Source organism: Mauremys mutica, chromosome 2, assembly GCF_020497125.1.
Source record: "Mauremys mutica isolate MM-2020 ecotype Southern chromosome 2, ASM2049712v1, whole genome shotgun sequence".
In the NCBI taxonomy this organism is placed as follows: Eukaryota; Metazoa; Chordata; order Testudines; family Geoemydidae; genus Mauremys; species Mauremys mutica.
Genome location: NC_059073.1, coordinates 127,082,461 through 127,154,549, shown reverse-complemented (window position 1 = coordinate 127,154,549; position 72,089 = coordinate 127,082,461). Strand labels below are relative to the sequence as shown.

The 72,089-nt window shown below is 39.0% G+C and overlaps 1 long non-coding RNA gene across 1 annotated transcript; it reads left to right on the top strand.

The window, feature by feature from the left end:
• Window positions 1-50,420: 50,420 nt before the first annotated feature.
• On the top strand, window positions 50,421-58,688 carry LOC123364742. Its single transcript, XR_006577247.1, has 3 exons — window positions 50,421-50,603; window positions 56,570-56,696; window positions 57,667-58,688. It is a non-coding gene; the product is annotated as an uncharacterized LOC123364742 (long non-coding RNA).
• The last annotated feature ends 13,401 nt before the right edge of the window (window positions 58,689-72,089 follow it).

Below are 72,089 nucleotides of genomic sequence, written 5' to 3'. Positions count from 1 at the left end.
AGTCCACGGTCACTGGTGGGGCAGTGGTGGCAGACCCACCTAGAATGGCAAGCAGTGCCTCGTAGAAGCGGCATGTCTGGGGCTGTGCTCCGGAGCGTCCGTTTGCCGCTCTGACTTTTTGGTAGCCTTGTCTCAGGTCCTTGATTTTCACGCGGCACTGCGTTGTATCCCGGCTGTATCCTCTGAGTGCCATGGCTTTGGAGACCTTCTCGTAGGTCTTTGCATTCCGTTTGTTGGAGCGCAGCTCCGAAAGCACAGACTCATCGCCCCACACAGCGATCAGATCCAGGACTTCACGGTCTGTCCATGCTGGGGACCTCTTTCTATTCTGGGATTGCATGGACTCCTCTGCTGGAGAGCTCTGCATCGTTGCAGGTGCTGCTGAGCTCGCCCCGATGTCCAACCAGGACATCAGATTCAAAGTGCCCAGACAGGAAAAGGAATTCAAATTTTCCCGGGTAGTTTCCTGTGTGGCTGGTCAGAGAATCCAAGCTTGGACTGCTGTCCAGAGCGTCAACAGAGTGGTGCACTGTGGGATAGCTCCCAGAGCTAGTAAGTTCGATTTGCATCCACACCTAGCCTAATTCGAGATAGCCATGTCGAATTTAGCCCTACTCCCCTCGTCGGGGTGGAGTACCGAATTCGAACTAAAGAGCCCTCTAGGTCGAATTAAACGGCTTCCTGGTGTGGACGGTTGAGTGGTTAATTCGAATTAACGCTGCTAAATTCGATTTAAAGTCCTAGTGTAGACGAGGCCTAAAAGCCAGATCAATTGATCCAGGCTGCAGGGCTAAAAATTGCAGTATAGAAATTTGGGCTCGGGTTGGAGCCTGGGCTATGAGCCACCCAGCCCCCCACACCTTCCCTTGTGAGGCTCTAGCCCGAGCCGAAGTGTCCACACTGCAATTTTTAGCCCTGCAAGCCCAAGTCAGCCGATCTGGTCTTTCATTGCAATGCAGATGTACCCTTAACCTGCAAGCAGGACAAGGAAACCCCCTTATCATTTAAGTGATAGCTCACAATTTTACTACAGTTCTCAATAAACCACAACCCATATATGGCATTGCTTCAGTATGAGATTTCAGAACATCCTGATGGCAGGAATATTAACCCAATAAGTCTGAAACTGGAATTCATTGGAATGTTGGGCACTTTCTGAAACCTGTGGACAGATTTTCCTAGAGGTTTTTTAAAATTTATTTCTAGTTAATTTTACTGCTGGTGAAGTGTGTTGGATGTACCGTCCTGGAAACTTATATATACATTCCCGCCACCCCCAGTACCATGTACAGGATAGACAGCACCAGAGCATGATGCTTAATATTGTCTCACCTAATATGTCTCAACAATGACCAGGAGGGACTGGCTCTAGGGATATTTTCTTCCCTGTTCAGTCCTTAATTGGCCTCTCTCCTGCATCTGCAACAAGATTGTCAACTGTGATAGTAGATTCTGTCATGTGGATGTGAGTCTGCTAGGAACTGGACTTCAACAATCAAACTCATTTCATATACATTGCTTGACAAAACCATGTTTTAAAAATACTAATAGATACCTATACTTCTAAAGGTATGTCTCACAGCATTGTAAACGCAGGCCCCTGGGACCATAGCTTGTGGACTCTGTGTTTCCAAGCCCACACTTGAGTGTCCACACTGCATTGTAAGCTGGGGTTTACAAATGCTGGGCCCGGGTCTCACAGCCACCCTAATGCATCCATACTGCACAACACAGACATCTTGACCGCTTGACCTGCAAAATGACAGGGCTTGGCTCCAAGTCACAGTGGGACTTGGATTCTGACCTCTGCCACAGAAGGTCCTAGGACCAATGTCCTGGGTGTTTACAGACCCAAGCTACATTGATTTGTGTGTGGATGGAAGAGGGGCTTGGGTTCAAACCTGAGTAAAAGCCTGGTCTTCGTGCGCAGTGTAGATATACCCTAAGAGGCAGACATTGTTGAGGCTCTCATTTTGGTGCAGGTGACTTCTTTTTCTGGTTAGATGTGATCCTGTGCTTCAGTGTGCTTGTGTAACAAAGCAGCATGGCTCCTCTCAATAAAGCTCCATTTAATTTTCTCTGTTATGTCATGAGAATCATTCAGGGGTGCCTCTACCCCCAAGCAATCCTAATCCACTAACTTGAACAACCTTGGAAAGGGGTTTTGTCCACCGTACATATCTTCAAACTGTTACATGTTACTCTACTGAATTTCTTCAGATTTTGCTCCTTTACTGCCCCCTCCACCTCTTGCCCCTGCAGCTCGTTTCTGCTCAGGAAGAGTAACTTAAATTATGTCACTATGGTTTTGGACTATGGGGCAGTGGAACTTTCCTACTATGCAGAGGAGAAAAAAAGTGTTTGCCTATATTTTACATGTCTGTGGATGTGCTCAGTTAAGGCCATAACTAATATTCTCCTAACTAGCCAAAAGACACATTCACAGTGCATCCAAGTTCATCTGAACAGGTTGCCAGGATGCAGAATAAAGCTGTACAGCCTTCTCTAGCTTTACACAGAAGGAGAAGAGTGCATAACATTTAGCATGAATTAATCAGGAAGAATGATGTACCTGGAATGCAGTTTGAAAAGGGCAGCAGACCTCCTAAAAGCTTTGGAAGCTCACTTTTAACTTTAAAGAGAGGGTTGAAAGTTGAAATTCAGCTTGTGGTATTACTAGAAGGATTATTGTAGCCATTATCTTTTTTCCACATGTAGAAAAGACCTATGACTCACAGGCAACATTAAGAATGTTCTCTGGAGTTGAAGAAACATAATAATCACTCTTTGCTGTGAAGAGATTATGTTTATTCTCCAAGAACCATCTTTCATATTAAATGTCCATACATTTGTCTTGAATTAGCATTTACCTTGAAAAATGATCCTGATTGTGATGCTGCTCAGAAAAAAGGCTGTATTGCCATTTCTACTTTAACTGCAGTACTGTACACTACTGATTTTTCTTATTGTGAAAGGAGTCAGCTTTCACAGAACAATAGAAGGCATAATAATCTCTGCAATATCACAGGACTCACTTGATGAAATAATAAGCACAAGTAACACTATATGATGATTTAAGGAGTAAGACATGACACAGCATGTGTTATTGTATAATATCCATACACAAAGGTGTTGGCAGCCTGAAGCCAGCTGGCTCCTTACATCCATGCAAACTGCATAGTGTAGTCTCTGCTATAAAATGTTGTAACTATGAAATATTTTTTTTTATATTTAAAAAAATATTACTAAAGAAAAACAAATCCAAATAGATTCTGGAAAGCACTTTGAGATCTTTTGGTGAAACGCTCTATGTAAGAGCTAGGTGGTGTTATTTAATTTTAAATAAATATTCCACACACTTATCAGAACTTGCATAAATCAGCGTCTGTTTTTCAAGGGATTCAGTTTGACCTTTTGGTGATGAGTTTGTGTGCATGAGCAGGGGATCTTGTATTATCCAAACTGGTTTTTTTAATTCATTGCTCATTTTAGCCATGATCATTTTGGGGGCAGGGGAGGGAGGAGAGAGAGAATTCCAGACTTTTGTCTCTTTCTTCATCTTTAGTTCAGCGTGTTGCTGTATTGGTTACACTCACACACATCCTACTTCCTAGTTGTCTGTTAGTACCAGGCCACAGATGCCAAGGACAGAAATTCTAAGGATAAATCAATATTGTCTGAAAAACTGTTAACATCTGCCCTGTCATGTACTGGGCTAGGCCCCCATTCAGCAAAGCATGTGATGGTATGCTTAAGTCTACCCCTATTCAGCAAAGCACTTAAGCATGTGCTTCAGTCCATGGGTATAGAATCATTTGTTAAAAAGTAAGCGGGTACTTACGTGTTTTGCTGAATTGGAGACTTAGGAAAGAATAGGAGACTCTGCACTAATTTCACTTGTGGCATCATTGAACTCTTTTGCCATGCCGCTGAATTATGGGTCTCTGTGTGCCTCTCTTCCATAATTAAATTGATTTCTCCCCTTTCTTTTTCATTTCTTAACACATGCTGTACTGCAGAAGGAGGTATAAATGTTTCTTACGGTTCTCCAAGTGAGATTTTGCAGTAAATCATGATGTAACTACAATGTCTTACTATCCACTGGTTAGACTCCTTAAACTAAGCATCCAATCAGTTAATCCAAGAAGATTAATTTTACTTTCATCTCAAAGTGGAAGATTCATTAATGACACAGAAACAAGTTTGCATTTGGTTAATTAGTTGAATGAGGGTCATCCATATCTATCGCCAGTGGCAGACAGCTGAAGCTGTTAAATCCATGAAAATAAATTCACTCTCAACACAAAAGTATTAATCAGCTCAGGAGGGCTAGTTCAGGTCCTGGCAAGTACCACAAAGCTCTGAAATAGAAACGTCAGAATGTTTGTTTAGTTAGTAGATGTTGGTCCCACTGAGGAACAGATTTAAAAATTGGAATTCACAGCTTTAAAAATATTCAGTGATCTCATATGAAAATAGTTTCCCTTCCTTTGAAAATCAAAACTTAAATCTTAATGCTATTTTGACTTTCAGGTTTTTCTACTAGTTTTTGGCTCCTCATTTTCCCTTAGTAAAATATTTTGCATTGGAAATCAGTTTCCTTAGGATTTTGCTTTTGTTTTAAATAAAGGTTATTCTTAGTTTAAAAAAAAGAAATGAAGGAAAGAAGTAGACACTCATGATTCTCCATTGCCTGAAATAGAAGGTCACCTTCCAGTAAAATCCATGCTGCTTCTATGTAACCATTCTCTGCACTGGGTTACATTTACAAAGCAGTAAAGGGGGACTTATGCACACATGTCCCGTTGACAGTAACAAGCTGTGCACATACAGCAACTCCACATGCATTTCTTTGAAAACCTATCCCACAGTACATAGAGTACTTATTTTTTCCCTTGGTACATTCCAAGGGCAGTGAAAAGCAGCCGGCTGAGTAGTCTGATGTCTGGCAGGACTGGGATCAGGAACTATTTACTGAACACCTTGCTGGGATGACTACATTTGATAGATTTTAGAATGAACAGAATGACATACATTCACAAACTTTTGAGCTCTAAGCAAAGGAATTGACTCTCTCCTCTACTCTTCACATTAGCCACTGAAGCATTGGCTAGTATGATAAGCAATAGCTCACCAATACAATGAATAGGAGTAGAGAATATTTTTTTCTATATTCCGTCAATTGCATCTCACAAAACCACCCCCTTAAAAAAGCCCAGGGCTTTTTAAGTATTATATGCATTTAGTATAATCTCCAGATACATAATAAACCCATTAGAATGAAGCCACGATAGTGAATCACTCTCAAGAATCAGCAATCTTGAGTCTTGTAAAGTGAGTCAAGAGGGACTCTGATATCTAGGAAGAATAAAAATACACCTGAATATGAACATCCTCTAGGGGAAATATTACAAAAAGTACCTCAGGCTACTATATTTGAGCAAATAGAAATGATTTAAACAAATGATCTATTCTGCCCCTGGCATACATTGTAGAGTGGGGGCTACTAGAATTAATATTCTGTTCAGGTTCCTCTTCTTAATCTAGTGCTATCCCCAATACACACACTGTGCTTGTTCTGATCCCTTGACTCACAGTTTTGGAACTATTTGACAGTGAGAAAACAGCAGAACCCAACACCGGGTTTCTACAGGCTAGCAAAGAAATCAGGTTAGTTGCATTTGCACATTTCACCAAACATTACCACCTAAATATTGAAGTGATTGGGTATCAGACACTACACATGCAGTTTGAATACACCCAGCCCTTCCAGCCACTCTACTGAAATCAATGCCATTCATAGATAACACAAGTCCATCCAAACATACAGGCAAATACCCTATAACCATTTAGAAAGAGAAAGAAGAAATTAAATGGCAATGCTTGCATGTCTCATTTAGGCTCTGGGTAATTTTTTTAGTGCCTAAGTGACTTAGAGACAGATTTTAAAAGTATTCATTGATTTCAATAACAGTTAGGAGCATCAATACCTTTTTAAAATCTGGCCCTTAGGCAATTAGGCTCCTAGATTGCACTGAAAGTCAATGAGACTTTAGGTTTCTAAGTTGCATAGGTCCTCTTGAAAAATTTTTCCTCTGTCTACAGTCAGGAAAATGCACCATGTTGGGAAAATGTGTTAGTAACATGATATTAAACAGGACTGTGCACAAAGGGACAAATTGTGTTTAAAAACTTGTTAGCTGGGCACAATGAACCCTTGGGAGAATTAAGAACAGCTAATACATTTCTAAACACACCTCCCCTTTTCTGATATGCTCAGTGTAGATGAGCATTTAGTAAGCATTTCCAGCGTCCTAGTCTTAATCTCTGGCTTCTCATACAGACCATAGCTGGATGGACACAGAGTAATTTACCTAGATAAAGTCTTTCAGGCTAATTGTTTGTATTACGGTAGGTTTGAATCTGTTGTAGTAGCAGCCTCTCCAGTTCAGTAGTTCCATTTTTGAATGAATCCAGGGATAGCTAAAGAAATAGAATAGGGAAAATATTTTTATCCCAAACTTTGTCAACTTTCAGAAAAGGATTGATTCAGGTCAATTCTTTCTTGATTCAAACCAGTTTTCACATTCCTCCCAGGGAACATGGAGTGAGTTTACTATTAATAGTTTATTACTCCTGCAGCACCAAAGGCATGCATAGTGCATTACTGTCATTGAGGAATTTTGTTCCTGGGCCAAAGAACTTCTAAACAAATGAGACATAACACTGAAAGCAATGGCAATAGTCAAAGACAGTGGGTGAAGGAATTCAGTGATGAAATGTTATGTGTGATACGTTTATTGAGATCTTCTGTATTGCTAATTTCAGATTTAGTTTAGTTTTGGCGAGTTGTGTTTTAGCAGTAAAAGATAGACATGCATGTAGGCATTAATGGTACTGTTGAAGTAGGATGGTGGTAGGAGCATTTACAAAAGATGTATGCTTTAAGGAAAGATTTAAGGGAAGAAAGTTAAACTCCTCAGGCCCTGATCCAGAGCTGAAGTCAGCTGGAGTCTTTCCAATAACTTCAAAGGACCAAGCCTTTGAATTAAAGAAAAGAGTTGACTGTTCCAGGTAAGGGGCAGCATGAAGAGTTTGTAGCCTGGAACTCGCTAATCTATGCTGCTTTTTCACGTGGTTTTTAGGGGATACATTTTCCTCACAGCACAAATCTGGATTAGGTTTACCTACTCTGCCAAATGGGGTGCTGAAAATATAGTGTCAAAGCCTGTCCCCCACTTACAACACTGTATATCTGGAGTAAATCTATTGCTTTCAAAAGCATTATTCCAGATTTACAGAATTTGTCTCCTACTCTCTAATACTGTTTCAGTATTTCTCTCTTGCAAATTATGTTTTCTGGAATCTGTCTTGTCATTTAGAAAAATGAAAGCCAGTGCCTCCTTTCTGACTCCACTAACTTAAGATGCCTTGCCAAAAATAAAGAAAATTCAATATATTTGTATATATTTGCAATTTATCAATTCCCCAAGGATAATAGATTATTCAATTACTAATGGCTCTGCTCTAGACGTCTTAGTGAGATAATTAAAGCATTCTGACGCATAATCAATAAATTGATTAATCATCACTCCCTTTTTTCCAAAGATGGTAATTTAATTTAAATTCCTTTACAGAGTCACAAAGCAATTGCCTTGCATGCAACTTTTTGGGAAAAGGGAAGCAAAAGAATATGATGTTCACATCTTATTTGCTAAGCTTTTTGCAAACAGAAGTCATGACAGAAAATCAGAGAAAGGAAAGTGATTCACTCATTTTAAGTCTATAACATATATGTGACAATAAAATTAGAGATTTTTTCTTTCTTCTCCTATTGCTTTTTATGAGAATCAATCCAATACTGTATTGGGGAAAAGTTAAAACCTGCAGAAGCTCAAAAAGCATAATTGTGTAATTACCTCCCCTTTAACCTTTTTTTCACAGGAATAAAGAAATTTAAACCTGTACCTTTATTCTTTTTTTTCCCCTTCAGCAAAGCACTTAACAACATGCTTAAAATTAAATGTTTGTTTTAAGGATTTGCTGAATAGTGATGGACTTAAACATGCTTAAGTGCTCTGTTTTAAAAGGTGAAAAATTGATGAGTATTGAAAAGGTTAAATATAAAGTCTTCCAACATCCTAAAAGAACTATTGATTTATTAATACATAATGTGTGTGTGTGTGTGTGTGTGTGTGTGTGTGTGTGTGTGTGTGTGTGTGTGTGAATTTATATGAGGTCTATAAATATAAGTTTAAAATTAATAATATGTTTATCCATCTTTATTCAGCAAACCGTTAACTTGTAACATATTTATCGATGCACTCAGATACACACACATGCATACCTATGCATCTGTGTGATGCATGATTATGCATCTGTGTATATACATATGTGTGTGTGTGTAAATAACATACAAGAATAATAATAGAGAAGGTGTATTTTGTCACACAGGAATGTTACATGCTGTGTGGAGGCTCAGAAGTTTCTGAAATCAATGTGTTAAACGTGATCTAAAAATCATGCATTATCCTTTGAACAAGTAACAGACATTGCTAGTAAACTGCATATTTGTGTGATCTTTTTTTCTAAACATTAAAATATAATTCTGATATCTGTATTATCCAGTGTACAAGCTTGCTAACCTCCACAAATGAATACGTGTGGCCTCCCAAAATAGAACAAACATGTATGCTAATATTTCCATATCAGCAAATCAATGCTATTTTGGAGGGAGTGGGTGAGATTCTTTATGTCAGGGTCTGGTTCAAAGAATGGAGATGGGTTACTAATGTTTTCTGAATCGTTGTTATATTACACAAATTCCTGTATCTACATGCAAACCAAGGTACTCATACATGAACAAGAGTATTTGCTATTAATTATCCTTCCATTTAGAAGATTTCACTCATATAGTCATGGAGCGCCAACAATACCTGGTGACCAACTGCACAATATTTATAATGAGTAGCAAATATCTGAATTAACAGTTCATATATAGCCCAGAAGTTGAAAATGTGTCTCCAAATTGGAGGGTGAACATATTTGTGCAGGATTGGTTGGTGAACAATTCAGGAATAATTCAGTCCAATTCCTAGTGAAGAAGCATCTTGTCACAAAACCATATTTCCAGTGCAGAGAAGCTTGCTCTGTCATGTCGCTACTGTAGCTTTTCTGTCGATAAAGGGAAGATATCTTTCACTACATTCCTCTATCTGATACCTTTCGTTGGTGTTAAATTCCTTTTAAAAATGCAAGCAGTCATATAACCTGAATAGTTGCAATCTCAATTGCCTCTTGCTAAATTGAAGAGATTTCTAGGATAGTCTCGAGCATTAGGCACCATTTTGAAGAACAAGCCAACACAGAATATTCACACTCCCACATACTAAGCTAAGAGAAAATGTACAGATTTCATCTGGACCATCTGATCATTCTTATTTTTCACTGCAAACAAATCATGTAGTTTTTCTAATTGATACTTATAACTCATATACAAAACACTGCAAGTGGTTTTACTAATGTGCATTTCTGGTGACTTTCACTCATTCTGAAATCAGAATAAGGGAATCAAAATGACTAGACAATGATCATTACATTAGCTGATGATCTGATGCCTTGTATGAATTCCCAGATTAGTCCCTGATGATCTCTAATAGCTACCGAGGGCAATCTGACAGCATTCTGTACAAAGCAGAGAGAATAATTTGGGTAAATTCCTATGAAACATGAGACATTTTTATGCCATTGCCATAAACAATGTGCAAGCACCTCAAAATTCTAAATAAAATTTGATTTTCATTTAATATACTTTCAGAAATCACACTTCATTAGTGGTATGCAAATATCAGAAAGTCCACACATTTATACAAATTTGAGCTGCTTGAAAAATTGCAAACACAACAATTTCATGATGTTTCACCAAAATCCAAATGTTTTGTGGGAAAGATGGAATTTTCCATTTGGAAAAACTAAATGAAATGTTTTGGTTTGAGGTGGAGGCAGTGTTGCCGAGTGGATAGAACACAGGAATGGGCTTCAAAAGACTTGGTGGCTACACTAGTGACCTGCTGGGTGACCTGGGGTAAGCCATGTCACTGGTCTGTGTCTCAGTTTCTGCATCTTACCCCCTTAGAAAAATGCTTTGAAATCTACTGATAAAAAGTGCCATGTAAGAGCTAGCTACACAGTGATTTTTTTACCCCTGGAGCCTGAGACCATGCGCCCAAGTCAGCTAACCCAGGTCAGCCATTTTATTTATCCCTGTGTAGACATACCTAATGCCTCTAAAATTTGACTTGTCCACCCGCCCATCTGTATGGAGGGGCAGTTAGGCCAAATTTCAGTGGTGGTGTGACCTGGCATAGGGATCCACTGAAATTTTGCCTTGCCACCCTGTCATCCAGAGGGAGAAGTGGCCACACCAAATGGTACTGTGACCTAGTGCATGGGGAGTTGTTTCCTGTACAGCAGAATGCTGGGGAGTCTGTCAAGAACTTGATGCCTGGTGACACTAGCTCATTCACTGTGTGGATAAGAGAGAGGGGAGACTCTGAGGGGTCCCTTTGAGGGAGGAGGGGGAATGAGCAGGGACAGGAATGGGGACCCTCTCAGGAGGGAGGGAGGCAGGGACCAGAATTTGGCCCCCTCTCCTGCAAGAAATATTGAATTGGTGTCACTGGATGTAAGACTTTTTGTTTTCTCCTGTTTGCCACATGAAAATGATTGTTTTACATAAAGTGGAATTTGGGGGCATGATTTATATAAATAATCAACACAGTCTCAATGGCAAATTGAAAATATTTTCAACTAACTGCAAAGAACCTGCAGACCACTGAAGAAATGTATGAATAACTTCAAATAACAGACAATTCTGAATTTTTCACCCTGGCTTTTATAACCAGGAAAATAGGAGAAATCCATCAAGTAAATTCGTGGTTGTGAATTACTCACTCTACTAGCTATAATTTGAGTGTATTTAACTATGAGGGACCACAGATTACTTAGAGATTTTGTCATGTATGTGGTGTGACTGGCAGGGCCATTAACAGGAGTCACATTAAATCACTGAGAGGAAAGTACACACTTTAGTCATTTCACATACTACTCTAACTATAGTTGCAAAAGTAATGACCATGACACTGATACTCTGCACATTGTGATGCATAGTGTTTAATTCATTAGCCTTCCATTTCTGAGGGCCAACTGGGCTCAAACTGTACTTAGTTCTCTTATGAAATAAGATTTGTGGATTAAAGCTAGCTGTCTTTGTTCACAAAAATAACAACATATAATTAGCACCATGATGGGCATTACTCTGGAGAGGCCCATTATTAAAGCTATAGAAGGGATATTGGAGGTCAGCACTGAAGTGCATTAGCAGAGTTCTCGGGGGCAGGTTCTACAATACCTGGTTCTTGCTACTCTTATGTGTTATACTTTCACGATTGCTAACATTAATATACTGGAGAGAGGAGACTTAAATTCACAGGAGGATTGTTCACGTTCTACTCCTGAAATGTCAATAGCAGTCTAGCCCTTGAAACCTTGACCTTACGAAGAATAAAATACATAGAAGAGAACAAAATTGACTATGAACCAGAGATATGAGTGGATATCCAGCAGGGCTATGAAATTCAGAAACAGGCTCTTCGTTACTGTAAAATAGTTCTGATTCATGGGGCTTTAACAGTGGCAAAGTTCCAAACTTAGAGAAATACTCCAATCCTGCAAAGTTCCTGCCAATATAAAATGTGAAATTACATCAAGCTGAACATATTCAAAGCGGGTATTTGGTCCTGCTATCTGGTTGCACATGATTAATCTGTTTTCCCATCAGACATTTGCTAGCATTTAGACCATTCTTATTGTGTACAGCTAGCATCTATTTGTCCCTTTGATTTTGTTCTTCTGGTGCTGTCCTGAACCTTTACCTTTGCCAATACTTTATGCATCTTATTCTTCTGGTAGCCTTTTTTCAGTGTCCTTAATTGAATATGAGAATGCTGATTACTTCTTCACTTTATTTTTTCCTTCAATTTGTCTTCAATTTTGTTCCCTTTTTTCATTGTAATTTTGTTTTGGTTTCCTTTAGCTATGTAGTAGCTTCCTACCATCAATAAAATAAGGATGTCATTTGGGAGGAGGCACCAGATAATGTCCATTTTGCACACACAGACCCTGATCCAGCTGTGAGTAGCAGTTCCTTTGACCTCAGTGGAGTGACTTGTTTACTTAAACACATGCTTTGTTGGATTGGGACCACAGGGAACATTTTAAATATAACCTAATCGTGAGAAACTAATAGGCATTCATATTGAGCTCTTCAATAACACACATCAGATCCTATCCTGCAGATTTTACTGTAAAACTCCTATTGGCTTTTTGATTTCAAAGGGATGTTGGCTTGAGAAAGGACTTCAAAACTATGCCCATCATAGCTTTGCACATGCAACTATACAGAAAAATGCCATCAATCAATCTTTAACTTTCAGGTAGGAGACTCATAAGATGAACTCAAACTAGGTGGTGAGCACATACATCTGTGGGTACAGTCCTCCTTATTTCATCTGCAACTGGAGCTCCATTACTAACCTATTCAAGTCAAATCCAAAAAAAAAAAGAGGTTGTTGCTATAACAGTTTGGATTTTAATTACAAACTGTCCACAGGCAAATTAATTATCTTGAAAACTTAGCCAAATAAAGCAAGTTAACCAGTCATAAGTGACAAAGCACTGTAATGAACGGGGTTTGCAATACATCTCCCTATTGGCAGTTTACTTAAGTATGAAAAAGCAAGGAATATTCACTGCTGCTGGGTGCTGCTGAGATGAATGTCCGTGCCATAAAGGATTTAATACCTGTATACATAAGAATAGCATCTAGATAAAAGAATAAATAACAGGAGTTATTAATCCTTGTGTTTAAGAGCATAAGTAGATTGCAGCTGGGTACTGGATGATTAATATTACTAGACCAGATTGCTCCCTCACATAGCATCGGCCATGGGAAAGGTTTAAGAGGAAAGGAAATCTCTGAGAGGATTCCTTTGGGAAATTCCTCCTGGACCTTGTTCCATCAGGGGCCTAAGTTCTTTGATCTATGGACCAGGAATATTGTTATTTAAGGGCTAACAGTATGTTTGGGCACTGACCAAGACACAAAATGAAGACCATCTCTGCTTGGCAGAGCTACCCATATGGAGAATGTGTGTTTTCAAACCTAATGTGTGTATTAGGGCTCTAGAAATGTGAGCGAAAGAAAGTTTTCTAACTTGGTACCATGATGGACATGATAGGGGAACAATAACTATTCTCTTAAACTCAAGCTTCCTCTGAAGCAGCCAGTATACATTAAAGTTGGCGACTTTAGGCTATATACATGGATCATTCTTCTGCTTAGGGAACGTTTTCAGATCCCAAACTGTGGGCTGACAGACAAGACAGCCCTGATCATGAGAACCAGGCAGCTAAGAGTTTCATTTTTTCCTCCTTTCTACCCACCCATCAGTGACATGGTCTGTAAAGTACATACTCTATCTCCCCTGTGCTCTGGATAATTTACTGAGTTAGCAGCATCTGGGCTAACCCAGAATTTCTCAAGCTCTTGTGTTCTGGGCTGCCCTGGCCCACTGTCCATTTTGACTCTGTTGCAGTAAGAAAGAACATTTTGGGAAAAGCCAAGATAAGTCTCCCTACTGATGCTATGGCATGACACTTCTGGTACTCACAAGAGATATGCCGTATTCCTGCTTTTGTTAGCAGTGAAGGCCGGCATATGTACCATTTCATATACTTTCCAAAATTTACAATGTTTGTAAAATTTTGTGACCCTTAGTCAACTGGAACTTCCTTTTGATGTCAGTGGAAGAATATGGCCCTTTGACTGTGTCTGTTGCTCCATCCAAAGCAGAACATATAGAAGAACTATCCAATAATGACTTACTAACTTCCACTGAAGAGTTAATACTGTCCAGAAAAAAACAGTAAAGCTGTTAGTGTGTAATGCTGGTAAAGCCGCCATGTCCATACTCTGTGACCACAGCAAATTATCTTTGATGGAACAGGATGAAATCTAAAATGCTTTCAAAGCCAAAACATAGCATTGTTGCTGTTCCTTTAAATCTTTTTTTTTTAATCTTTGGGCATATGTGTCAAAGACATTAGCAGTTAGAGCAGAGCACTTTGATGTAATTGACATTGAATTTACTTAATGTTAGATCAGCCTGGAAAGTATACAAAAGTTTGGAGTGTCTGAGGAAAGAAGTGTAAGCATGTGTGTAACTGTCAGAATGTCAACAAGGGAACTCCTAAACACCCGAATTGCACAAAGATGTAAACTAGAGTGTTTCTAAGGGTAGATTATTCTAATGGATTATCACCCATTGTAGTTTCAGTCTTTTTTTCCCATTGGAAGCATTAGTTGCCACAAGCTTTACAATTGGTTGTAATTCAGATAGATGAAGTCAATTTGCGGCATTAGAATAATCATTATTTTTAACACATTAAGATATTTATTTAACATCTGTCTACAGAGTAGCTCAATTTGGTTGATGCAAATCAGTAGTTCAAGGAGACACTATATTCCAGGTAGGGTTGTTTGCTGAATTATCAAAGATAGTAAATATCCACATGAAAATGATATTACAAATGTAACCTACATAAAGCAGCACATGAAACATTGTTTGAAAAACATTAATGCAGCGTCTGGATTTTTTAAAGTTTTAGATGCAGAAGTATTAGAAATTCAAGATTCATACACATTAAACATTTGTAAAAATCTATGATATAAGTAATTACATCTTTGGGAATGACAATATTGAGTATTCAGGTCTCTTTTGCTTGTTTCTCTTCTGAATTCTTTAGGCTCCCTTTCTTTATACAATTATTTTTTTCTGTATTAATTTACAGCGGGGGTGAACAGCTGAAACTTTTTTCATTGAAAAATGCAGATTTGAATCACCAGAAACTTTTAGTGCATTTATGTTGAATTCACTGAATTGTTTTGAGTGGAAAAAACTGGAAAAAAAATCAGAAAAGATTGAAACATTTTATTTTCCCCCTTCAGAAATGAATGTTTTGCTCTTTTTTTACTTGAAATGACTTTTCATTTTTAAATTTCCTTTCATTTTCTATTTAAAAAGTTTTTAAAATGCTTGCAATTCATACAAAATGTTTCATCTGACCTGAAATTAAATTTTGTCATTTTTTCAATACACTAAACATTTTGAAAAAATGTAACTTTGGTTAAACCCAAAAAGGTGGGTATTTTTTTTTTTGCTCAAATTGCTAGCGAATTGGTAAATTCATTATTTACCCAGCTTTATTTATAATAAAGTAGATTAGGACTGTATGCTTTGATGGTTTGTGGGGGCTTGTTTTCTACTCTTTCACTATCACAGTTAGTTTTCTATTATACTAGCCAGATGACACATTCAAATATTGATACTTTTTTTAACGTCCCAGCTCTCACCATAACAAGTTAGGATTCCCACAGTTCATCCCATTTACTATCCAAAGATAGATAAAGAACTGAATTAAAACTCATTTAAGTGATGAAAGCAACTGGAAAAAACAATCCTTTGTGGTGCAGAAAGAACAGAATCCATGCTTTAGAATAGTAGTCCTCTTGCTGTTCAAGGAGCACAAGAATGGTCTTGTGGCTAAATCACAGAAATAGAAATCAGGAGAAAACTATTCTAGTCTTAGCATTTCCAAAGATGTCAGAGGTGATCTTTTGCAAATCATAGAACCAAAGTATGTTGGCCTCTTTTCTTTTTGGAAGTGAACATTTCTGTTCACTATACATTCATTTTCTTTTTCACAAACAGTGTTCAATTTTTGATCACTTCAGCATGTATTTATCTCTCACCTTCATATGTGAACTATGCTCTGTCATCTCTGGGGCCACCTGCAATAGGATGGAAGTGTCACGGTGGCCACTTAGAACATAACTGCTTCAGATTCTTTTGCTTCAAAGTCATAGTACCACTTGGGCAAAAAGAGAATTTTTCTATACTGTTAGAAGACTAGGGTCTATGACATGTTGGTGAGGAATACAGTAGAGGAAGTTGTACACATTCATCCTAACAAGCTCACTATGTTACTTAGCAGGTATATTACGAGATTCAGTTCATTCATATTTGTAAAGTACTTTGACATACTGGCATGGAAGGCACTGTAGTATTGTAATTGCTTATGCACTCCCAGCAGTAGAGGGCAAAGTTTACTGTCTTACTGGGAAAGGGAAGGAAGGAATGCACATACAGAATAGATTCATGACCACATCACAAAAGGCGATCATGTCTTTTCAATTTAACATGTTTGAACTTTCAATTTGGTTGTCTTTTGAATACTTAACCAAACCTTCAGCTTTGTGTGAGTTTCACTCACCTCTTAGCAGATGCTATTTCCATTAAAGGAAAGTATTATTATTATTTTATTTTTATTTTATTTATTATTACTTTTAATATAGCCAAAAGTTGATCTTATTTCTATGAATTATTTGTTGCTTAAAGTAGTTTCTCTAAAAGGAAAATATGGGGAAACAACTTCGTATTAGAACTCAGTCTGGTATTACAGCAGGTAGCTTATTTGAGATGGAAGTTAATTTTAGAGATGGTCTGGAATTCTTTGATGAAGCTTTTTTTGATATTGTTGGAAAATGGCAATTTATGAAACTAAAACTATTTATGGGGAAAGGATTGGGGTCAATTAATTTCTTGACATGGAAAAAAGATGGAAAAATACTTTTAAAATTATGATTTGACTTTTTTAAATAATAAAAATTATTTTTCCATTTTGAAATAACTTTTTGTTTAGTAATTTAAGGTGATTATAGTATTATTTTAATGGTCAGATCAAATGAAACATTTGAAAAGTATAAAAATAAGATGTTTTGACTCAAACAGAAATTTATTTTCAGATTTTCAGCTCATGAAAATTTACAAGATTTTGAATTTTTGTCATGATTTGGGATAGAGAATATTTCCAAAATCTCAATTATCATCACATGATAGGGAAAAAATTGTATCCAGCTCTAGTTAATTTGTTCTATCATTATCTATATCATATTAAACAATAGTGGGCTGATGCGGCAGTGCTTATTTGCAAGTGATGACCAGAATACGTTCCAGTTATATTTTCTTAAGATGATTATGAAAACTGCATTGTAATTAAGATTGTCAGAAACATTTGAAGCTTGTGTTTCTGGTTCTAATTTAGAAGAATTCTACAAGTTGTAGAGAATTAGAACTATGCCAAAACCTATTGTTTTTGGTTTGGTTACTCTTTCCAATCGATTTGCTTTTTGTGGTTTTATGAGCCACTATTTTGTTCTGAGTTTTTTGTGTGTTCTTAAACTCCAAGCCTCCCATGAAAATTTAATCACATCTGTCACAGAGCCACTTAATTTCATCTTTATTGCTATGAAATGGGTAGAATTCCGGTATTTTGTTACAAAACTATAGCGATGAAACACTTTGGGTTTGGGCAAACTTTTCATCAAACCCCATCTCTTTGCCACCTCTACATTAGAGTTCATTAGTTTTGCTGATAAGCCCAAATCTTGAAACCATGTTAGTTTAAATTTCTACTTTAGTTTTATAAAAAAAGTTTTTGTGCAGACTTAGCTAAAATCTGTTTTAGAACTTTAATGATTAATATCCTGGACTACAGAAAGAAGAGAGTAGGAGGCTCTAAGGAACAAATGGGACAGAAAAATTGAATACAATCTCCCAGGCCCTAAATCTGCTGAAAGAGTCTTTTTACAATTTGATGTTGAGTTTCCCTATTCTCCCTTCATTTCTTCAAACTTTTAGAGAACAATGACACTTCATCCTTTATTTCCTCATCAATTACAATTGATTCTCCCAGACTCACTGGAAGGTCTCCTACATCTGTTGTAATTAGTGGCTTAAAAGAGATTTCTTCTGCTCTTTTCGCATTGCAGCTACCTGTTTTTTCCCTTATTGTTGTTATTCATGTATCTATCTCCCTAAATTAAATTACACCATAATATTTTTACCACCAGCAAGTTGCCAAATGCCATAGACTCTCTAATGTGTTAATTTAGAAATACAATCTGAGCATCCAATCTCTATATGAGTTCTAATCTTAGAACTCATACTGAAAACACTTATTGTCATATAATTGTGGCTGCTTGATTGTAATGAACATTGAATAGCTTTAAAGTGCTGTCCAGGAGACCAGACTAAAATATATCACAGACTAACAGCCTGGATGTGGGAAAATAAATTTGACTTAGAATTGTGTTGGCTGGACCAATAGCATGACAGGATCTAAACTGACATGAAAAACTTTCAGTTTGTCTGGAATCTTATTTGACATGTAATCGATGTGTTTACTGAATGATAAAGTGGTGTCAAGCAATGAGCAGGACTCTAAGGTATTTGGTAGGTAGATGTAATACAGGCCAAGGAAAAGTCACCAGTTTGAACTCCACAATCTTTAGTCAGATTAGACTGAATGCCAAAGAAAACCATATAATGGCTGGATATTATTTTCAAGGTTGAAAGGGAAGTGATCTAGCTGACCTACTAAGTGAACTCAAAGGAAAACATTCTAGACAGATAATGGGCCAGATCCTCAGTCACTATAAATGATACACAGTGGTTGTGTGGGTCCAGTTGTTGTTTGGACAGATAGAGCTTTTTGCTTGAGTGTATACAGTGGGTGCCTTTGGAAATTCATCATTTGCCAATAGCTGCTAGGCAGTGATATTTGGGATTGGCAGATACTGTCTGTTGGGAGCATAGGATAATACTGTGATATTCTACTCGATATAGTTTCTTATAATGTGTTCAGCTTATCATAGGTGCACAGCCTCACACATGAAGACTGATGGAAGTTGTAACTGCAACTATTGTGGGATTTTTATTAAAGGTATTCCTTGATTTCTGTAACTTTATTGTTAATACAATTCTTGGGGGAAGAAGGGAATGGGGAGGAAAGTGGACCAGGGAATGAATAAACACTGAAGAACAGCCTTAGGTTCGATACAAAAAGGAATTCCAGGAAAGAAACCTCTATAAAAAATAACCTATTGATATTAGTTAATGAGTTAAAAAAAATTCTCCTCCCATCTGGAAGAAGCAAACCTCCCTTTAAAGAAAGAAGAGTTACAGGGAAAGAGTTCATCAGAAGGAGGAACAGAGTTTCAGTCCAGTGAAATGTCATTTAAAAGGAAAGAAATGGAGGGAGGGGGCATCCAAGGATCATCTGAAAGATTATAATTTGCATCCTGGCCAAAGAGTACAACATCCACATAATCCAGGTCAATAAAAGAAGTTGAACCAACAGTTATTCCAGTATTTGCAGAAACACGTTGAAGGAGCCAATCCACTGGGGCCAGGACACATCCCTCCTTCACCCCGGGGGTCTAGTGTAAAACATGTCAGACCTAAGGGCCTGCCATCACAGCCATGCTCCTAGTCATTATACAGCTCTTGAATTGGAATCAGGAGGATGTTGGGAATGCCAGTGCCCTATAGAACCTTCCACAGGGCAGCTCTGTTGACAGAATTGAGGGCTCCCTTTAAGTCTATATATACTGCAGACACAGGATGATTGAATTTGCAATGAATCTCAGATAAAAGATGAAGAGAAAGTATAGTGTCCATTTTATATTGCCAAGCAGTGAAGCCCAATTTCTCTGGGCAAAGGTGTTTCATGCGGATAGGCTGACGTTGGGTGAATAGGACATGTATAAAAACTTTTCCGGGAAAATAAAACAGAGGTACTGGCCTGTAGCTGCTGTACTCATTACGTGGACCTTTACTGTTGTAAAGTGGGATGATGATCCCTTCCTTCCATTCCACTTGTACTTCCCAGTAGTCCAAGCCCAGACAAAAAGCAACTTTAATGATAAGGTGCACATGAGAAGTTTGGATCCAGTAGCATGCCCACGTCACAGTTTTTTTGTGGCATAATGGACATCTTCCAATGCAGGTAAGTTGACACAGGTTTCAAGGTCAAAGATTGCATCTACTACTAATGCATCCAGGTCTGGGCATGCAGTTGTTTCAGGATGGTTAAATGTAGTCTCAGAATATTCTTTCCATTTTAACATAACTTCTTGGATTGAGCATCCACCTTACTTAGCAGCATAAACTCCAGGCAGTCCAGTTTTGGATCAGAATGATGGCATAGCTTTGAATGCAGTTTGTAATTTACTAATTCTTACTCCTTCTGCCTCTTTTGCCAAATTCTCAAAATAAGCTTCATGATCCACTTTTGTTCTCATCTGAAAAATACCTTGTAAACATTTATCTTCAGTATCATCATGGTGTTGTCTGGCCACTGGTTTCTATTTTAAATGTCTGATTACATAGCCAAGGGTGTCATCTGTAGCATTCTGGTTTTGTAATGGCATCTGTGTCTTCTCCGTTTGACTTTCCAAGCTCATTTTTCGTCATCTGGGAGAGCGCCAAGTGCATTGAATTTGTTATGCACTCTGATAAAGTAATTGTTCGTAAATGCTGAATTTTCACAAATACATTGTCCCTTATGGGTCATAACAGGCACAATCTTGTGTGGAAATTGGGAGGTAGTTGTCATTTTAGAACAAGGAGATAATGGTCTGTAGTTGCCGGGGCGTCTGCATCTCTGTAAACTCTAGATGACCTTATTATACTACAATTCTGGACCAATACATGAAATGTGATCATTGACAAAGAAGCTGCATAAATTGTATGTATTCTACCTCATAATGGAGAGGGGCTTGGGAATGGAAATGAATCCTGTACATAAGGGATCTAGTACATTTACAATATCTTTTTAATGAAAACTGAGACTGCATATTTTATTTTATTTTATTCCTAACACAATTGGTGATTGTTGGACTGAGAAAAGGGGAATCTGTAGAAAAGAAAATGCAACAAATCTCCACTGCAAGGTAAATATGGAATCAGCTACCATTCATAATGGCTAAAGTGCCTTTTTCCCTAGCTTTCGCCTGTTGTGATTCCTGATTTCCAATAGTCTTGTCATTTGAAAGAATGATTTTGTACAGGGCAATGAAGTAATAATGATCATTTTTGTTTTCTAAGTGTGACTCCTACATGTGTACCCTGTTCTTCCATCCACACATTGAGAAAGGGAAGCCCAAGGAAGAGAGTTCTTGAAAAGGAAAATAAGAAGGGAGAAGATGGAGGTGTGAGGGTAAATGGGCTAGAAATGAGGCAGAAAAGGGGAAAGAACTTAGCACCTTGATAATTTGGTGACTGTTATTAAAATACTTAAAAGTCAGATTGTAGTCCATTCTGCACACCAGAGCAAGGGGCAGTGTTAGGTGCCTATTACTCCCTTGTGTTGGTCCGCTGAACTATATGCAGGTAGTAACTGGTTCCCTAGAGATGCTATGCCTTCCCCGCCATACAGGTGAGGCCAAAAACAGGGTCAGATCCCTGACTTTTTCACCCCTCCTTCCCAACACACCTACCAGTGTAGCTACATTGGTCTATCAGAGATCATATTCTCTGGCAAGTATAGACCTGTCATAGTATACTCCCTCCTCAGGGTAAGGAGATTGTGACTCCTGCTCTGGTTGCTTCAGGAACAGCACAATAACATGCTGCCCTTTATTCTGGACTAGATAATAATGTCATGCCCTAGCCATAAGACAGACAAATAGAATGGTAATAATGGAATTTGGTTATATTTAGGAAGATTTCCATTGTTTTTCCAGATATAGTTAAAATTCTACCCATAGAAAAATACAACAAACACCATCCTGTGGACTTGACTAGGCTGTAGAATTGTATTCAATCAAAGATTTTTAAGTTAATATGATGCCCTTAATTGATGTTATACTTTCTTCTCTGCTGGTATAATAATTTTATGTGTGGTTATTATTTTTGTAGGTCAAATGTAGACTGAATGGGCAAAATGGATTAATAGGATCATGAATATTGATTTTTTTTTGCAGTGTTTACCAACTGGTCACTTGTTCCTGTGTAGGTGTACCCTAACTATATTGGCTACCGTACACGATATCCATGTATGAAATATGAATTAGTCCTTTCTCGGTTGCTGTTCTCCCTGTATCTTAGATAGAGAGGGACAAATGTTGATACCATTTACATTAGTGGGAATTTTGCCATTAACTTCAATAAACCAGGGATTTGGGTTTTAAAAAATAATTCCAGGTAAACAGCACTAAGCTATGTATCTTTTGTAACTCAAGTAAGTCCCTGAGCTTGCTTTGATGCTAATTGTGCTCTTTATTCAGATAATGAGAATAATGCCTGAGTAAAGACTGTTGGATGTATTTTGTAATATGTTTCTGAAGTTGTTTTAAGCTGTGTTCCATAACTAGGAAATTTGTCCCTACTGGTTCAGCTCACTCACAGAAAGAGGCAGTGGGGTCCTGCGGAAATAATGACATGTAATTACGTAATTAAAGGCTGTCACAAGGAATATGGAAGGAAGCAAGACTGTATGCATCATCTTAATTTTGGCATTTCCTGACTTGTGAGGACTTTTCAACCTTAACATTCTTTTAATGTGAATTTTTAAAATGTAATTTCTTCTGTTAAAAAAAGAGAATGGATAGAAAAAAAAATAATTTCCATGCTGTGAGTCTGTTCACTAAGAAGAACTGGAATGTGAGTCCTAAATCAGGTGTACAATCCCAGAGCCTCCCTTCCTCACTTATCTTAAAATGTCATCTGGAATAAGGCAGCATGCCGTCAGTGGCCTGACTCACTCAACATGACAGCTGGTCAAAAAATTTCAAATGAAACCTTTTTCTGAATGGAAAATTGAATTCTAAACTAAATGAAAAAAAATCACAAAAAAGTACCTGTCTCCATGGAAAAAAATTCAATTTTTCATCAAAAAACCAAGAGCTAAAATATTTCTATTTGGATATGCCACCCCAGTGCCATGAGGGAGTTGTAGTTCAATCTCTTCCTGTCCCTTTTCTAAACTATCAACTAGACTCCCAAGCCTGATACACCTCCCATGATTGGAGTTTTTCCATTGACTTTAGAATTTCACCCTTTGTGCCTAGCCACCTGCTGGCAGACATGACACTAATACATTCAAATACAAAATAAACTTTCAAATACCACTTTTACCCTCCTAGCATATATGCCTCCAAAATACACTAAAATTAAAGCAAGTGATATGCAGTCTGACTGTGAAAATTACTCCAGCATTGTATTAGCTTGGGAAAGTCAACATCTGTGTCTAAACTCTCATTAGCTACATTTGAGCTCCAAATCTGTATTTTTAAATTGATGGTTGTTGACCAGATTGTAGATGGTTTGTCAATTTTTGTGGGAATTCACAAAATAGTGATAGGGTTGTGGGATTGCAGAGGAACCTAGGAGTCTGTGTACAGTTTAGCCCGTGGTGTCTACCCAAATTAAACTGTTCCCATAAGTTACCCAGATCACTCATGGTTTCCTTCCACCTGACTGGACCTCTGACACTTCAGCAGGACAGGATCAGGCAGTCCTTTTAACCTGATAACAGCATCTTCTCTTTTGGTCTCTGGTCTGGTTTTTCCCCCAAAGTCCTGTCAAACAACATGCAGGATTGTATGTCCCTTGTGCCAGCAACAGTAACAAGAGTTTCCAAAGACTAATCTGAGGGCTTTAGGGAAGACTTCCATTCCCTTCCAAATGCCCCAGTGTACTATTTCATTGCTCCCTCTCCTCCCCTTGGAGAAAAGTCTCTGGCTTCTGGCATTGTTTAAAATATCTTTGGTGACACCGCTACAAAGTACTCTGTGAAGGACTAAAGTCTCACTGTGGTGTGAGTTGGTGCCTGGCATGCCCATAGCTGGAATAGGGCTCAGGGCAGAATGGGGGAAGACCACAGCAGAAGACTCTGTATGTGTATGTGTAGATGGTGATGGGTGATTGAAACCTTTATCACTCCAGCAGAGGTTTCTTTGTAAGGGGGCAACTGCAGTCAGTGGTCCAGCAGAGTGGTGTTCTGGGTAATGGCAGCAGGTGTTGCAACACATATATGGGGATGACATTTTTTTGCAATGAGAACCGGTCCCCATAAAATATTAATTGTCTCTATATAGTAGCATCTTTGTTCCCACATTTCTATTTTGTAAGGATGGAGCCATACATAAGATGTTGCTTATCAACTGTCTGTTCTGCACAGTTTGTAATATTGTGTATAATGGGACCTTGCATGGTGACATTGATCCATGGTTGACTGTGCACTTTACTGCTAAACACTTACTTAAAAACAAATGTAGGAAAAGAAAAAAGCTTAAAAAAAAGAAAAACAAGCATCAACTCTGACAGGTAGATGAAGTGATGGAGACAGGCTCACATATTAAATTGCAAAGCTTCAAAATCTCTCAAATGTGAGGCTTTTTTTTATTGTGAAAAATTGCCAGCCGTAAGTTTCCTGTGAGGCACAGCCTCTCCTACTTTCTAGTTATAAGGTTTCAAAATTCCACAACTATAGCAGAGTCCTCCAAAGAGCCAAAACTGTTTGCCTCTGAATTTGGGATGAGTGGTAATCCATTGAAAATTGTAACTCATTTATTTTCTGTTTTATATAGATTCATAGACTTAAGGTCAGAAGGGATCATTATGATCATCGAGTCTGACCTCCTGCACAATGCAGGCCACAGAATCTCACCCACCCACTCCTGTAACAAACCCCTAACCTATGTCTGAGTTATTGAAGTCCTCAAATCGTAGTTTAAAGACCTCAAGGTGCAGGGAATCCTCCAGCAAGTGACCCGTGCCCCATGCTGCAGAGGAAGGCGAAAAACCTCCAGGGCCTCTGCCAATCTTCCCTGGAGGAAAATTCCTTCCCGACCCCAAATATGGTAATCAGTTAAACCCTGAGCATGTGGGCAAGACTCACCAGCCAACACCCAGGAAAGAATTCTCTGTAGTATCTCAGATCTCACCCCATCTAACATCCCATCACAGACCATTGGGCATATTTACTTGCTAATAATCAAAGATCAATTAATTGCCAAAATTAGGCTATCCCATTATACCATCCCCTCCATAAACTTATCAAGCTTAGTCTAGAAGCCAGATATGTCTTCTGCCCCCACTACTCCCCTTGGAAGGCTGTTCCAGAACTTCACTCCTCTAATGGTTAGAAACCTTCATCTAATTTCAAGTCTAAACTTCCTAGTGTCCAGTTTGTATCCATTTGTTCTTGTGTCCACATTGGTACTAAGCTTAAATAATTCCTCTCCCTCCCTGATATTTATCCCTCTGATATATTTTTGAAGAGCATATCTCCCCTCAGCCTTCTTTTGGTTAGGCTAAACAAGCCAAGCTCTTTCAGTCTCCTTTCATAAGACAGATTTTTCCATTCCTCGGATCATCCTAGTAGCCCTTCTCTGTACCTGTTCCAGTTTGAATTCATCCTTCTTAAACATGGGAGACCAGAACTGCACACAGTATTCCAGATGAAGTCTCACCAATGCCTTGTATAATGGTACTAACACCTCCTTATCTTTACTGGAAATACCTCGCCTGATGCATCCCAAAACCAAATTAGCTTTTTAAACGGCCATATCACATTGGTGGCTCATAGTCATCCTGTGATCAATCAGTACTCCAAGGTCCTTTTTCTCCTCTGTTACTTCCAACTGATGTGTCCTCAATTTATAACCAAAATTCTTGTTATTAATTCCTAAATGCATGACCTTGCATTTTCACTATTAAATTTCATCCTATTACTATTACTCCAGTTTACAAGGTCATCCAGATCTTCCTGTATGATATCCCAGTCCTTCTCTGTGTTGGCAATACCTCCCAGCTTTGTGTCATCCGCAAACTTTATTAGCACATTCCCACTTTTTGTGCCAAGGTCAGTAATAAAAAGATTAAATAAGATTGGTCCCAAAGCCGATCCCTGAGGAACTCCACTAGTAACCTCCTTCCAGCCTGACAGTTCACCTTTCAGTATGACCCATTGTAGTCTCGCCTTTAACCAGTTCCTTATCCACCTTTCAATTTTCATATTGATCCCCATCTTTTCCAATTTAACTAATAATTCCCCATGTGGAACCGTATTAAATTCCTTACTGAAATCAAGGTAAATTAGATCCATTGCGTTTCCTTTGTCTAAAAAATCTGTTACCTTCTCAGAGAAGGAGATCAGGTTGGTTTGGCACAATCTACCTTTTGTAAAACCATGTTGTATTTTGCCTCAATTACCATTGACCTCAATGTCCTTAACTACTTTCTCCTTCAAAATGTTTTCCAAGACTTTGCGTACTACAGATGTTAAACTAACAGGCCTATAGTTACTCGGATCACCTTTTTCCCCTTCCTTAAAAATAGGAACTATGTTAGCAATTCTCCAGCTGTACGGTACAACCTCTGAGTTTACTGATTCATTAAAAATTCTTGCTAATGGGCTTGGAATTTCATGTGCCAGTTCCTTTAATATTCTTGGATGAAGATTATCTGGGCCCTCCAATTTCATCCCATTACGCTGTTTGAGTTTGGCTTCTAACTCGGATGTTGTAATATCTACCTCCATATCCTCATTCCCATTTGTCATCCTACCATTATCCCTAAGCTCCTCATTAGCCTCATTAAAGACTGAGGCAAAGTATTTGTTTAGATATTGGCCATGCCTAGATTATCCTTAACCTCCACTCCATCCTCAGTGTTTAGCGGTCCCACTTCTTCTTTCTTTGTTTTCTTTTTATTTATATGGCTATAGAACCTTTTAATATTGGTTTTAATCCCCTTTGCAAGGTCCAACTCTACATGCCTTTTGGCCTTTCTCACTTTATCCCTACATGTTCTGACCTCAGTAAGGTACCTTTCCTTGCTAATCCCTCCCATCTTCCACTCCTTGTAGGCTAAGAGCTAAGTACACGTTTATTTTCTGTTTAAAGTGAGATGTGTTTTTATCAGAGATGGGGAAACCATGAAGAGTTCAGGGAATCTTAAACCTGTCAATTGATTATTTGGGTTCACAAAACTAATTTCAAATATGGAAATCCCACCTCAAACATTTAATCCTGTTTGTCCCTTGAGATAAATTAATAGATTTTTTCTGGCCAGAAGGGATGATTAGATCTTCTAAAGTGACCTTAAAAGTGTTCATGGTTGGGTCAGCTCCAGACACTGAACATGAGATCTCTGGATTGAAAAGCATGAGGCATTGCTTGAGCTACAGGACCAGATTCTAAATTTATTATAATTAATAATGTTTCTCTATCTAAAACAAAGTCTGTATTATAGATTAGGCATAATAGGTGTCCAATCCCGGGGTCTCCTCAAAGACCAAAATTCCTCCTGGAACTCCAGCTACAACATGGCCCCATTTTACCAAGGGCAGTTCTTACCCATATTGAATTTGTTTTTTATTCAGCAAACTTTTCCTCCCTCTTGTCTCCACTATGCGTAAGTGGAACATCTGCATAAAAATAGCCAAATTTAGCTTCTGAATCCATACTGTTCAAGTGGGTTCAGAATTGGGCAGAACAAGTTCAACTACACCTGATTTACTTTGGCAGAAAATATACTAAAACAATGATATTCAGAGTGAAAGCTTCACTTTGACCTTAGCTCTTTCATGTGCACGTTGCAACTCACAGTACAAGTTGCTATGAAACATGGCCAGAAAGACACTCTTAAAACCTGTACAAAAAATTGCTTCCAGGATGAAATATCATCGACTATATTCCAGCTCAACGTACATTTAAAGATGAGTTATAATAATAAACCCTTGAAAAACAGGGTTCATCATTAAAATGCCGACAGCTAACATAATGAAATGACACTATGAATGAAATAATGAAAATGCTGCAGTGGAAACATGCAAAATAAGATGGGAGGGATGAAGATCCATCAGTGCCTGCAATAACAATGAACATAGCGTGGGATACAGCCACCTGAGACTAATGAATTAATCTCTGCTCAATACTCCATATGAAGTATAAATACTTTCTCCTCCAATCAGTTCCCATATGCCCTGGAAAATTTCATATTGTGCATATGACCACAAATCACCATAATTATGCCTCAATTCTTACTTATGTTTTTCTTGCCTCCTTCAGTGTGCTTCCAAAACTCTTGGACTGGCCCTTGGATTTAGATTAAAAAATGACTAAAGACAGACAGGTTACAAAGCTGAGTTACAGCTCTAGCTGCAACTTACTTTGTATTGTATATATTTTTTTCTTCGATCATAAGTATGGCCAACTTCTGTTATACTGGTATAAAACTAGTATATCTCACCTAAAATCAGCAGAATTACTCTAGATTTAAGCAATGTAACAGACCTGAATCTGGCGCATTGAATAATACTTTAACTGAACATGTCCCGATTTCAATGGGACAACATTCCTGGTAAAATACTTGTCACTGTGAGTAAGAATGGCAGAATATGGCTCTTAGAAAATTCTCATTTTCTTTTTTGTATTTTTTTTAAATCAAATGACTTTTCCAAACAGTTTGGATTGGAGTGGTGTCAAAAAACCCTGATGGTTAGGAATCTTGAATTCTGGTCAAATTTCAGAGAAAGACAATATAGATTGAAATGTAAAACTCATGAGGAATGAACATGCTAAGTACATAAAGACCAATAGGAAGATTTCTTATCTACAGAGCTAATCCAAAATCTGTTGATGTTAATGACAAGGTAACCCTTTCCATTGACTTAAGATCCAGATTCCAAACATCCCAAACTTCAGGGAAATTCAGATTCAGACTTTTGGTTCAAGCCCCTCTCTAACTGATTATGAAAACAATCTTCCTCTGCTTGAACTACTTACGCTGATTTGAGACCATAAGGTAGTATGAGGTACTAACATTACAAAAGTACGTCACTGCTAATTAATGTAACTGGGGTAAATACACCCTTCCCTTCAAACACAGCACTGAACTGGCTTATAATACAAGTAAAAAATAAAAGTTGATTAAACAAAAGGGTATGTGACATTAACAGAACTGACATAAGTAAAAGGGATAAATTTCAACATGGTTACAACCAATTAAAAATGAATACATGCATCTAAAATCTAAAACTTAATCTAGCAAGATACAGTCTTTTTAAGAGGGTTTCTCTCACCCACAATCTCCTTCCAAGCTTTTTTTTTACTGACTAGCCTGGCCAGGACACATCACAGATATCAAATTGCTTAGTTTATTTGTCTCTTTAAGGTGAAGAATAAAGATGGAGTCTCTCTGTTCCTTATGTCCCCAAAGAAATTGCCTTTGTCTGGCAAGTCAGGAAGGCCTGTTGGGGATTTAGTCTCTTTTGTGTCTCTCTGGGGTCCAGGAGCCATGTTAATTCTGTGTGGGTTAGATTGATAGCTTTGCTTTCCAGTAATATAACAATTGAAGTAAAGCCACATTCTTTAGTCTACGACAGACCTGTTTATCTTCTTTACCTAGACTAGGCTGTCTGTTCTTAAGCATGTTCTAGTAATATCATAGGGAGGAAATTTGTAACTTCATATATAATTTTAACACATGCATTTTACAATACTATTAATAACCAGTGTGTTATTAGCTTTCTTATTATACTTCACGAGGCAAATTTTGTACAGATATTAATGGCTCAGTGTGTTGGGTGTGAATAGAATGGTGCCTGGGGTCACAATAGACCAGTCAGCCTAATTTCAATACCTGGAAAGATACTGTAACAATTTATTAAACCATGAGTTTGTAAGAGCTTACAGAATATCCAGCATGGACTTGTCAAGAACCAATCATGCTAAACCATCCTAATTTCCTTCTTTGACAAGATTACTGGCCTAGTAAATGGACGGTGGCGGGTGGGGGGGGGACAGTAGATGTGATATATCTTGATTTTTAGCAAGGCTTTTGACATAGTCCTGTGAGGGAAAATATGGTGGGCTTACAACTTTGGCCAGGCTTTTAGGCCTACATTTTGGATAAGCTTGTTTCTAGGCTGTGTTGAACTTTGGTTCAGCTAGTCTCTGTGTATAAGGGGCAGAGAGGAGGGGGAGAGTGATGAAAGAGTGATGGAAAGTTGCTTCTGTGTATCAAGGGGTAAAAGGAGTCACAGTGGAAAGTTCCCAAAATGGAACAATGGCTTTGTGTGTATAAAGGGCATGAGGGGGCAGAGTGATAAAGTCCTCAAGTAGCATAATTTGCAATAGCCAGGCTTATGAAATATATAACCACAACAGTTGTGTTAGAAAGGTCGCTGACCACAAAAGAACAGACAGTGAGTAACGGGGGGGGGGGGGGGAAGGTGCTAGTGGGCGAGATGCTTGTTTTTGCTTTTGTCCTATATTAATTTTGCAATGTATTCCAAATAAGGTAATTAATACGGAAGTATGTGTAATTTGTCTGTGGTTTTAATCTTTATAAGCTAGCTAAAATTTAAGGAGGGCAGAGCAGCTTGCCACCTTGCATGGGGCCATGCTGACTCTCCTTGCATATATGCTCGTATAAAATAAAGGAGCCTCAGGCTGTCTGATCCAAAATCAATCGTGTGGTCAATTTTCCACAACAGTCTCTGTCAAGGTTCCTTCCCCACTCTGAACTTTAGGGTACAGATGTGGGGACCTGCATGGACACTTCTAAGCTTAATTACCAGCTTAGATCTGGTATCGCTGCCACCACCCCCAAGCACTACTTTTCTTCCCTGGGTAGTCTTGAGAGACTTCACCAATTTCCTGGTGAACACAGATCTAAACCCCTTGGATCTTAAAACAAGGAGAAATTAACCATCCCCCCTCCTTTCTCCCACCAACTCCTGGTGGATCCAGATCCAACCCCCTTGGATCTAAAAACAAGGAAAAAATCAATCAGGTATTAAGAAAAAGGCTTTTAATTAAAGAAAAGAAAGGTAAAAGAGAACCTTCTGAGAGAGATTAGCATACCAGCTACTCTCACAGACAACAGATTCAAAACACAGAGGATGTTCCCCTGGGCAAAAATCTTAATACACACAAGAATACCCAAATTTGATAATTCCCTTAATGGTACCAAGACAAGTTACAAAGAAAATAAACATAAACCTATTTATCCCTTTCTAAAACTTACTACTCTGATAAGAGGCTGGTTCCTTGGTCTTTTTCACTCCGTCTGAAACTGAGACTCTAAACAAAGGAAAACTTCCCTCCTTCCTTTTGAAACATCTTGTTCCCCCATTGGTTCCTCTGGTCAGGTGTCAGCTAGGCTAGGTGAACTTCTTAACCCTTTACAGGTAAAAGAGGCATTAACCCTTAACTATCTGTTTATGACAGTCTCACATGACAATTTCATAAACATAATAGGGAAATGTGATCTACATAAAATTATTATAAGATGGGTGCATAATTGGTTGAAAGACCTTATTTAAAGAATAGTTATCAATGATTCACTGTCTATCTAGGAGGGCATATCTACTGTTGTCCCACAGGGTACAATGCTATTCAATATTTTCATTAATTACTTGGCTAATGGAATGGCGAGATTGCTTATAAAATTTACAGATAACAACAAGCTGGGTGGGTTGTTAGCACTTGGATAGTAGGATTAGAACTCAAAACAACCTTTACATATTGGAGAATTGGTTTGAAATCAGCAAGATTAAATTCCGTAAAGACAATTGCAAAGTAATTCACTTAGGAAGGAAAATTCAAATGCACACCTACAGAATGGGGAGAAACTGGTGGTAGTACTGCTGAAAAAGAACTGAGGGTTATAGTGAATCACAAATTGACTGAGTCAACAACATGATGCAGTTGCAAAAATGACAAATACCATTCTCCGGCATATTAAAAGGAGCATTGTATGTAAGATATGGAAGGTAATTATCTCGCTCTACTTGGCACTGATGAGGCTTCACCTGGAGTAATATGTCCAGTTCTGGGTACCACACTTTAGGAAATATGTGGTCCCTGTGGAGAGAGTCTAGAGGAGAACAACAGAAATGATAAAAAGGTTTAGAAAACCTGACCTATGAGGAAAAGTTTAACAACGGGTATGTTTTGTCTTGAGAAAAGAAGACAGAGGAGGGAGGGGATGGTAACAGACTTCAAATATGTTAAGGTCTGTTATAAAGAGGATGGTAATCAATTATTTTCCATGACCACTGAAGGTAGGCTAAGAAATAATGGGCTTAATGTGCAGCAAAGGAGATATTAGGAAAACAATTCTAACTACAAGGGTAGTTACACTCTGGAATAGGCTGTCAAAGGACGTTGTGGAATCCCATCGTTGGAAATTTTTAAGTACAGGTTGGACAAATACCTGTCAGCAATGGTCCAAGTTTACTTGGTCCTTCCTGAGCACATGGGGCAGGACTAGATGGCTTCTTGAGGTCCCTTCCAGCTCTACATTTTCGTTATTCTATATTAACTACTTTTTTTCTTTTAAATAGTAAACATTTGCTCATACACAACTTTTTTCAGCCATAGCTCTCAAAGCATTTCACAAAATATCAGTCAGTATCAGTATCCCCATTTCACAGAAAATGAGTCACAGAGAGGTGAAATGGCTTGCCCAAGGTCACAAAGCAGTTGAGTGGCTGCGATGGGATTACAACCTAGCTCTCCAGGTTTTTAGTCCAAAGTACTGCACTCTGGACTATATTGCCTCCTCTAAGGTGTTGAACCTTAACCAGTTCGGGCCAGGGATTTTCTTTCACTATGTATTTGTATAGTGTGTAGCAGAGTGGGTCCCAGATCTCAGTTAAGGCCTGTTTGCACTACTGCATTATAATAATACTTAGTAGTAGTAGTAGTAACATTTCTTTGTATGGGAAACCACTACAGTAGAGTTTAGCTCTCTGCAGCTTTTCTAATGCACAGTCAGTGCAGAGGGACACAATGTGGCTGACAACTGCACAGGGCTATGGGATGATATTTGAAAAGCTCTTGGCCTCTGTCCTTTTTGGCCCTGAGTTCTGGTCTCCTCTGCACTATGGAGTAGATAGGGCCCCATGAAACTAACTTGTGTTCAGAATAACATATATCTTTTGGCTACTGGTATTAAATTCTGATTATTTTGTTAACAGAAAATCATGAAACTGTAGGGAAAAGCTTTTAAAAAGCATTTAATTTAAACTGCAGCTTGTCAGCCAAATGTTTTTTACTGTGCTGACATGCACCTGCCAGACTACCTGCAGCAGAATTGGACTCATGATTAATGGATGCAACTCGGAATCCTTTCTGTAGGATGGGCCTGCAGGGCTCTGGTCATTTGGGATTTATTTATTCTCAGTGTGATGGCAAGTGCTGGAAATGTAGCTAAAACACCACCACGTCTAAAACTTGGCTTAAAAAAATAAGACTTTGTATGTCTCTACACCAAAAGAATTAAAGAAGGAAATACATTTAGGATTAAAAGATAACAGAACCATAAAAATACTGCTAAAATTCTTCCATTAGAAGATAATGGTACCATGCAGCTAAAATAAAAACCTTTTGGGGAAAATATTGCCATGGTTTCTCATCACTTTTTAAAGAAACCGTTTGTGTGGTATTTTCCACATGGCTAAACGTAGAGATGAAAGATTTAAATTATTCCCTTTCAGATGACAATTCACTTTTCATTTTCTATTAAAAATCATCAAATTCTGTTTATCGATCTAATCGATCAAATACTGCATGTGATTTTTGGAGTTGTTAGTATTAGCAGCTACTACAGTCCTTGAGCATTACATTTTCCTGTCCTAGAGGAGATATTTTGCTCTGCAAGCTAAATTCTATTGAATAATACTGTGTTCCTGCCTTTTTTTTTAAAAAAAAGGCAGTGAAAAGTGATGCTCCAGGCCTTGTACCATGGGTAAATCACTGGGATTATTAGTTCTCCTTCTACACATGTTATAAATATATTTATACCACAGAATAGCCCATTAAAACTCTACATATTTATGTTCACAATTAGTGATAGATCATTCTGAACATATTTTTTTCTTAAATTGTAAATTCATACAGCACAAAATCATCAGTTTATTGACCATAACTGATGCATGTACATGTGTATGCACACACACATGCAGAAAGAATTCCTCTGATGATCTTGCAATTTAAAATGGCATATGAAGCCAACTGTCTTCCTGTTTGCTATTAATGTGGGGGTGTAGTGAGGCTAGGGTATAGTAAATTCCCATGAGAGTGCTAGTTTTGCTGATACGGTACACCAAGCTTTTTGATAGTGTTGATTTCATGGTTGATCTTGCACCACTGAAGTCAGTAGGAGCCAGACTGGTACCCTAAAACAAGGTCTGGAGGGAAGGACAATAAGAACAACCAATCCAGTAGCACAAATAAAACACTTTGTCACAGATGCTGGGTAATGAAATCTTTATACCCCACAATATGTTTGTTGTGTGTGTGTGTGTGTTTGTATATGAATAGATATACATAATTTATATTCACACGCACATTACAGTGCAAACAAAGATATATCTTAGTCCTAGTACTCGGTAAACGAAGGTTTTGAGGGTAACAATGAATGTTAACATTTTATCATAAATACTGTAAGCTAGAAAATATACTTCTAAGTGTAAGTTGAAAACATTTAATCAGCGCATATTATAAAATGTTCTTGACATTTCAGTTTAGATACTTTAGTAGATAGACAAGCATGAGTCATATCTGTCAGGTTTTTCAGCATAGCAGTACCAATTCTTGCCATAGCTTTCTGTTACTGAACTAGAAATTTGCCCTTCAGGGGTCTTAAGATCTGTCTCAGCATTTTGTCTTTTTTTACATTTTTATCATAAATCCCATCATGCTTGGGGACTCGTGTGCATAGGCTAAAATGGAAGATATGTATCTCAAATGATATGCTAGAAATACCTAACTTGAATTCCAATTAAATGAAACAGTTCAGATTTTAACTGACATCATAGTAGATAGATTACAAATTGGCAATTTCAGAAATGTCCAAAAACCTGCAGATTTTATCTGCCAAATGGTGATCAGTCATTAGAGTGGACTTGACCAAATAATGGAGACTTCCCCCAGACTACTGGCTGTACTTAATGTATATGGGCCAGATTTTCCACTGGTGTAAACTGATGTAGCTGGTCTAAATTGGTGTACCTCTGTTAAATCAATGGAATTATATTGATTTATATTAGCTAGAAATCTATCCCTGTGTGTCTATCATATTAACACAGCTGAGATTTGAAGATGGACCCTCATGGTCCAAAAGCCAGGGCATCTAGGAGATAAGCATCAATGTTGATTGATAAGTGGCATTATGCTTCTCTCAATGGAAGTTACTGCTTTTATACCTTACACTCTCATAAGCTCATAGCTACATACAGATAGATCCCAATTATCCACGTTTCACATAATTGGAATTCAGATTAAACAAAATTTGTTTCTGAGTTTCAGACTGGGGAAAGAGATGATGTATCCAAATTTTGAATAATCTGAAAGTTGGATCATAAAGTTTTTTGTGTAATCAACATTTACCTATACCTCTTAATATGTGTTTCTTTCTCCTTTGTTAAGACCATTACACTGCTTTAGGCTTCCTGTCATTTGAATTGTTGATCAATAAAACAGAAGTCATGATTTGCCAGTTCTCTGTTCCCTGGTGACAAGATGACAGAGTATTTCCTTCTATTCATTAAGTTTTCCTTACTGGCAATTTGCTTCAAACAGTCAAAAAATCACAGGCCAATCTGTTATGGATCAGATGCAAACAGCAATACAAAATCAACTTTATGATTTAATTTTTCTATAGGCACATTATATTTCATTAGTGTAGCATCTCCATGGGTTGTCTTGTTGAAATCCTTGAAGCTGAAATCTACAGCATCACTTTTAAGGATAATTATCCCTTATTACACCTATGGGAAACCTCTAGGATTTAAATAAAAACGTAAAATTTCTCCTAAAAATATTTTCCAATATCCAAAAAAATCATTCTCATTAGATGGATTTTCACTTAAAATCCTCAGTGTTTGACCTATTTTAAATTTTGATCTTGCAAAATTGAAAAACTAGGTTTTGAAATAGCCCTTCTCCCTGCTACACACTCTAATAATTACATGTAAGAACGGAGTTTTGTTACAAACTATTCACCACCTGTAATCTGGAGTAGATTAGTGAGATGTTTTCATGGCAAGTGAAAACTTCTCAAGTTGTTTCTGAGAAAAGCAAAATATTTTGCAGTTTCAACTCCATTTTCTATGGAAATTTGGGATTGGATGAAAGTCTATTGAGTCCCAGGACTTACATTCGTCTGAGATTCAGCCACCTCCAAACATCACCAGGACTGTATCCTCCCCTATCTGAACATTGTCCCTCCTGCTCACTGGGACCCTTTTTAGATAAGTTCATGGAGGATAGGTCCATCAATGGCTATTAGCCAGGATGAGCAGAGATGGTGTCCCTTCTGTTTGCCAGAAACTGGGAATGGGTGACAGGGGATGGATCGGCACTGGTGAAGCCACATCTGGAGTACTGCATCCAGTTTTGGGCCCCCCACTGCAGATAGGATGTGGACAAATTGGAGTCCAGCAGAGTGCAACAAAAATGATCATGGGCTGAGGCACGTGACTTATGAGGAGAGGCTGAAGTAATTGGGCTTATTTAGTCTGCAAAAGAGAAGAGTGAGGGGGGATTTGAAAGCAGCCTTTAATTATCTGAGGGAAGGTTCCAAAGAGGATGGCGCTTAGCTGTTCTCAGTGGTGGCAGATCACAGAACAAGGAGCAATGATCTCAAGTTGCAGTGGGGGAGGTCTAGGATGGATATTGGGAAACGTTATTTCACTAGGAGGGTGGAGAAGCACTGAAATGGTTTACCTAGGGGGGTGGTGGAATCTCTATCCTTAGAGTTTTTTAAGGCCTGACTTGACAAAGCCCTGGCTGGGATGATTTAGCACAGGGGTCGGCAACCTTTGGCATGCGGCTCGCCAGGGTAAGCACCCTGGCGGGCCGGGCCAGTTTGTTTACCTGCTGCATCGGTAGGTTCAGCCAATTGCAACTCCCACTGGCCGCGGTTCGCCGCTCCAGGCCAATGGAGGTGGTGGGAAGCTGCAGCCAGCACATCCCTCAGCCCGCGCCACTTCCCACCGCCCCCATTGGCCTGGGACAGCGAACCACAGCCAGTGGGAGCCATGATCGGCCAAACCTGCTGACACGGCAGGTAAACAAACTGGCCCGGCCCGCCAGCGTGCTTATCCTGGCGAGCTGCGTGCCAGAGGTTGCTGACCCCTGATTTAGTTGGTGTTGATCATGCTTTGAGCAGGAGGTTGGATTAGATGACCTTCTGAGGTCTCTTCCAACCATAATATTCTATGATTCTCTGATCACTTGATGATGACCTGTTCTGTTCATTCCCTCTGGAGCACCTGGCATTGGCCACTGTCAGAAGACAGAATACTGGGCTAGATGGACCTTTGGTCTGACCCAGTTTGGCCCTTCTTATGTTCTTATCTTCCCTTAGGATTTGTAGTGGGGGTATTATAGGGTGACCAGATGCAGTGCTTAATTTGTAATTAAAGAGATGCCAGGGCTCAAGCCTCACCCCCACCCTGAAAAAAAAAAGTGGCCCGATTTTTTCACACTTGCTATCTGGTCACCCTAGGATTCTATGTAACAGTTTTCAGTGAATATATGGGAGAATAAAATCTGGCTACATGCCAATAAGTTATGTCCCTAAATCATGGGCATGCGACAGGATTTGCTGGGTGCGCCATCTGTTCTTAGACCTCATCCTCTGCCGTGAATTTCTAGTTGCAGCACCCAAAAGTCCTTCCTGGCCTCGGTGTGAGGTTAGTGTCATTTTAGCTCATAGTCTGCAGAGGAACAGGATTTCACTGCAGTGTCCACTAACACTAAAGTGAAGTTTTGTACTTCCAGAATTCCTTCCACTCTTCCTCCTATCTCAGCACTCCGACATGAAGGATTTTGAAAGAATTTCTTACATAATATACCCAGAGATTGAAGTCAGTCTCTCACCACATCTAGTGGAGTTATGTCAGACTGGCCACTGAAAGAGGAATATACCATGAAACACCAAGATAAAGAGGCAAGGACTTACAATAAGATGACCAGAAGGCAGTCAATGTCCTCTATTGACTACCTTGCAACACTCTTCCTTTTAATGGCTTTGACCTACTATAGTTTTTCCCAAGGGAGGAAAGGACTAGTTCCCTTTGATGCATTTTTTTTAAGATTTAGGGGAAGATTTTGAAATGTACAAATGGTAGCTAGGTGCCTAGATACCATTGGTAGTCAGTGAGGACTGGGCACTTAGATGTCTCTTGTGTCTTTGAAAATCTTCCACTCAGCTTTCTTTGACTTTTTTAATTTTGAAAATGGCTCTTCCCAACAATGAAACTTCTGGGAAAATGCTAGAAATGTTTGCATGCATGAAGAATTGGGTAGGGTCGGGGGAATCAAATAGTTGGGGACACTTCAGTCCTCAGTTATTCAGAGCAGCCTCAGAAATCCATGGAAACCATCTGGGTACATCTGCAGGCAAAATTTGCAAAAAATCTGAGCAAATTCTTCTCATAGGTTTAACTTTTCTCCCTTCCAGCCCTACCACCTCATTTGCATGCTACACACTTCTGCAGGAGCTAGCCCATGTAAAATGTTCTCTTTTATTTCAATTAATAAAACTATCATAATGATATAAAGGATTGCTGGTCATGAAAAGGGCACATTTCAGTAAGACTGTCCTTTAGATTTATTTTAACCTCACCTCCCTGCTTTGTAACTATATCATTTAAACCCCTTAGTCCATTTAAAAAAAAATCTTGAGCACATTTATTCTGTTTGCCATCTTATTTCATATATTGTCAAGTAACAAAGACCACTGAAGCTAAATAGGTCACCTCAAAGTCTTCTCTTTTCCAAAGAGAATAAATGTAAACGATTTTTCCTAATAACAAATATTCTGAAAGCCTGAACTCTCCCATCTGTTTTGCCTTCTGCACGCTCCAATAGAGTAATATTTTTGGTATGAAAACAAAGCCAAATATGGCAATTTAGACAATGCGTAGCTAAAGCTTAATATAAATGAATATATATGCATGTGTTTTGATTTGTATGCTATCCCAATTGCCTTTTCTACTTTCAGCTTCAGATGGCTTTAGGGATTTCCTCTACACTAGCCTTTAAATCATGGTCAGTAAGGTACACGATGTTCCATTAATAATATATGTGATCTCTCTTTTGGATCATTGTTAATTCCAGAGCAAAAGTATGGGGAATTTCACTGAGAAAAGTGTAGTTAACTAAAGTAGGGATGAGCAAAGTGGTTCACTTAAGATAAGATTTCCCAACAAACTTTTTATTGTCCTTCAGACTGAACCTGAAGCAAAAATTTGTTATGATTCTTTAAAGTTTGCATAAGCGTGAGGCCTTCACTCCATCCCATGATCTGCCACTTACCTGCAATGGCAGGTCCTTCTTCAGGTGTCTTTACCTCCCATCTCTGGGCAAGGTGACTCCACCCACTCCATCAGTGTTTTTACTTCACAATAAGAAAAAGCAGCTCTTTCCCCATTCTTTGATCCTATGTAGTAAACTATTTGCCTGGGGAAAAAAGGGACCCTTCACTGGCCTCTGCTGCTTTCAGCTTTTGAAAACATAAAGGCATAACTTGGTTTATCTGCAATTGACACCCTAAAGTGCATCACTTACTTAATTCTAAATCTTGGTGGTTTTTTTCCATACCTCGTGTTGACAGCTGGTAATTGTGGAGTAAGGAGTTTTAAGAACTGTAGCCATTCTGCATGCGGTTTCTGCAGCTTCACATTCTGCAGCATTCTGTGTGGCAGAGTTCAGGCAGCTTGCTGGTCGGTAGTAGTTACAGCTGGAGCTAGACTCAAAGAATAAAATGACTGAGTGTAATTTGTAAACAAAGACCTCTTTTGGTTGTGCTAGTTTTATTTATTCATTTATTGGTTATTTTAATTGGAGCAGGGCAACAAGAAAAATAAAATGATCATTAATTTAAAAAAAGGATATTGTCTCATTGGACTACTGGAAAAACATCTGCTGAGCCTCCAAGCATAGCCCTTGTTGCTGAGAATAGTAGACAACCAAGTATAGTATTGGTTAAGTGAAGTTACCAACCACAAGAAATGCAAGATTATGAAAATGAAATATTCCTCCATTTTTTTCTGTCCAACAGTAGTATTGCAGGAGAATCCTGTTTAGGTGATGGATGACTAAAAGGAAAGTCACTAAAAAACAAACAAAATAAAACTGAAGGCCTCATCCAAAACTGATTGAAGCCAATGGAAATTCCAAGTTTATTTGCTAAATGCCATGCAACTGATCACTTACCTACTGCTGTTTCATTTCATGTTCCCTGTAACTCTGATTCACAGAGCACACAATATCATCAGCTAAATAAAGCAAACAGGGAATTGTGTCTATTCAATGTTCTGTGTTTCATTCTCTTTCTTCTACCAGTTGTGTCCTTTTATGGCCCAAAAAGTATGTGAGCTGGCAAGTCACATGAAATCCAAAATTGTCTGGGGACTTGGTTGCAGGTACAGTCTCTGAAACTACTTTTACGTTTTCTTTCTTTTTTTTTTTTGGTAATTGACTAGATTTCAGGTTGCCAGAGTCCCTTTAAATATATTTCATTGTTCGGATATTTCAAGCCTAAGGTCTGGGTTGCTCAAGACTATGCAATGTGACACTACAACATGTCTCTTTGGTATGCTAATTGTTTCCTCCCAGCTGTTACAAGAGCATCTGTTGCACATTGCACACACAGAGCAACGCCCAGGGTGCAGCCCTACTCATTACCTTCTGCTGTTGATTCTGCTACCTCCAGGCTTTTAAGGTCCATTCTGAGGCCCCTATGGAATCTGTTAACAGCAGTTGCAAACAGGAGAGAAATTCAAGTAAGCATAAAAGTTACAGTTCAGAAACATTTCAGTGACACGTGCCAAACAAGGTATGACTGACTATGATTTGTGCAGTGATAGGAAAAGCAAAGAGGAGTTATTTATGAATTTAGATGTATACACTAGAGGCAAAGCCCCTGTCTATGGCTTTATATGCCTTGCCATATGTTAAAAATGTAATTGTGCTAGTATTAACAAAAGCAAACACAGAAGCTTCTCCAAAACCAGCAAGGAAAAATATGTAACTCACCCCAGCTACAACCAGCAGCCTGTCCTGAAAGCTCAGAAAAGAGATGTGCATTGCAGCAGGCCCTGAAGATCAAAGTGTCTGGGCTATTTTGGACCACAGTAGTGGGGGCATGAGTTCCAGTTCAGGCTCCAACTTAAGCACCTCTGCAGACCCCACAGCTGTGGCAACTAAGCATTTCCCAAGGCTATTAGTTATTCTAGGATATTACACTCTGTGTCAGAGAAAGATGATACAGTGGAACACAAATATAGTGATACTTCACTTGTGTTAACTAGAACAAAACTTACAAATTAATAACAATAATTAATGAATCTTTTGCACTTATATAGGATTTTTCAGCCAAAGATCTTAAAGCACTTCAGTAAGATTGGTAACTATTATTATCATCCTTTTACATAAAGGGGAAATGAAGCATAGAAAGGTTAAGTGACTTATCCAGGAGGCACATGTCCACACAGCAAAATAATAATAAAAAAACCCCTACAGCAATTACTCTTAGCTTCTGTGTCAACTTACTCAGGCTCATGCTATAGGGCCATATCAGTGTGGTTATTTTCACTTGGGCTGGACCCCAGGCTCTAAAAACTGGCAAGGGGGGAGAGCCCGAACTCCAGCCCAAATGGGAAAGTATGCCCTTCTATTTTTAGCCCTGTAGAGCAAACCTGAGTCAGTTGACCGGGCTCTGAGACTTGCATCACAGGGTTTTTGTTGTTGTTGTTTTTTAATTCTTTTTTAATAAAATAAAAAAAAAATCATAGAACTGGAAGAGACCCTGAAAGGCCATCGAGTCCAGCCCCCTACCTTCACTAGCAGGATCAAGTACTGATTTTTGCCCCAGATCCCTAAGTGGCCCCCTCAAGGATTAAACTCACAACCCTGGGTTTAGTAGGCCAATGCGCAAACCCCTGAGCTTTTTTTGGCAGTGTAGACACAAGTGTCAGTGGCAGCAATAAAAGCTAGGTCTTAAGGCAGCGTGGCCTCCCTTTGTCTCAGTGCATTGCAATGTGCAAAGTGCAGTTCTTTTTGGGAGGAACCTTGTCTTGTAGGGATTGATCCTACAAGGCGCTGAGTACTCTTGATTGCTGCTGAAGTTTATGGAAGCTAAGAGTACTCAACTCCTCTTGGAAAGGGGCAAATCTGCAGCGATGATAATCTGTGAAAATAATCATTTCACTGTAAAAAAGTTCTACTGTGTATCTTTCAATATACTGTACACTTAGGATAGAACAGGTCAGACTTAGCTTTTGGTTTGCAATAAAGGTCCTAAGTGAGCCACAGAAGTTTAAGAAACTAAGAAAAAAAACGAGTCAGTGGCTCAGTTTCAATTAGAAGCCCTTGATTCTCTTGGGGTATGTCTACACAGCAAAGAAAAACCCCTGGCTGGCCCATGCCAGCTGACTCAGGCTGCGGGGCTGTTTCATTGCTGTATAGACTTCCGGCCTCAGGCTGGAGCCCAGGCTCTGGGACCCTCCCACCCTACAGGGTCTGAGAGCCTGGGTTCCAGCCCAAGTCTGAAGTCTACATACCAGTGCAACAGCCTTGCAACCCGAGCCCTATGTGCTCAGGTCAGCTAGCATGGGCCAGCTGTGGATTTTTCTTTGCTGTGTAGACATACCCTTGGTGCCACAGCCTTTGCTCTAACTACTATGGACCATTGCCCTCTGCTGGATAGAATCAGAACTTCTGAGTTGTGTGTCATATGCCCTTTATTGCTAGTAGTCAGCAGATTCTTTTTTGCCTCAAGTGGTAGAGAGAGTATCCATTATTACAGTATCCTGACATTTAAAGTGGCCATAATATACAGAGCACTGGTAACTATAACTGGTTGAACAATTTAGAAGAATGGTTATGAATATACTCCCCTTTTGACTAGTTGCAACTTCACAAACCTTTCTAGGTTTCTGAAAATATATCTGTTTATTTTCTTATGTGATCTCCAGATGTACTCAGTGAATATCTTCAGTTCCTGGGTTGTACGCAAAATAGACTATTTAATATTCATTAGTCATGTTGTATGACCAGTTGCTTAAGACTCATGGTATTGTTTCTGTTCCTGATTGAAACTCCTTTATAAACTCTAAAATAACAAAAATACAAACTTCTAGTATGTGTTTAGCATAATCTTGTGTTAAAATCAGGGCTGCCCAGATGGGGGGGTGGGGGGGAAGTGGGGCAATTTGCCCCAGGCCCCCATGAGAATATAGTATTCTATAGTATTGCAACTTTTTTTTATGGAAGGGGCCCCTGAAATTGCTCTGCCCCAGGCCACCTGAATTCTCTGGGCGGCCCTGTGTTAAATTGGTGACAATTTCAGGATTCACAGATAATTTCAAACTAATTGTTTGTTCTAAAACTAGGGAATAATGAATCATGTGGCCCCCCACATCTATCTTGGAGCTTATATTTGTGAAATTATAATTAAATATTTTTTCTATTCAGCCAGCATTAGCATTTACTATGAACAGGGGCGGCTCCAGGCCCCAGCACGCCAAGCGCGTGCTGGGGGCGGCAAGCCGCGGGGGTTGCTCTGCCGGTCGCCGGGAGGGCGGCAGGCAGGGTGCCTTCGGCGGCATGCCTGCGGAGGGTCCGCTGGTCCCGCAGCTTCATTGGACCTACCGCAGGCGTGCCTGCGGAGGGTCTGTTGGTCCCGCGGCTCCACCGAAGCCGTGGGACCAGTGGACCCTCTGCAGGCATGCCTGCGAGAGGTCCACCGGAGCCGCGGGACCGGCGAGCGGCAGAGCGCCCCCCGCGGCATGACGCCATGCTTGGGGCGGCGAAATGTCTAGAGCCGCCCCTGACTATGAAGTCCTAGGCAACCACAGATTCGTAATTGTATTATACACATACATTTTTTGTCTGTGTGCTTCATAGATTGTGTGGACAGGTGAATACAAATTTGCACAGGATAAACCAATATTGCATTCCCTACTGTAGGCTCCTCAGCTGAAGTTCACTCTTGTATACTGTCAGTTTCCTAAACTGCTTTCAGAAATATGAAGGCTGAGTGACAGAGGTGACTTATCTTGACAAGGGCTGTTGCTGCTTGAAGAGAAGAAATTGCAAAATGAGAGAACCAAGAGAGAACTTTTGATTTTCTTGTTGTATACAGTGCTTCTGCACTGCCCAAGACACAGAACTCCCAATGAGGAATAATTTATCTATAGGAGAAATGTCAGGCTCAAGTATACATTAGATTTATTTTTAAATTTTATTTTGTGTACATAATGTGGAAGGTAACAATGGATATCCTAGTCACCTATTACTTTCAGTACTCTGTGGCTGTATCCTATTAACCTATCCTCTTTTCTAATTATATATATATATTTTTAAATTTCATACTTTAACCATTTTGGGCAGGGACTTTGTCTTTCTATATTTCTGCATGGTCCTTGCATACATGGAGACTCCAGTCAGTAGGAGCGGCAGGCAAAGCTGCAGTTGGAGGGAATAGGTAAAATAGGGCCCAAACAGGGCCATCCCTGCCCCCAACAGTTTTCCTGGACCAAGAATTTGCAGGTGAGACTCTCCACCACTTGGGAGACATGAGGCCCTAGGTGGTGCCTTGGGGACAAACTGCAGAGAGGAACTGGCCAGATACTCTAGCTGTGGGGAGCAGCTGCAGAAACAGCCAAAGCAGGGACCTTTAGACATTCAGTGTTAACAGGGTTTCTCTGCCCCGTACTGATTGGCGGTTTGCTCCAAGCTTCTCCTTCCGCTTCCTTCAGTGTCTTCACCTCACCGTCACTCCATACCTTGTAGCCTTTTATTTTATTTAAAGGGAACTTAGTGATGTTGTATTAGTCAGCTGTGTTTGCTACAGCTTCTGGCTCAACAGAGTGAAAATTGACTCTGGTGCTTTTCTCAAATTTTGAGACTCTAGAAACACACAAAGTCCAAGAATCATTCCCACAGACACAATCACAAGTACAAAGTCTTGTCCATGCTACAGGTTTTATTAAACCAAGAAGTAAAGTTACAATTAACCATGCATATAGAAATCCTGCAAAAACCCATGCAATAATTATAACTGTAGTCATACATCCTCAAAAACATTCTAGGATCTGATAGATCGCTCAATAGATGATCATTGTTAGAGGTTGATCCTTGGGTCTCCCCACTTTTACCAGCCATGGAACCCTCTTTTATATTGTAATTCTGACCACACCTAACACCTTATGCATATGCATGAAAGTGTCAACCCTCTTTTCCTTATCTATACTTCCACACCCCACGAATCTTGAAGTACCTCATTTTTAAGAAGTTGTTCTTAGTCCTTCTTCTCATTAGCACAATATGTACTCCGCAGTCAGGATCAGATATTTAAAGATATTGCAATCAAATGTCTAGTGTTCTTGGACAACACATTGCTATTGAGAGCCACTTTTCTGTAACATCGCCTACTGGCATATTTTTACAGTAATTTTGTGACTGTACTAACATAGAGTTATTCTTCAGTCACGCTCATGCTTCAATAAATTTGTTAGTCTTTAAGGTGCCACAAGTACTCCTGTTCTTTTTGCGGATACAGACTAACACGGCTGCTACTCTGAAACCACTCATGTCAAGCATTCTTAAGTCTATGGCCTCGTATGGCTAAGCTAAAATCTTACAGTTCTCAGCCTGTAGGCCTTGCGTTTCAAATCTGCTTTACTTACCTACCTAATACAAAATCATCACTCCTAAATACTTATCAATCTTATACTTCTAAAATCCTACAACTTAAATCCTTTTAACATACATTGATTATCTATGAAATAGCATATGAACTGACTATAACACCACCTAACACAATGACAAATGGATGATGAAATGAACTAATTGCCTACAACCTGCTGCTCTTAACCTTCTTCTTACCTGTTTTGTTCCATTCATCCTCCTTTCCTTCCTTTTTTATTCCATGTAGCTGATACCCTCCAAAGTAAACCAGCCACCCAAAAAATCGTGGTATTTACACAATATTTCCAAGCATCCCATTGTTCACTCTGTTTGTGTGTTATACACCTACCCCAACCCTATGACTCTCTTGTCTTGAAGATGGGATGGATCACTCTATAATTGTTCTGTTCTGTTCATTCCCTTTGAAGCATCTGACACTGGCCACTGTCAAAAGACAGGATATTGGGCTAGATGGGCAATTAGTCTGACCCACTATGTCTGTTCTTATGTCTATTTAGATTGTAAGCTTTTCAGGGGAAGGACAATCTGCTAGTCTATTTGTACACTGGCTAGCACAATGGGACCCCACTCATGGTTGGTTCTTTGGCACTGCCACAATAAACAGAACTAATAAGAGGCAAATCCTTAGCTGGAGTAAATGAATTGAGTTCAGTGGGTGTATGACAATTTACAAAAGCTGCAGATCTGCCCCACAATTTTAACTATTAGCTCTGAGGCACCTTTTCACCATGACTATAGGTCTTATGTGTTCTCATAGATGCTATTTCTCCCCAAACCTTGTAATTTTAAAAATACAGTTATAAGAGATTAGCAGTCACATTACTGCTGTTCATTGGACATACTTTGGATTTCACTAGTTTGCTGGAATGATTTGAGTGTAATGAGTTATTCTTACCATGGAGCTTGGAATGATGCAGGACAGAGAGGCAAGTCTGAAAAATCCACTTTTCATAGTTATTATTTTCTACCTTGAAAAAGTTGGGAAAAAAAAGGAGGAAAGCTTAAAATTTGTGGAGGGGGCCTGGTTTCCCAGTTTTTACTGTTTTCTAATTTATTACAGTGGGAGGGGCGAGAAGAGGGAAGTGGGAAAATAAAACCTCAAATCCAAAAACTGAAAATGGAACACCAAAAAAATTATTTTCCAAAAACTAAAATGAAACATTAAGTGAAATGAAACTTGTTTTTAATATTTTTCAAAATGTCAATTCAAAGCAAATTTTTTATTTTGAATATTCTCAACAGAAAATTGGGAAAAATATCAGTCAACATTGGCCATGAAAAATTTCAACAAAACCACATTTTTGGATGGGAAAATTGTATAGTAAATATTTTTTGTTTTGGACCAGCTCTGCTAGCTCCCACCTTTGCTAACACAGTCATGGAGATCTAACTGCCATCATTTCCAACTGCAAAATTGCACCCAGAATTATTAGCAGGTGCAAAATGGCATGCAGAAAATGGAAGACTGTTTTTAAACCTCAAGGAACCATATAGGAAAACTTACTTCAGAAATAAATGGAGCTATATACTGAAGGATAATATTAAGCTGCATGTTTTCAAAGGATTTATGTAAGAGAAAGAAATAAAAGAAACTTTTTATTTAGTTACAAAGTTCAAGTTTTCATTATGCAAAAGGTCCAAATTTGGAGGAACTACAACATGCTGAATGAAAAACAATAATACCCAATATGACAACATCCTTCCCCAACCTTGGCCTAAGACAACCAGATCAAAAACAATTACAGCATGCAGTAATCTTGTGCAGATTTTTAATTAAAATGTATTCATCTCACTATGTAGAGGATTCTGGTGTCAAGGATCATCTGAATAAAGAGATGGTAGTAGACTTACAAAAGTTGCTGTTGAATAGAGAGATAATCCTGTATAGATAACAATGCTAATGTTAAAATATTAACACATTATTGAATTTGATTATTGTAATATTTGCAAAGTGAAAGCTTAGTGCATGGATCAAACATTCATGATAATATTTTAGTAGTACTGCTTCCTCTGCCTGTATTTGATAGAAAATTAACTGCCACTTTCCATTTCACAAAAAGCTGTGCGATGCCCAGAAAGTCTGCAGATCTTAGCTTCTAATCTATACTGAAGACTATCCAAACCTCTGGGTTTAACCTGCCATACAGCTAACTTTCATGGCTACCTGGTTCCTGTATCTGAGACATCTCCACCCTCCTTTTCCCCTCATATTTCTTTTAAAGGACTGAAGGCTTCCATTTGTTGATGTCTGTGGGTTCTTCTGCTGAACAACATTATTCCTTGCATAGGTTTAATTTCTGTTATGATAAAGACTGGATGAAAGTTTTAGGTAGAAATCCAAAACTTCCCAGGCCATCTCACTATGACCCAGATAGCTCATCAAACCATTTAAGGGAACATTTTCAGTGCAAAGTTAACCCAGCTACTTATCCAGGTGTTGCCCAACCATCCACACAAACCCTTCACCTGAGTTTAATGGTGTTTTCTATCCAGGCTAGCTGGCCCAGCTGGAGGTATGAGTTAATACCTGAGTGCTAGTTTCACTTGGGCTGGTAACCTGCTCAATTTGCAATAAGGGTGAAGGCTAAATCTCTTGAGTGTTGGTAGTCCTCCAACACCATCTCACAGTTCCTCCTGGGTGCCCAGAAGGACAGAGAAGTTCTCCCACAATTAACTGGGAAAGAATGAGAGAGTGGCTTCTAACTTGGATATATCTTTGCAGCGTGGCTACGCTAACCAAGTGCTCAGACACAGATGCTGGTCATCTGGGTTAAACCTTTAATGAAGACATACCTATATTGTGAGTCCACTTCAGCAGACAAAGCAGTGTTATGCAGTGTGGTACAATTGGCCCAGATAAGCCCTTTTGCTAAGAGCTCATTCTTGAAGTATATTTAGCAGGAAAGCCTCGCTGTGTGGAAAAGCATTAAGGCTAGATGAGCCCTGCATCACCCAAAGAAACACACAGACACCATGGTAGCTCAGAAGACCCTGCCTTCTGGAAGCTTGATCATTGAGTACAGGTGGTTGTTCACATGGTCTTTGTCTTGATTAAGTCAAATGATCCAGTTTAGGTTGCATTTACCTGATGTGCTATCTAAGCCTAAACTCCACTCAACCTTTTTCCTAGTGTAGTTTCAAGATAAAACCTAGCACCTCAAGGTAAAACCTAGCACTTAAAGGTAAAACTAGTGGGTCACTCTGTTGGGTAGATTCCTGCTGAGGCTTGAATTCAACCAGCTGAAATTGAACTACAGTCATTACCCTAAATCTACAGTTAAAAAAAAAAGGTTGAATTTAGCTAGCATGTGTCAGCTAAGACTGAACTAAATTCACTTTTCTAGACAAGAAAAAGCCTTGAAAAACATCTATTCAAGAAAAAATCTTGCAATGCAAAAGCCAAACTCGAGAACCTGGGTAGAATTGGGAGATTAGATGTAGGTGCTATTTGTTTGACAGACGTTTCAACCTCAACCAAAATCTAAATCCAGAGTTACTCAGGTTTGCACCCCTTGTGCTATCAGAACATACCCTAACCATATTTAGATGAGTGATGGCCCTTTGCTTGGTATTCATGGTGACCTGACTAGAGATAGTCAGAGAATCTGAACTGGATGGAAGAATAAAGAAAATAATGACAAATATTTGCTGCACTGTCGTTCTGCCATATTAGAACATAAATGTTTTACATTTTCCCTGAATGCTCAGCAGTTTGTTAAATTGCTGGTATTATCATATTGAATTGAACACTCTGCTGATGTGGCATTCCTGCCTCTGGATTCCTTGTGCTTTTCAGTTCTCCTTTCATCGACATAGAATAGTGTATTAACTGTTTTTTGCCTATTATTACTGTATTTGAACATGCATGTAGTACCCTTACTAATATGGCAGTCTTATTGGGTTTTTATATGAATGCACTCTTCTTAGTAAATCCAAAGAGAATATCAGAAAACAAAACAAAGATAGGAAAATTCAGACTAGGAGTATTAAGAAAACAATTAAAAATGTCCTGGAATGCGTAGTATGTTCTTAATTGCTCTTCTTGGACAGGTTAATATTTATGTTTTTATAGCAGTCATTTTAATCAAATTTGTCTTTAGTACTACATGGATACAGAGAGGATTTAAAATTAATGTTTATGATTAGCAAAGGCTCCTCTCTACTGTTTCAAAAAGAGCTAGTAGATACGGAGAAAAAAGACTGTTTAGTGAGTGAGGAAGATAAGTCTACATTGGGGAAAGAACTGAAGGTATTGCAAAGGGATTTGATTGGAGTGGTGCAAATAATGGATTTTTCAGTTTGTTGACAATTCCAGCAAAATTGGGGTGGGGGAATCATTTCAGGTTGGGGTGACCAGAAACAGATTTTTTTTTGAAATTTTCAGTGAATCAAAAAGTTTAAAAAAAAATCAGTTTGGATAGACTAAAATGTTTCATTGACTGGAAATGAAAGATTTTATTTGTATTTTAGGCATTTCATGTTTTTAATAAAATTGAAATATAAATTCTTTTCAAACTGAAAAATCAGAACATTTCATTTAAAAATATCAAAATGAAATATTTCACTTATTTTCTGATTCTTTTGTTTTGTTTTTCCCCAACCAAAACAATTTGGCAAAACCAACGTGAAGTTGTGAAATGTTTTAGTGTCACCAAATCTGCATTTTTCCCAGGAAAAAGATTTGGAAGAAAAAATTCACCGAGTTCTAGTTTTGTTTCCTGTTGTTCCAGAGAATACCGCACAACCATCCAAGTCATCTGGAATCTTTTCATTGACTCAGTGGACTTTAGATCAGGCTCCAGGGGAGCGCACAAGCTAGACACCTGGAATGTGCTCACTCTGATGGAAATGTTGCAGTCCTCCCAGTAAAAATCTCCAGGAAATCTCTGCCACTGAAGTAAGGCTGAAAATTGGTAGTGATTAACAAAAATAATTGTATTGTAGCTTGGGAGAGATTGATTTGTCCATGATTCTAGTGGATCCAGAATTCTTGGAAACAGAGCATTCTGATTGTAATGGTCTCATGTTGCCAAGGATTGTTACCTTATTACCCCTCCTGCCTCTAGCGACAGGTAGCCTTGCCTGTGGTGGCTAGCTCCCTAACACCACAAGTCTGTTATTAGCTATCCTCTGGGCTATGCCATGCATGTCTTTGCCTTGCAGGTTGACGGGAGGTGCACCTAATCCCCAAGTTCCCTTGAAACATTCCACTGTGATATCCAGCCCCTGAGAGTGGCTACTCACAGAAATCCCATATTCTCTGCCCTCAAAGAAGCAGAGTATCCAGTTTTACCTTAAATCACTGCTCCTGTGAATCACATAGCACTTGTAATTGAACAAGAGAAGATTTATTTATTTATTCAAATAAAAATAAGAAAGTGCAATGGAAACATCTGTTTACAATACAAAATAGCATCATAACATGTGAACTAGAGCCTATACTTATTAATAATTACCTTTCCTATCTTATAAAGTACATTTCCCCACAAAGTTTAGTCCATTGGAGAGCTGACTGTTTTACAGGATCCAGACTTTCATGGAAACACTCCTGCTGCACAAGATGTTTCCTCAGTGAATGGATATAGAGTGCCTTTCCCCCCTCTGTAATACTGAAACAAACTTTTGTCTCTATTTATAGACAGGACAATCTCCTGCCTATTGCAATGTTCCTTTTTCACTTTCACATGGTTTAGATGGTTTTCCATTGATATTCTTGGGATGGCTAGAAAACTGAGTTTTGCATTGCATCACTGGCTAACCAGGAAGGGCTGACATCTTTCTTCTACTTCCATGGGCCATCACTGCAATATATTATCCCCCTGATGACTAACTTTTTTATCCCAAGACCTCAAAGCATACTTTCAGTATAGTCACATTATTCCTTAAATATTCCTGTACATACATCTCACAATGATAATGAGTCTTGAAAAGTAATAAACTTTCTGCAGATACCTTACATGTTACCTCTTCAAGGCATGTGTTTGCTATAGTGAGATTCTCAGGACTGAGACATGAGTTGTTTGCAAAGAACAGGGGATTCTTTGCCAAAGGAACTTTGTGTCACATTGATATTCATGGATTGTCTTGGATTGCACTGCTATGAAGAATTAACAACTTGAATAGCAAGTGTATGAGTGCAGTTTGACTCTTCCATCCAGTTTGAAAATGTATCTTCACGGGCAAAGGAGAAGCTATAAATAGCTTTAATTGTGTCAGCCTGAGGGCAACTAATTAACTCTGAAGAAGGAGATGATGTCTTGCCTGGATGGACTAAGTGAAATATGGGAAATAAGGGAAATTTGATCAAGGCTATGGAAGAAAATCAATTTTCATCATGTATGAATAGAACAGTGTAGAGGACATTCAAGAAGTTAGCATCAGGACTCATTCTGGGGGTGGGCAAGATGGTTACACTGTGTGCCAACTTCCAGGGGATGCCACCATACCACTGTGGTGCTATTTTTTTGCTTCTCATGGGTGGGAAACCACCAGTGAAAAGTTTTCTGCCCTGGCCAAGGAAAATGGCTAGGGTCACTTCTTGTTAGCAGAGGGACAGTGGGGAGCGGGCGGATGGAAGCTGGTGTCATGGGCTTTGATGGATATAAAGATATAGTTTAGCCTACTTGTGTTATTGGTGCTAAAAATAAATAATTATCCTTATGAGAGAGAAGAGATAAATGGTCTGGTGATGGTGTGTGAACCAGAGAAGTGCTGTTAATGTAATTATATCAGTGGGGAAGAGACTAGCCAGTGGTTAGGCCATCACATTGGCAGCATTGCCACCAACCCGAAATACCAGAGACAGTGTCCAGATGAGAACTATCAGTATCAAGCCACTAAATTAAAAGAGTCTTATGAAACATGTTACCCTAGATATATACATTCTATGGAATCCTACACATTAATATATACAAAGATTACTGTGTTATGTCAGTCACATATCTTTGTGTATATCTTCTACCAAGATGCATTCTTCTTTGTACTTCCTATTTGTGTGAGTAGTTGTTTTTCACTCTGACTGCATGCTTGCATGGTTACCTTATTTACATTATCCTATTCTGTGATTTTTAATTACTCTTGGTCCTATAGTAATTACTGTTTTATCCTGAAAGCATTGCTCTAGTGTGGTCCATTATGAGCTTTAAAGTGCATATGTTCAGGTATCACAATAGCGTTCCTCTCGCATAAGGTTGTATTAAGCAATTCAGCAGCACTGGCTGTGTGTGACTGTAGAACATACTTAGTTGCATATTTTATGGATAATATAAATTCAAAAGACTTTTTATAGCCACAGGGAGGGACTTTCCCCCCTCTGATAAACACAGAAGAAAGATTTGCTCACAGGAAACAAAATATTCAGATCAAGTTGCTACTCACAAATCATTCTACAAGTAATGAAGCAGGTGGGTGTATTGGGCGGAGGGGGCGTGGGGAGAAAGGGGCTGTGTGAGGAGGGGGTAAAAGGGGTTGGTGTGGCAGGGGGAAGCTTCCACCAAAGACATTGCAAATGCATTTGCTTTGGTGTCAAAGTCTGCACTGCCACTTTGCCTCTAGACTCCATGGTGATGAATGATTGGGGGGAAGGGGAGGAGGAGGAAAGAGGAAGTTTCTAGGTATAGGATCCTTAAGCATCCTCTTTGTTTCTTTTTCAAAAGAGTGAAACCTTCTTCAGTATGTGGTGAGTTGGATATGCTTTCTAGAGCTATCAGTATTGTCAAATCCAAGCATTCCAAAAATCATTTTTTTTCTAAATTGATGCATTACTTTTATTGCCTTTTTGTTTTTGAGTCTTTAGGGTTCAAGCTTTTCTCCACTGGAGAACTGGATTTTGAAAAAATGAAAGTAGAGATTTCCATGTAATAATATGACTCTAGGAGCTGTTGCTTAAGAAAAATTACCAAATATCAGACTTGTGATAAAATTGTGAGAGCTGCTAGTTATTACTGACCTGGGATGACCAAAGTGAGGGTGATTATAGAGTGTCATATGAAGCTCCTTCCCTATAATCTCTGCCTGAGATGAGTTTCGTTGGACTGTCAGGTCCCACCACAGATTTAGAGTTTGGCATTATCATGTTACCTGCTAGTGGTTTGCCCAAGTGGCCTGCTAATCTTTGTTTCATGAAGCGTGAAACTTCATTTGTAAGCATTAAAGTCCAAAGGGGAAAAAGTGAAAGATAACTTAAAATGCTTGTGTAGTCTAGTGGAAAAAAACACCTATGCAGCAATTTTTTAATTAAATTATTTTTGATTAGACCAGGACTATGCACTGCATGCCATGCACTTTTCTATAAAGGCAGCAAAATAGTCAGCTCTAAAAAAGGTTCAGAATATTAATATCCTCAGCTGGGCATGACTAAAGGTTTGGTTTTCTTTGATTGCACAGAAGCAAGATTATATTTAATATAGGGTTTTTTTTAAATGCCTAATTTGAATCCTGAAAGATCCACATTTTCGTCTATTTTCTGCTTTTCTTCATTTAGCAGTTTTGAATACCTTTGTGGTTGAAAGGAAACTCACCATGGTTCCCTGAAGTGGACAATATGGAGGAAGTGACAATAGTAAGACAAAAATGTGTCTAGTACTAAAAGAAGAGTTATGCAAATATGGAGTGGTCAATAGGGGTTAAATTCCTTTACTGTAACATTGTATTGTTCCAAGGTTGACACCACTACTAAAGGAAAACTAGAGGAAGGGAGATGGTGGAGTAATGAGGGTAATGGCTCTTCCTGCAGTTTTGAGAATGTCACAGGTCTTTGGTCATTACTGGATGTGTTTAAGAACAGGCTAGACAAACATCTGTCAGGAATGGTCTAGATATACTTGGTCCTGCTTCACTGTGAGTGTGGGGGGAAGGACTAGATGAGCTCTCATGGTCCTTCCAGCCCTACAGTGCTATGATTCTGTTTTCGTACTTGTTTATACTCCTACAAATCCTGTTGACTTTACTGGAAGGTCTGAGCATCTCTGAATATCAGGCTACTTTTATTTAATTGCCTAAGCATGAATTCAGGTGCTTCTCTTAAGTTTTCCAGTTCTGAAAATTTTGACCTTAACATTCCTTGTTCCAGTTTTCACCATCTGTAAAATGCGGATTAGATACCTTAAATGGATGTGTCCCCACCAGTCTCTCTTTTCCTCTTGTTATATCCTTTCCCCTCGGTTTCTCTCTCCTTTTTATATTCCCCTCCTTTACTCTAACAACCCCTTCTCCACCACTTCAACCCTAACTCCTTCCCCACCAAAAAATCAATTTTAGAAATATAAATAAAACAAATAAAATGCATCATGGTTTTTTTTTTGTTTATATGTATAAAAAGTAAAAATCCATGGGGGAAGAAATGCATCTTCCTGTAGGACTGACATTTTGTTTGCTGATAGGTCTCCAGACACAAAATTTCAGTGGGTGCTTTGTTCAAGGCTTTTATTGGCAAATATCCAAGTGATAAAAGTATATTTTGTTGTGCCTTTCCCTCTCTGTGGTTGTCTCAGCCACGAAGATAATATTGTGAAAATCTCCCCGACATCAATCTAGCTTTTTCCCTGATTCTCACTCTTCCCCAGTTTCATATAAAAAATGAGAAGTCAGTGGCTAGGGGCCAAAGAAGCAAAGTCTGAACAGTGTGTGAAAGTAAACTTAGTTATAATATCTGCTTGGTCTTTCCCTAATGCTTTTTATTTTTTATTTTATTTATTTAGACAGTTTTGTTAACCATTCGCTTGCTTACAGCGACACCAAATTTATCTTGGATACTGCCATCAGCTCATCATCCTTAGCCTCAGCATTCAGTTTTATATTCAATCAATATTTTTTTTCTTTTGAGAGTTTCCAGTACTCTTTAATTGTTTACCTCACTCTGTCAGGGCTTCTGTGGTGAGTAATGAGAGACAACCATTACTTCCTGTGCCTGAGTAACAATGCTGTATGATATTTGCAAATAGAGTAATAGTGAAATTAAGGATTATTATGAAAGAGGGTCATAACAAATAACTTCTTAATGTGCTTTCAAACAGAAAATTAAATGCAAGGAGTGAAATCCTGGCCATATTGAAGATAATGAGAGCTTTGCACTGATTTCAGTATGGTCAGGATTTCACATCAGAGTTTCTGAATTTTTTTTCTGTTATTTGTAGTTGTATGTTTTATACTAAAAATATGATTGTGTGTGAGAGCCTGAAAATTGTGGTAAAAGAATACTGCAAGTTAAGGTGCCTTAACTACCATTTGTAATGTTTCAAAATCAACCTAGCAATATCTAGCAGTTGGCATTAATTGGAAAGAATGGTAGAACGGGTTCTTGCATGCACTTCCTTGAGTAGTTGAAACAAGGATAAAATAAAGTTGTTAGGCTCCTGAAATACAACTGAGATAACATTACCAGCATGGCAAATGCTTTCAGTGAAATTTTGAACCTTGAAATAAGACATTTTCATCATTCATTTGAGTTTGTGAAAATGTTACAATGAAAACCATAACATTTTGTTGGTTTGGCTCAAAATAAGACTGATTTGAGTGAAAATATACTCATATTTTTCAGCAAATATCTAGAAACTGGATTTCTAAATACAAATTTGCATTTTAAGAAAAAGCAATTTTCAGATCAAAAGATTCACTATTTGGTGGTGGTGTGTGTGTGGGGGGGGGGAGGGTTATTGTTCAATGAAAACTATAATATCCCTTCCTCTTCCTTACAATATGATTGGAGGGGGGGAAACGTAACAAAAAGCAAAAATTGAGCTCTACAACATGGCCTGGAACAACATTGCTAATCTTTTTTTGATTTAAAAATTGGTTGTTTTAAATAAATTCATTTTTTCCACACCACCTTCATGTATAATGCAATATAACTTCTGCATCTCCCAGAATAAAGATTAACATAGAGATGACTGAAACAAATAAGAATTCAGAAACGGAAAAATTATTTAGCAAGAACCAGAATGAAGGAAAGACAAAGAGGGTGAAAATGTGGTTCTAAGACCTGCTGGCTGATGTAAGTAATTAGGCATATATAGAGATAATACATCAATCCTAGCTAAATATAAATTCATACATTCTTATTTTTTATTCACTGAAAAGGTCTTTCATGCAGATTCTTGGTGTAACTGTCACAGTTCCATTGGTTTGACAATTTACCCCAGTGGAGAATCTTCCCCTGGCACCATTAGCAGTCTGTACTGGGAAGTAGCAGAGGCCTGAATCAGCAGTGAGTAAAAGGTTTGGACTCAGTTACACTGATAGAGCTAGGAAGACAAGCTCACCTAGGGCCATCTTAGGCATTATGTGTGTCTCAAGCCAGTGTTGTTTTAATCCCTAACTTCATTCAGAACTTAAACATTTAAAACTAATTCAAAATGAATATTCGGTGTAGTTTTTCAAAGGAATCATTTTACTCCATTAGTGCATGTATTCACAAACTGCACATTTTCGTAGTCGACTATAAGCTGGTAGCCAACAACTTCCAGTTTTTAATAAGACCATAATAATTTAATAGCACAACTGTTTATAAAGGGATACAAAGGAGTAAATTAGAGTTTTAAAGACTGTAATTTTCAACATAAACAATAGAGCACAATAGCTGTAAAGGAGAATTTACATTTCATTGTCTTATTTTTCCCAAGCTAAAATGATTTCTTTCTCTTTTGTAAATGCAATCATTTTTAAAAGAAGATATTGGACCACCAGAAACTGCATTGTTTGAAGCACTAATGCATTCACTTAAACCAACAAAAGCATGGAAATCCTGAGTAAAGGCTGAAATTCTGGGCTGACACTCTATATTGACTCATGTCTTGTGCCATTCTTCCTCTCACACTCCCACAGTGGAGTAAATTAAAGCCGGAATGTCAGTCTAGATTTTCAGCCTCTGCTATGAAGAAAAAGAACAGTGATGTCCACGTAAGTTTTAGAGAAAGGAGTAATTAGAATCAGAAGCTCATCTTTGAATTTCTTTGCACCCACAGGGTAAGTGGGGTCCCCCACAGTGATGTTACCTAAGCAAAGCTTTTGAGACGAATAATGAATCTGTCTGACCAGAAACAAACTGACTCTCATCCGTCAACTATGATGGGAAACTCCAACAACAACATGACTTATTTACACAAGCCTTTTGTGGAGAGGAAAAAAGAAAAATGCCACCCACAAAACTAGATGTGTTGTTCAAGCCTGTCATTAGTAATGGTTGATATCATTCTCCCCCACCCTGCCTCTTTTGTTTTTGTGAATACACCAAGTATAATGTACTAGTTTTCTTTTTCTCCACTTTTCCCATATAATTCAATTTCAGAACTTGGCTCCTCATTTTTGACTCTCTTTCCAAAGAATTATAATTAAAATACTGGTACTTTGCCTTATCTTCTTGGTCACCAAAATATCCAAAACACACTGAATATGGTTGACCTGGTTGAAAATTTCCTGTAGAAAATGTATTTCAGCAGAAAATTTGGCTTTTGATTACATGATTTTTTTTCTCCAAAAAGTATTTCCCACTGAATGTAGTTATTTTGTCAAAAGGTTTTAGCCAAAATCTTTTGAATTCTGAGTTTTCTCTAAAAATTAAAAGATTTCTGTGGAGAATTTCAGGAAAACCGGGAGGTTTTTTTCATTGTTGTCAAATTTTCATGAGGGGAAAAAATTGGACCAGCTTCTGTGTGCATGAATGCTTCTGTACACTCTATTACACAATGGGATACACACATACATATCTCAGTGTACTATATTATATGGTATATTAATATTCAGGGGTCAATCCTGTTTCCAATCCTTTCAATGAGCAGGTTAGACTCGGAGCCTTTGAGACAAAAATGCTATACCAATGGCATTTTAAAATTGAGAATATTAATTCCCAAAGACAGGAAGTTAAAATATTCATTTTCCCAGCACCTTTAACTCAGTCATACCATGACTAGATTGTATTTTATATTGATGAGTATATTGTCATGTACAGTTTAACCTTGGAGATGTGATAAAATTGTTGTGCAAAATATTCCGAATGGAATCTGAAAATCTTTTAATCTGGTTTTATTTTCGGGGGAGGGGAGAAGAGTAATACATCATGACTGACAGCTATTTAGTATGAGGTGACAGCCATTTTTAGTTCTGAAGCTCATAATAAATTTCAGAATAGCTTTGTGCAAATATAAATCCAGCCAGTTGTTCAGAGGCCTGGTGGAGGAGAGTCTTTTAAAAATTAACCCTCACATTCCACTGATCTGAGAAATAGAGAGACAGTTAGGACAGGTGATTAAACTTGTCTGTTCAGAATGAAATGTAACATGCCAGAAAGCAACATTTGTTTGACGGTATTAGCTGGGTGCTGATACTTTCTGGAGCTTTCTTTACTCACTCTGATTTTCAGTGTGGGAAGATATCATATACAGAAGGAGACCATCATTCTTATGCATTTCTCTTTTTATTGACTACAATAGACTTCAAAGTTCCCACTGACTTCAGTGGGGCCAGGATTTCACCTGGTTTCTCTGAGAACATTCCAAACCCACAAAGTTTAAGGGGCTTTTTCATTTCATGAGATGGATGAAATTCACACCTGGCACAATTTCATTGAAATCGAGGAGGAAGCCCATTGACTTTGCCCCATATTCCCATCCTTAACATATTGTATATTACTGTATTCAATAATAAAAAAGAGGGGGAGAGAGAGAGAGAGAGCAAACTAGACAGATCTGAACCTATTGTCAACATATTAATAGAAACTTAGTAATATCTTTATATAAATATTATCTTTACAACCTTTTTTTTCACACTAAAGCATTTAGCAAACGCTTGGGACTCTATTCTCCACTCAGTGCCAATTAATTGGCATTCATGTGAGTTGTATGGACACCAACAATGGTGGATAAGTCCCTAAACAAGGCAACAGCAATAGAGCTTAACTAATAAATGCAGTTTTTGATGTAAACTGGAGGGAAATTAGAGATGCCTAGAATGGTTATAGGAATGGTGAACAATGATGTCTCTACATTTTCCCACACATTAAGTAAGGCAATAACATGATAGCCATAAGTTTAAAACCTGTTTTGTCTTTCAAACTGAGCCCCATTTAAATAGCAATAGACACCTCTTAGAACCAAACAGGCATGTTTCAAATAGAGCAAATTGAGTCTAAACAGCAGCAAGTATTTACTGAAGAAATGTTCTGCGACTTCTCAGTAGTAGAAGAATGACAGATAGCATATTCAGTCTATAGCACCCCTGTCAGAAATAGATAATGCCTTATCTTTATCTCTTAGAACAGTTGTTTTGATGACCTGGTCTACAATGCATTTCCTGTAAACCTTACATTTTTCACCTGAACACTGTCCTCTAATCTTAAAAAAAAAAAAAAATAAAAATAAAAAAGGTACACCAAAAGGATACTGCATACCATTTACTTTTCTTCTGACAGTAGGAGTATGACTACAAAGCAGCTTGGAGTGTGCTTCCCAGCGTGGGTAGACATATATGCATTAGCTTTCCTCAAGCGCTTGAATAAAAAAACCCTCAAAACAGTGTGGCCAACGCAGCAAAGGTGGAATTTAGACTAGCCACCCAATGACTTACCCAGGAATCGGGTGGCATTGTATTCAGGTGGTTTACCCAAGCCATCACTCGTGTCACCATTACCATACTGCTATTTATAGCGTGCTCACTCAGCATTGCAAGCAAGTCTGTATACCCACACTGAGAGGCACCCTCCCAGCTGCTGTGTAGACCCTATGTGGTTTCCTAATTTGCTGGTTTTCTTTTTAGATCTGTAAATTTACTGTTGGATTTGAAGATGTTTGTACATTCCTAGGATCAAATCCTGAGCTCCTTACAAACTTCTTTCTTAGACCTCAAAATAGCAAAACTCCCACTAAAGACAGATTGATGGCTTAGGGAGTACAGGGTAGGATTTTCAAACGCACCTAAGTGACTCAGGGGTGCAAATCCCATGGACTTTCCTAAGTCAACTTGGCACACTATTACTTGAAGAATATACAGCAGAGCAAATAAACAAAAGTATAGCAGAGGATGTACACAGGCATTTGGGGACAGATTTTCAAAAGCACTTAGCATCCAGCAGCAACAATTATTCTTGACATAACAATTGTTATAAATTGGAGGGTAACTGCTTGCTGCTTCTCAGCGGGAATTGCTGGTGCTGAGTGCTTTTGGAAATCTGGCCGGTAACATATTGCTAATTTTTTATTTGTGGAGCAAAGTATATTTTGGCAGCTGTGAATAATGGGGAAGAAGGTATACCAGTAAATGTTATGCAGTAGATAAGTCTCACAGTTTATCAGATCTGTTAAGAGGAAAAGAAAATTAATCCAATCCACAGTTAACCAAATATAATTATTTATCTTAGGTGCTTGTCTGGCCCCCATTACCAGAGCATCTGAGTGCTTCTCAATCTTAAATGTGTTAATCTTCACTACACCCACATGAGATAGGGATATATTCTCCCCATCAGAAGTCCACATTTCAAACTGGGAATGTGATTCCCAGTTTAAGAAGACATACTTGTGCTAGCTCTGATAGAGCTAGCATGCTAAAAGTAAAGTGCAGTATGGTGCTGTGAGCTGCTAGCCAACTTGAGTGCATACCCATCTGAGATGCTAGGAACATAGGGTATGTCTACACTACCTGCTGGATTGGCAGGCAGCAATCGATCCAGCGGGGATCGATTTATCACGTCTAGTCTAGACGCGATAAATCGACCCCTTAGAGCTCTCCCATAGACTCCTGTACTCCACCACTGTGAGAGGCGCAGGCAGAGTCGACAAGAGAGAGGTAGCAGTCGTCGCACCGCGGTGAAGACACCACGGTAAGTCGATCTAAGTACGTCGACTTCAGCTACGTTATTTACGTAGCTGAAGTTGCGTAATTTAGCTCAATCCCCCCACTGCAAGTGTAGATCAGGCCATACTCAGGTTGGCTTATACCTCCTTGCCACTAGCACCACTGCAGCTACACTCTATTCTTAGCATGCTAGCTTCACCAGAGCTAGCATGGCTGACTTCTCAAGCTGGGAATCACAACCCCAACTCAAAGTGTGGACATACCCTAAATGTCTTGAGCAAGGTAAAATAAGAGGCCTGTGGTAGAGTAGGGAATTAAACTCATGTCTCCTAAATCCCAAGCTACTACCCACTGGTTATCCTTATGCTGTCATTTCTGGTGCAATGAAATTTCATTGTTTTCAATAGTGTTATTTCAGGAATTAAACTGCCTCATAGTTCCCCAATGTAAATTGTGATCCGGGGCCAGACAAAATGTAAATGTGCTCTACAAAAGGCCCTTCATTTTCACTTTTTTATTTTGTTTAAAATTTCCCTGGAATTTATTAGTACACCTCTACCCTGATATAATGAGACCCGATATAACACAAATTCGGATGTAACGTGGTAAAGCAGCACTCCGGGGGATCAAAGCAAGTTCGATATAATGCAGTTTCATGTATAATGCGGTAAGATTTTTTGGCTCCCGAGGACAGTATTATATCGGGGTAGAGGTGTATTTATTACAAAAATGGGATGGGGGAAGGGTGAAAAGCAGTGCCAAAAGTTAACTTGCAATTTTCTTGGTAAATATCGGGGTTAATATTAAGGGATAGGAAGACAGAAAAAAAGCAGGAAATAGAGAAAAGAGTATTGAAAGTAAAAGCTGTTTAATTCTGTGGTTTATTTCATGAACGTACATTAATAGTACACAGATACACACATGTGTGTGAATGTGTATCTTCCACTACATTGCTTTACTTTAACAGCCTCACATTTACACTTTGACTAACTTATTATTAACATAAACACATCTACTTCACGTAGTCAGTATTTGCATGTACTTCAGTGGTCCAAAATTCAGATGAAAACCAGTAAAAACTGAAAATGAAGTACCTTAAGCTATACAGCGTGCCTGCTCATAAAATTGCCAATATACTGCTGGATATAACATAATTAGATAAACATATGGCATAAGTACAGCACTCTGTGCATACTCCAAAATAACTGAGTAGCTTTTGTTCAGACTAAAAAACTGATCTCAAAAAGACAAGGCCTGAAAAATTTCATGCTGAAAGGTGAAAATTTCAAAAAGATATGAATGCCTGAAAACAGGCAGTTCTAATGAAAACCATTAAGTAGCTATCCCAGTAATTTTTTTTGATAATTGCTGCTGCTTATGTTAACACTTAGTATCTATACAGCACTGTTCAATTTCAAAGCATTGTACTAATTTATGCATTAATTAATCTTTCCCGCATCCCTTTGAGGTAGGTAAGTAAACATTATTAACCCCCTCTGATGGATGGAGAAACAGCACAGTTGGGTGAAATCCTGGACCCACTGAAAACAATAGAATCAGGATTTCACTCAGGGCTTGTCTATACTACCTGCCGGATCGGCGGGCAGCGATCAAGCCAGCAAGGGTCCATTTATCGCATCTAGTCTAATCGAGCACTGAGTGCTCTCCCGTCAATTCCAGTACTCCACCAGAGCAAGAGGCGCAGGCAGAGTCGACGGGGAAGTATCAGCAGTCAACTCACTGCAGTGAAGACACTAGTATGGTTGCAGTTATGCCAGTATTGTTTATTCCTATTAAGCTATTCTGCTCTAAGCACTTTGTACCAGTATAACTGCATTCACACTAGGGGCTTTACTGACTGAACTATTTTAGTTTAAAAAAATCATGCCCCTAAATAAAATAGGTGGGTTATTTTTCTATTTCAATAAATCAGTTCCTCAGCAAAATTTCCCAAACACTTAGATCTTCATAAGAAAGGAGAGAAGAAAGACAGATAAGATACAAATGACCCACGCCCCACTTTAGATAGGAAAAGAAGCCATGTGTTTTATTTATCAGAACAGCAGACTTTAATAACAGATTTTTCTCCACCTCTTTGCTTACCAAGGGATGAGCTAATATCTGGAACTATGCTTCAAACAGATGATAAAAGCATGGGGGAGCTTAGATAGAAAGGATGCAGGGAGACTAGATTGGTTTAACCTGGAAGGGCCTACAGCAAAGGAGGAAGGCCTTTAACCTCAATTTTCTACTAACCCAGGTCATGAGCTACTCACAACTGCGTGGGACTAATAGACAGAGATACAGAAAGCTAAGATTAGTCAATGCTGGCAGCATCTGCCATTTCTGCCATTAAATCTTGTGCCTTTTTCCAGATGATAGAAAAATTAGCCCCTTTAATTGCTTCATGTTGCACTTCATCACAATCTCCCCATGCCTATGGGAGAGCAGGAAAGGGAACAAACTCATCCCTAGCACTTACACAGGAAAAATTGAAGGCCGGACTTCAACATTGAGTCATTTTGAATTGTGTCTCACAAAGGATAAAATTATAACCTCTGAAGATACCCTCTCAGGTATCTCTGGGAGGTCTGCAAATAAGCATACAGATAACAAACAGAAAGTAACAACTTATATGGCATGAGAAATGAGGAGGTCAGGTTGGAAACGAATTTGGGGTCTCAGACTTACTTGGAAGATTCAGGTGTGAAAGTTATTTACCCACATCATCATACTGTTTTATCAAATACGAATGGACTCATTTTTTTTCAATGCAAAATAATAATAACATTAAGGCTGTGAAACAAAACCAACCAAAGGCTGACTAAGAAATGTAAGGCTTACTCCATTTCAGATAATATAGTCCAATGGGTCTGCTCTATCCTTAGTGCAGAATGATTGCCTCAGTATAGAATTATAGCTACCTCCCTTTCTTCCTTCTTTGGTTTTATTTTTTTTCCCCATGTGGATTATTTCCATTGCTTTTGTCTGTGCAGTGAAGCTGCCAAGTCTGCTTGATTTGATTTCTAGCTAGTTGTTAAAATAGAAGTATAGTCCCCTCATCAACACTAAAAGCCAAGAAGCAGCTGCAGTTAAAGGAAACAAATATACATAGTGTGTGATTCATATCAATATCTGTTTACGCATTCAAAGCACTGCACGTTTAGTTTTGTGATTGTTTTCCCTGTGAGATCTTCCTAGCATTATAGGGCCAAATTTTGTAAACTGAAGTTAATGGAGCTGTATGTGTGCCCAGTCAGATATCAAAAGCATATATGCTCTTTGTATAGCAGAAAGTCTTTTATACATTCTTTTGTATCTCTGTCCATACCACATACAAAATTATTTTCAGAGCCGGGTGCCTAAAGTTAGGCTCCTACATAAAACTGACTTGATTATTCCAAAGTGCTAATTATCCCAGAATCCTACTGAAGTCAATGGGAGCTGCAGGTGCACAGCACGTTTTAAAATCAGGCTACTGTTGCTTAGGAGTCTAGCTTTAAGCTTCTAAGTATGAAAATGATTGCTTATAATGCTCTGATTCTGAACTACGCACTTTAAGTGTGAAAATTGTACTCAGGAATACAGACACTGCAAACTAACTGAACACATCTGATGTGGTTTCTGTGGCTGTGGAATGTTTTCTCTTAGTAAAGTGGATCACAGCCAGGGGTACATGTACCCCCAGGGATATGCAGAGGTCTTCTAGCAGGATACGTCAACTCATCCAGATATTTGCCTAGTTTTACAACAGGCCACATGAAAAGCACTAGCAAAGTCAGTACAAACTAACATTTCATACAGACAATGACCATTTATCCTGATCTATATACTATATGTATTTCTCAACATGGCATGTGTGTTGAATTTTATTTTATAATTATATAGGGAAAAAATGAGAAAGTAAGCAATTTTTCAGCAATAGTGTGCTGTGACCCTTTTGTATTTTTGTCTAATTTTGTAAGCAAGTAGTTTTTAAATGATGTGAAACTTGGGGATATGCAAGACAAATTTGCCTCCTGAACGGGGTACAGTAGTCTGGAAATTTTGAGATTAATTAAAAAAATTAATTGTGATTAAAAAAATTAATCAATATTAATCACAGTTTTAATTGCACTCTGAAACAATAGAATACTAATTGAAATGTATTAAATATTTTGGATGTTTTCTACATTTTCAATATATTGATTTCAATTACAACACAGAATACAAAGTGTCCAGTGCTCGCTTTATATTGTTTTTATTACAAATATCTGTACTGTAAAAATTATAAAAGAAATAGTATTTTCAATTCACCTCATACAAGTACTGCAGTGCAATCTCTTCATTTGTAAGTTGTGCTTTCATGATATGGATTTTTTTTGTTATATAACTGCACTCAATAACCAAATAATGTAAAACTTCAGCATTTAGAAGTCCACTCAGTCCTACTTCTTTGCAACCAATCGCTAAGAAAAACAAGTTTGTTTACATTCTTGGGAGATAGTGCTGCCCGCTTCTTATTTACAATGTCACCTGAAAGTGAGAACAGGTATTTGCATGGCACTTTTGTAGCTGGCCTTGCAAAGTTTTTATATGCTAAACATTTGTATGCCCCTTCATGCTTCAGCCACCATTCCAGAGGACATGCTTTCAGGCTGATGTTCGTTAAAAAAAAAAAAGTATTAATTAAATTTGTTACTGAACTCCTTGGGGGAGAATTCTATGTCTCATGCTCTGTGTTTTACTCGCATTATGCCATATATTTCATGTTATAGTAGTCTCGGATGATGACCAAGAATGTTGTTCATTTTAAGAACACTTTCACTGCAGATTTCACAAAACGCAAAGAAGGTCCCAGTGTGAGATTTCTAAAGATAGCTACAGCACTCGACCCAAGATTTAAGATTCTGAGAGGGATGAGGTGTAGACCATGCTTTCAGAAGTCTTAAAAGAAAAACACTTCTATGTGGAAACTGCAGAACCCGAACCACCAAAAAAGAAAATCAACCTTCTGCTGGTGACATCTGACTCAGATGATGAAAATGAACATGCCTTGGTCTGCACTGCTTTGGATCATAAATCAAATAAAACCCATTATCAGCATGGAAGCACATCCTCTGCAATGGTGGTTGAAGATGAAGGGACATACAAATCTTTAGTGCATGTGACACGTAAATATCTTGCAACACTGGCTAAAACAGTGCTATGTGAATACCTGTTCTCACTTTCAGGTGATGTAAACAAGAAGTGGGCAGTATTATCAGCTGCAAATGTAAACAAACTTGTTTGTCTGAGAGATTGGCTGAACAAGAAGTAGGACTAAGTGGACTTGTAGGCTCTAAAGTTTTACATTGTTTTATTTTGAATGCAGTTATTTTTTGTACATAACTCTACATTTGTAAGTTCAACTTTCATGATAAAGAGATTGCACTACAGTACTTGTATTAAGTGAATTGAAAAATACTATTTCTTTTATTTTTAGAGTGCAAATATTTCTAATAAAAATATAAAGTGAACACTGTACACTGTATTCTGTGTTGTAATTGAAATCAATATATTTGAAAATGTGGAAAACATCCAAAGAATTATATATGTATAGTATTCTTTTATTGTTTAACAGAGCAATTAATTTTTTAAATTACTTAACAGCCCTATTTGAGAGCCCATGCTAGTGAACCAATGCACCTACTGTGCATACAACAGGGAAGAACTATTCCATTAATGAACACTAGGGCTGTTCACAACTTACAATTTTCATTTTGAATTTTTTAAAAGGCGATTTTACAGCCAGCTATTTCAGAAAAAAATCATGGTTTTGCAGCAAAATAGCTTGTATTCTTACATGCAATGTCAAGTTTTTGATGGGGTTAAAACACCAATGAAAACACAGAGGGTAAAAGGCCTAAATATTTTCCTTTTCAGAATAAGCAGTAGAAAAAAACACTTTAATTGTTTTCTTTTAAAATTGATATTAGCGGTCACAACATCAGAATAACCACCTGGGAAACTGAAGTCCTTCAGTGGGAGTTTATTGCAGTATCAGGACCTAAGAGATTGTCAAAGGAAAAGGAACCACTACATAATAAGAATAGCCGTACTGGGTCAGACCAATGCTCCATCTAGCCCAGTATCTTGTCTTCTGATCAAGGCCAGTGCCAAATGCTTCAGAGGGCATTAACAAAACAGGACAATATATTGAGTGGTCCATCTCCTGTCAACCAGTTCCAGCTTTTAGCAATCAGAGATTTAAGGACGCCCGGAATATGGGGTTGCATCCTTAACCATCTTGGCCAATAGCCACAGATGGATTTATCCTCCATGAAATAATCTAATTCTTTTTTGAACACAGTTATAATTTTGACCTTCACAACCTCCCCTGGCAACGAGTTCCACAGACTGAGGCTTTGGCTACACTTGCACTTCAAAGCGCTGCCGCGGCAGCGCTTTGAAGCACTAAGTGTAGTCAAAGCGCCAGCGCTGGGAGAGAGCTCTCCCAGCACTGTCCATACTCCACCTCCCTGTGGGGAATAACATACAGCCTTGGGAGCCGTGCTCCCAGCGCTGGGGCTTTGACCACACTGGCGCTTTGCAGCGCCGCAATTTGCAGCGCTGGAGAGGGTGTGTTTTCACACCCTGCTGCAGCGCTGCAAATTTGCAAGTGTAGCCAAGGCCTGAGTGTGTGTTGTGTGAAGAAATACTTCCTTATGGTTGTTTTAAACCTGCTGCCTATTAATTTTATTGGGTGACCCCGGTTCATGTGTGAAGGGGAAATTAACACTCCCTTATTCACTTTTTCCATACTATTCATTTTATAGACCTTTATCATAACCCCCTTTAGTAGTCACTTTTGTGAGCTGAACAGTCAGTCTATTTAATCTCTCCTCATATGGAAGTTCTGTTCTTTACTATAGTTTCAACCAATTCCTTGGTACTGAATTAGGCTTACCAACCTGAAATTGCCAAGATTACCTCTGGAGCCTTTAAAAAAAAAAGGCATCAGAGTAGCTATTTGCCAGGCATCTGGTAGAGAGACTGATTTAAGTGATAGGTTACATGACACAGTATTTCTGCAATTTCATATTTGAGTTCCTTCAGGACCATTTCAGAATGAGCTAGTGATTGTAGATGAATTGGTGTTTTGGGTGCCCAGTTTGAGATGCTTTAAATGAGCTGTTTTTTCTGAGAGTGGGTGTTCAGAAATTTCTGAAAATCAGTCCCTTTTGAAAATGAAAAGCAAGTCACACAAGATACACAATTTTCAAAAGTATCTATATTTTAGTCCCAATGGGATTTATGCTCCTGAGTCACTTAGCACTTTTGAAAATCTTGCCCTTAATGTTTTTTTCTGAAAATATATGCCATATTTCTCTCACCAGCACTATAATAATGTATTGTGTTATTTAGTATTATTTTACTGTTAGTATTGTATTTAATTGAAAAACCACACTCAACACACCTGTGGGTATCTATATGGGTGGGGGAGGGGGAGAATATTTATACTATGTGCCGAGATTCATTTCCGCTCTGTCTTGGGAAATCCCTATGGCAGGAGTTGAGTTTCCACAGCACACTTTCCCTCTCCTTGTTCATGGGAGTCCCTCCAATTGGGCTTCATGGCACTGGGTCAGTAATGTGCCAAAAGTGACAATAGCGGGAGAGGGAGATGGTACTTGGGACAAACTACTTTTTGTAGCATTGTTCCTGGCTGAATTTAGAGATTTTTCTAGTTGAAATCTGGTCAGGAACTGAAGCTGATGCAAGCTCTTCCTCTGAGTTCTTTCTATGGGCACTCACAGGGGGAGTGGCAGGAGGTGCCGGCAGAGCCACACAGAGATGAAAGCACTTATATAGGACAGTTCCTGTCTCCATGGATCTGGATGATCCTTAGATCTCCAAAGTATGTGGGCCCACTACTTATTAGACCCCTCCCGCTAGATGGAACAATTTCTGTGAGATGAATCTTGCTGAGTTTTCCGTCTTCTCTTACCCCTTTCCCATTAGGAGGGGTCAGTTTGGCTCCTGTTTCTGCTGTTTCCATGATGTACCATAATAGAGTGCATTTGTGTGTATTGTGAAAGAGAGCTTGAAATATCCTTTATCTGATTAAGATGTTTTGCTTTGTTTTGCTCAGTTTAGCTCAAACAACATCTGTCCAAAGTCTGACAGTATGATGGATGTGAACATAAATCATGTTATTTCATGTCAAAGTGTCCCTCAGAACAGTTCTTTAACATAAATTCTCTTGTAGAATATGAACTGGACCCTCAGGGATAAACAGAGAACTTATAACATTAGCTTAACTCCTATTTACATAGTTCATTTGAGAATTTCATTTGACTTAGGCCTTGTCTACACTACAAGACTATTTCGAATCAACTTAGTTCAAATTTGTGGATTCGACCTTATGAAGTCGAATTTGTGTATCCATACTAAATACACTAATTCGAATTTCTGAGTCCACATTCACGGGGCCAGCGTCGACTTTGGAAGCGGTGCACTGTGGGAAGCTATCCCACAGTTCCCGCAGTCCCCGCTGCCCATTGGAATGCTGGGTAGAGCCCCCAATGCCTGCTGGGGGGAGAAATGTGTCGAGGGTGGTTTTGGGTAAGTGTCGTCATTGAACCGTCAATCACAACCTCCCTCCCTCCCTCCTTGAAAGCGCCTGCGGGCAATCTGTTCGTGCACTTTTCTGGTCAGTGACAGCGCGGACGCCACAGCACTGCAAGCATGGAGCCCGCTGCGATCATCGTCGTTTTCTCCTCCTCGCACTTTATCGTCCACGTCTTCCACAGTCAGCTGATGAGAAATTGGGCTACTTTTCAATGGTGCTGCAAGCACTGGGGGACCATAGGGGACGTTTTACAAACATCAACGTCGGGTGGCCGGGCAAGGTTCATGATGCGTGTGTTTTCAGGAACTGTGGGCTGCTCAGACGCCTGCAGGAAGGTAGTTTCTTTCCGGACCACGAAATAACTGTTGTGGATGTGCAGATGCCTATAGTCATCCTCGGGGACCCAGCCTGCCCGCTAATGCACTTGCTCATGAAGCCCTATACAGGCGCCTGGGACAGCGACAAGGAACTCTTCATATACCAGCGAGCAGCGAGCAGCGTGACCTGTGACTGTTCAGTTTCTTTACAGAGAAGCTGAACCTGCCCCTGTTTCTTTACCCAGTTACTGTTGACTCTCCTCTTTGGTTACATACCCCGTTCACCCCGTTACCCCCACTTCCAGCACACGTGTAAAAATAAAATACATGTCCCATTATTACTTAACAAAGGTTTCTTTATTCATGACTTTTCGTGAAAGGGTTGAAACTGGGACGCAGACTGTGCTGGGTAGGGTGTGCGGTGATGTAAAGACCGCCTCTAAACTCAAGGAATGACAGGCTCCTGCTCCTAGAGCGGTCCGCAGTGCCGGAATGCTTCTTTCAACGGAGCCTGCCATCCCTCTTTATGGAATTCTGTGTGCGGGCGGATATGTGACCTTGTGGTGGAGGAGGACGGATACAGATTCCTCAGCTGCGTGACTCAGCGGTCCAGGACAAGGACCGCTGTATAAGATCTGTAACCACCCTCCCCTGCTGCAAAGTCACATCTCCCCCGCCCACACAGATCCTGGAAACCACCTCCCATAACGACCAGGGTGCCTACTGACTGCACCGTGTGTGTGACCCGCTGCTGATCCTGCCCCCGTGTCTGTACCCTGGGAAAGGTGACTGTCCTATGCAATTAACCACCCCCTTCCCCACGCCCCCCATCCGAACACAGTCTTCTTTGAAAAAACATAACGGAAACAGTAATTAACAGCAAAGCATTTTTATTAATTAAGTAGACAGTTAGGGGATGGGACTGGGATTGGGACTACTGTGAGTCTGGAAGTGAAGGACTTCGGCAAATGTAGGGTATGAGAGCTTTTGGGTACTTGAGCATTGTGCTATGGTGCAGTGACAGTATTCACGTCCCCGGCCGCCCCTCCTCCTGATTATTTTCGGTGAGGGGGGTATGGGACTTTGTGGCGGGGGAGTGCGGTTGCAGATACACTGCAGGGTGTCTCTGTCCTCCTGCGGTCCTGCAGAACATCCACAAGGCGCCTGAGCGTGTCCGTTTGCTCCCTCACTAGTCCAAGCAGCGTTTCAGTCGACTGCTTGTCTTCCTCACGCCACCTCTCCTCCCGTTCGCTGTGTGAGCGCTGGCACAGAGAGACGGTCTCCCTCCACTGGCTCTGCTGGTCCGCCTCTGCTAGGTAGCAGCCCATACGTTCCTCGAACATCTTGTCCCTTGTCTTTTTCTTTCGCCGCCTAATCTTTGCCAGCCTCTGCGAGGGGGATGCTGTGGCAGGTCTGGAGACAGTGGAAGCTGTGAGATGGGAAACAGGGAGTGAATTCCTTGCAAAGATACATTTTTGCGAACAATTAACTGAGTCTAGGCTGTCTCTGTGAATTCTGGGTTGAGACCCCTGTGCCTGCTGGGGCACAAATCATTTTCGCGGTGGATTCTGGGTAAATGTCGCCAGTCATTCCTTCCTCCGGGAAAGCAACGGCAGACAATCATTTCAAGCCCGTTTTCCCAGAATTGCCCTGGCATACGCCATAGCGTGGCAACCATGGACACTGTTTTGCC